At 37.9% G+C, this 72,089-nt stretch overlaps 6 protein-coding genes across 6 annotated transcripts in view; 3 read left to right on the top strand and 3 right to left on the bottom strand.

Moving 5' to 3' along the window:
* Positions 1–2,538, top strand: part of LOC143389119 (olfactory receptor 56A4-like) — a 6,077-nt gene extending 3,539 nt beyond the window's left edge. Inside the window, exon 3 of the mRNA XM_076842398.1 lies at positions 2,335–2,538. Coding sequence (XP_076698513.1) covers positions 2,335–2,538 — 204 coding nt within the window. The remainder of the gene's footprint in view (positions 1–2,334) is intronic.
* A 14,449-nt stretch (positions 2,539–16,987) lies between these two features.
* LOC143391436 (olfactory receptor 56A3) lies at positions 16,988–17,935 on the bottom strand. The gene has a single exon (XM_076844137.1). It carries the CDS (start codon positions 17,933–17,935, stop codon positions 16,988–16,990), a length of 948 nt encoding a protein of 315 aa, XP_076700252.1.
* A 10,311-nt stretch (positions 17,936–28,246) lies between these two features.
* LOC143391435 (olfactory receptor 52E5-like) lies at positions 28,247–29,188 on the bottom strand. The gene has a single exon (XM_076844136.1). It carries the CDS (start codon positions 29,186–29,188, stop codon positions 28,247–28,249), a length of 942 nt encoding a protein of 313 aa, XP_076700251.1.
* A 14,638-nt stretch (positions 29,189–43,826) lies between these two features.
* Positions 43,827–44,776, top strand: LOC143391434 (olfactory receptor 56A4-like). The gene is given in 2 exon segments (XM_076844135.1): positions 43,827–43,965; positions 43,968–44,776. Coding segments are annotated over 2 exon segments (936 nt in total). The 5' UTR covers positions 43,827–43,838.
* Positions 44,777–52,053: 7,277 nt separating this feature from the next.
* On the top strand, positions 52,054–71,443 carry LOC143389107 (olfactory receptor 56A4-like). Its single transcript, XM_076842396.1, has 2 exons — positions 52,054–52,302; positions 70,865–71,443. Exons 1-2 carry the CDS (start codon positions 52,054–52,056, stop codon positions 71,441–71,443), a joined length of 828 nt encoding a protein of 275 aa, XP_076698511.1.
* On the bottom strand, positions 60,467–61,440 carry LOC143391433 (olfactory receptor 52L1-like). Its single transcript, XM_076844134.1, is given in 2 exon segments — positions 60,467–61,422; positions 61,425–61,440. Coding segments are annotated over 2 exon segments (972 nt in total).
* Positions 71,444–72,089: the final 646 nt, after the last annotated feature.

The raw sequence follows: 72,089 nt of genomic DNA, 5'->3' as shown, positions 1-72,089 counted from the left end.
CTCAAAGGAGCGTACAATAGGGATACTGCCGCATCAATGTTCATAGCAGCACAATTCACAATAGCTAGACTGTGGAACCAACCTAGATGCCCTTCAATAGATGAATGGATAAAAAAAAATGTGGCATTTATACACAATGGAGTATCACTCTGCATTAAAAAAATGACAAAATCATGGAATTTGCAGGGAAATGGATGGCATTAGTGAAGATTATGCTAAGTGAAGCTTAGCCAATCCCTAAAAAACAAATGCCAAATGTCTTCTCTGATATAAAGAGAGCAACTAAGAACAGAGCACGGAGGAAGAGCATGAGAAGAAGATTAACATTAAACAGGGATGAGAGGTGGGAGGGAAAGGGAGAGAGAAGGGAAATTGCATGGAAATGGAAGGAGACCCTCAGGGGTATACAAAATTACATACAAGAGGAAGTGAGGGATAAGGGAAAAAATATAAGGGGGAGAAATGAATTACAGTAGAGGGAGTAGAGAGAGAAGAGGGGAGGGGAGGGGGAGGGGGGATAATAGAGGATAGGAAAGGCAGCAGAATACAGCAGTCACTAGTATGGCAATACGTAAATCAATGGATGTGTAACTGATGTGATTCTGCAATCTGTAACTGGGGTAAAAATGGGAGTTCATAACCCACTTGAATCTAATGTATGAAATATGATATGTCAAGAGCTTTGCAATGTTTTGAACAACCAACAATAAAAATTTTTTAAAAAAAGAATGAGATGTGAACCACAAGTACTCAAAGCCTTGGTGGTTGCATCTCCCGACAGCAAGCTTATAACAGCCCTAAAAATGAAGCAAGATGAGCACCAGGTCAGAACCTAGAAGGCACCAAACACTCACGAATTGATAGAGCTTATTGAGGTGAATATCCCCACAGGAGAGCTTGGCTACAGAAATGTTGGCACATATACAGTTCTCCACCACATTGTTGGCACAGTAGTTGAGCCTAGCAGCCAGGACTGGAGTAGGCAGTGTGGCTAGCAGATTGCAGAAGACAATAAAGATGGCTGCATTGATGACAAACTGCTCTGTGATGATGGAGGAGTAGCGCTTTCCAAATTGGCTGCACCAATTTGCAGTCCCACCAGCAATGTACAAGTGAACCCTTTTCCCCACATTCTCGCCAGCACTTGTTGTTGTTTGACTTCCTAATGGCTGCCAATCTTACTGGAGTGAGATGGTATCTTAGGGTGGTTTTGATTTGCATTTCTCTGACTCTAGAGATGGTGAGCATTTTTTCATGTACTTGTTGATTGATTGTATGTCTTCCTCTGAGAAATGTCTGTTCAGGTCCTTGGCCCATTTGTTGATTGGGTTATTTGTTATCTTATTGTCTAATTTTTTGAGTTCTTTGTATATTCTGAATATTAGGGCTCTGTCTGAAGCGTGAGGAGTAAAGATTTGTTCCCAGGATGTAGGCTCCCTATTTACCTCTCTTATTGTTTCTTTTGCTGAGAAAAAACTTTTTAGTTTGAGTAAGTCCCATTTGTTGATTCTAGTTATTAACACTTGTGCTATGGGTGTCCTATTGAGGAATTTGGAGCCCGACCCCACAGTATGTAGATCGTAGCCAACTTTTTCTTCTATCAGACGCTGTGTCTCTGATTTGATATCAAGTTCCTTGATCCACTTTGAGTTAACTTTTGTGCATGGCGAGAGAAAGGGATTCAGTTTTATTTTGTTGCATATGGATTTCCAGTTTTCCCAGCACCATTTGTTGAAGATGCTATCCTTCCTCCATTGCATGCTTTTAGCCCCTTTATCAAATATAAGATAGTTGTACTTTTGTGGATTGGTTTCTGTGTCCTCTATTCTGTACCATTGGTCCACCCACCTGTTTTGGTACCAGTACCATGCTGTTTTGTTACTATTGCTCTGTAGTATAGTTTGAAGTCTGGTATCGCTATACAGCCTGATTCACACTTCCTGCTTAGCATTGTTTTTGCTATTCAGGGTCTTTTATTTTTCCATATGAATTTCATGATTGCTTTCTCTATTTCTACAAGAAATGCCATTGGGATTTTGATTGGCATTGCATTAAACCTATAGAGAACTTTTGGTAATATCGCCATTTTGATGATGTTAGTTCTACCTATCCATGAACAGGTTATATTTTTCCATCTTCTAAGATCTTCTTCTATTTCTCTCTTTAGGGTTCTGTAGTTTTCATTGTATAAGTCTTTCACCTCTTTTGTTAGGTTGATTCCCAAGTATTTTATTTTTTTTGAGGATATTGTGAATGGAGTGGTTGTCCTCATTTCCATTTCAGAGGATTTGTCGCTGATATACAGGAATGCCTTTGATTTATGCGTGTTCACATCTCATTCTTATACTTTTCTTCTATACACTGCTGCTAGTCTTCATCTTCACAAAGAAGGCAGAAAAGAAGATTCCCTCAGAGGTTCCTATTCTTCTCAATGTCCTGAGTCACCTCATCCCACCAGCTCTCAACCCCATTGTTTATGGAGTTCGTACCCAGGAAATTAAGCAGGGCATCAACAAACTATTCAAATCCTGGTCTTGAGAGATATGAATCCAAGATCAGGGACTGTAGGAATCTGGACATGTCTTGATTTCATCTGAATATCTCAAGGGATATCATATGGCATCCATGGGTCTATCTTCATCTTCATCCCAAACTTTCTAAACTACTTTCAAAATACTCATCCTCATTCTCTCTTTACAAATATGTGCTAAACCCACATTTAGGTATCCATTACATTCTTCATTTTAGTTTGTACCACCACAATCTCTCAATTAGTCATTAAATAAATTTTTAATATTTTCTATGTTCTTTTCAGTATTTACATTCTGAGTAAGTCTCATTTAATTTATAGGCAACAATGAGGAAGCACTTTCAACAGAACATGGTGGGTATGAACAGGATTGGGAAAAACAATAAAGCCTTTCTTTCGATAATTTGGGTTAAAAATGATAATGACTTATGTTAAGGTGGTGAGTGAATATTGAAGTTATGGGTCCACCGTATTTACAGAGAATCTATATGAAGAGTGTAAAAGCTGGAATGGATTAAAGGAGGACATCCCGGCTTTTAGCAAGAGCATTTGAAATAATGAAATTGCCGCTAACTGAGAAGCTACCTTGGTCCATAATATCAGAAGATCCTCTTTTGATGAACTTCATTTCTGTACCAATTCTTTTCATGACTGTATATTAGAAATGACTAAAGTATCTGAGTGAAGAAGTAAAAGTAAGCAACTGATGTTTATCAGGGTTAGATAAAAGCTTAGAATAGAAGTTTGAGTCATCAGAATGGTATTTTAAAAATGATAAATTTTATTTATTCTAATTTGTTATATACAATAGCGGAATGCAATTCAATTCATATTATACAAGTCGGACCAATTTTTCATGTTTCTGGTTGAACACAAAGTAGATTCACACCATTTGTGTTTTTATACATGTATATGGGATAATGATGTACATCTCATTCCACCATCTTTCCTACCCCCATCCTCCCTCCCTTGCCCTCCCTTTCCTTTACCCTATCTGAAGTTTATTCCTCTCATGTTTCCCTCCTCCCATCCCCATTATGAATCAGCATCCTTATATCAGAGAAGACATTGGCATTTGTTTTCCTCCTATCCACTTACCTGCAAATGCCATGATTTTATTCCCTTTTAATGCTGTGTAATATTCCATTGTGTACATATATCACATTTTCTTTATCCATTCATCTACTGAAGGGCATCTGAGTTGGATCCACAATTTAGCTTTTGTGAATTGTACTGCTATAACATTGATGTGGCTGTGATCCTATAGTATGCTGTTATTAAGTCCTTTGAGTATAAACTGGGGAGTGGGACAGCAGGGTCAAATGTGGTTCCATTCCCCGTTTTCCAAGGAATCCCCATACTACTTTCCAGGATGGTTTCACCAATTTGTAGTCCCACCAGCAATGTATGAGTATTCCCTTATTTGTACATCCTCACCAACACTTATTGTTGTTTGTGTTCTTAATAGCTGCCATTCTGACTGGAGTGAGATGAAATCTTAGTTTTGATTGGCATTTCTCTATTGCTAGAGATGTTGAACATTTTTTCATAAATTTTTGATTGATTGTTTATCATCTTTTGAGAAGTGTCTGTTCAGTTCCTTGACTCACTTATTGATTGGGTTATTTGTTTTTTTGGTATAAAATTTTTAAATTCTTTATATATACTAGAGATTAGTGCTCCATCTGATGTGTGTGTGCTAAAGTTTCCTCCAAAATGTAGTATATTTTAATGTCTGGTATGTGATGTCACCTGCTTAACTCTTCTTGCTAAGGATACTTTAGATATTCTGGGTCTTTTATTTTTCCAGATGAATTTCTTGATTGTTTTTTCTATTTATATGAGGAATGTCTTTGGGATTTTGATTGGAATTGCATTAAATCTGTATAGTGCTTTTGGTCATATGGTCATTTTGACAATATTAATTCTGACTATCCAAGAGCAAGGTAAATATTTTCATCAGGATGGTATTTTAATCTCACTTAGATGTTTGATTTTAGGATCACTAATTTCCATCCCTTCACTCAAGAAACTTTTTCATCTGTTGAATAACCTGAATTCACAATTTCTTGCTATTACCAATAGATTGTGAACTCATTCTTCTTTGCATCTGTAACATCTAGCATTAGATATAATGCTATATAATAAGTTATTTTTGCTTCTGTCAAGACATTTGTTTTCACCAAGGGATTTTTCAAGTGTAGTCTCATTCCAAAGACAATACTGCTTATCGATTACATTTCATATAGTTGTTTTAGCAAACATAATAAAACATATGTTATTTTATAATATCAAAAGTATTAATTAGTGTAATGTAGCAGAGAAATGGACTTTCTATATTTAAAATGGAAGATATACTTTTAAAGCAAGCTTTAAAGAGACACCAACAACAATGAGATATTACATATTCATTCCACAGAAAGAATTTAAGAAGACTCCCTGAATATGTACCCCATCCCACCCCCTGCTTTGCATCCAAGAATTCCTCGAAAAATATGTTGGATGTGTGATTGTTTTAGGTTCCCTTTAGTTATAGCCATCAACCAGTTGTAATAATTTTCTACCATTTGTTTGAGATCTGCCTTTAGATGCATCCAGTCAAGGAGTAATAAGGATGGAATAATTGAGGTGTACGCTTTAGAGTTGAGCACCATAATAATTAAACTTATCCAAGATATAATGTATCTGGGTTATAGTATTCCTTCTCCAATACCAATATACCAATAAGAATACAGATTTTAAGGCCTAGTCTCTTCCTTTATATGGGCTCTGGTTCATAGGAAGGGCTCTCTGCTTCTGACTCATATTCCCATTCTAACATTCTGCATTGACTTTCAGTCATCTGCCAGGTGTGGGCTTTGAAAGTCACCTTCTCATGATCAGGGCTACTTTGTTTAGAGAAAGAGGTCCTTCTACCTGTGGTCAGAATTCCTCAGATTCCACTGACCTGTCTTCTGCCTTTTGCTTCCCATGACTGTATCCTATCATCCTGCTGGGATTCCTACTACTCCTTGAATTTTCACTTATTCTAGGCTTAGACTTTGTATTTACTGTCCTATATGACTGACACAGATTTACTCTTTATATGCAAATGAACAACATTCAATATGCATAATTTTAGTTCAAAAATAATTTTCACAGAAATCACATTCTTTTTAATATTTTTTTTGTTTTATTTATACATGACAGTAGAATGTATTTTTAAAAAAACAAAAACAAAATATATAAATATATATGTAGCATCCAACTTCCCATTCTTCTGGTTGTACATGATTTAGAATTACTGCTGCAGTCTGGCTGGGCACAACATCATGTGTCACTCAAGCAGGAACAAACTTTATTTTTGAAACTGCCGCCAATGCCCTGTACGCTCCCGGGAAGATTGCCGACCAACCCACGTGGCATTTTCCTGGACCCCAACAGGAAGTCCCTCCTCCGGAATCCCCCCCTACTGCACTTCTCCAACCAATGGGAACTCTCCAGGATTCCTGTAGCAGGCCAAGGTGGACAGCAGGAGTCCAATATCCATATGAATGCTGATCTTAACATAATCATATCATCTCAATGGCTCACTGGCGTCAGCTTTCAACCCAAAATGCCATGCATCATATTACTTGGCTGTGGCTCTTAGCATCTCCCCCCTTCTGTTTAATTAAGCAACAAGCAATGTGGCTAGTGACCGTGCCTGTTAGGTTTGTCCAATTCAATATATGGTTTTTACCCGTCATCGGATGAACTGACCTCTAGGTGTCAGCCTCCTGTCTTAGGTTGATATCACTGTAATTGGATCATACCCGTCACTGACTACCAGTCCAGCATATAGCCATACTTGTGGATAGGCCTATGCACCAGTGGGGGGGTGAGGTTCTTTGCCTCACCTCTGTTGGCCCCCAAATTTGGCCTTGGTGCCGGTGGGGGGGTGAGGTTTTTTGCCTCACCTCTGTTGACCCCCAAAATTAGACCATCACTAGTAGAAGGGAGGAGGATACAGAAATGCCACGACACCAAGCCAATTGATGGCTCCTTAGGAAAAGTTGCATCACTGGTGACACATCAGCAAAGATACACCAGCACTACCATAATTTGCTTCATCAACAGATAGATCATAATGCATACACGTGGTACATAGTCCAGGGATGTTCTGCAAGCAGTTCAAAGCGGAGGAATCTATCAATATGTCCATTTCCTCCCAAAATAAATTGACTCCTTGAATGAGCATTACTTGTTGAGTTATTATTCATTGATGCATTAGTTTATACAGTTTGTTGTGATAACTATCGAAGAAACTGTAGTTTGGTTTCATCTTTGTCTTCACCGGCACTGGGATGAAGAAAGGAATTCTGACAATGATGCTAAAAAAAAAAAAATTATGTAACATTCCAACAGGTACTAAGAAAACAATTTTTTGAACAATTTACATTATCCTGAACAGAATTATTAAATATAATGAAAAGGAAAGGTGAATGTAAACAAACAGATCTGTTAACCTGCTTATTTGTACACATATTAAAACAATCCTCAACAGCTGTTTACCCAATTTAAATTAAACCATTAAAATCACATGAATAATAAAAAAAATTCGGATCCATTTATTCACGAGCACTCCTCAGATATGATATATGGACATACACACATACAGACATACAACACAAAACAGAAGTGCGCACACGCAACATACATCACATAAGACAATAGTAAAGGCCTTGTAGCTTTACATAGGTGAAATCTCCATTGCAATGTTTAAAAACTCCACAGTCAAAAAATAAAACTGATCAGAAAAACATTAACCTAGGTCTGTATGAGTTCAAAAATAAAATAGAACTTTATGATGTGGGAAAAAGCAATAATAAAATAGATATTGAAAAAAGCATCCTGGTTAATCACTGTCACAGATGTAAGAATAGCAAAGCTGGAGCTCTGGATATCAGCTGTTATGGATTTGAGTCAAATCATCTTCTTTTTGGTCTGTAGAAATTGTTTTGGTTAGTCTCTCTGGAATCCAAATTGGCTGCTGTTCTCCCTGTGGAAACAAACAAACAGAACCCTGACTCCAGACAATCACTGGGTCAGGACCTTTCCATTGTCCGGTTAGAATATCCTTCCAAAGTACCTTAGGCTTATGTACATTTTTTGGATACAAATGTCTTTCCGCAGCACTAAGCCCTGATGAATCCAAATTTAGAAAGTTTAGAGTAAAAAGGGTTATTTTAAGTTTATCTTTGGGGGATATATACCCCTTTCCAATTCCCTCCTTTTGTTTTAATAAGTACATTTTAATAGTTTAATGAGCTCTTTCAACTATGCCTTGTCCCTGTGAATTGTATGGAATTCCTGTTATGTGAGTAATGTCAAATGATGAGCAAAATTGTTTAAAAGAGTTAGAAGTATAACCAGGACCATTATCTGTTTTTAACTGTTTTGGAACGCCCACAGTGGCAAAATTTTGTAAGCAATGATCTATAACATCTTTAGTTTTTTTCTCCGGCATGAAGGGAGCCCATCAAAAATCTGGAAGAAGTATCAACTGTAACATGCAAATATTTTAATTTTCCAAATTCTGGCAAGTGTGTGACGTCCATCTGCCAAATATGGTTAGGAATCAGTCCTCTAGGATTGACTCCAAGATTAACTTGTGGTAAAAATGTCACACAATTTTGACATTGTTTTATTATATGTCTGGCTTGTTCTTTAGTTATTTTAAAATGCTTTTGTAAAGTATTAGCATTGACATGGAACCTTTCATGAAAATTTATAGCTTCTTCTATTGTGGAGAAAATATGTATGTCTTGTGTAGATTTATCTGCTAATTCATTGCCCAAACTAAGGGCTCCAGGCAATCCTGTATATGCCCTGATATGACCTATAAAGAATGGATCTTTTCTGTCCCAGATTAGACTTTGTATAGTGGAAAACAAAGAGAAAACTGTAGAGGAAGGGGAAATCCTACCAGCATCTTCAAGGGATACTATAGCATTAACTACATACTATCAGAAAATAAATTAAATACAGAATCTTTGAACATCACAAAATCTTGTAATACTGCATTAAGCTCTACCTTTTGAGCTGATTGTTTGGGTACTAAAAATGTAAAAGTTTGATCAGGGGTAACTACTGCTGCTGTACCATTATTTGACCCATCAGTGAATATATTTGGAGCATTCATGATAGGTGTTTTTCTTGTCATTTTTGGAAAAACTACAAGATGCTTAGACCAAAAAGACAAAAAAAGGATTAGATGGTAAGTGATTATCAAATGAAACATTAGATTTACACATGCTAATTGCCCAAGTATTTAACTCATTAGCTAACTCATCAATTTGATCCATAGTATATGGAGTAATAATTTTATTGGGAGAAATCCCAAACACTCCCTTTGCTGCTCTTATTCCTTTGAGTATTAATTGTCCTACAGCCTCAGGATACCTAGTAAGAATAGTGTTAGGAGAATAAGATAAATGTATCCACAATAATGGACCTTCTTGCCAAAATACTCCTGTAGGAATATTTTTTGTTGGTAGTACAATAAATAATAAAGGCAAAGTTATATCAATTCTATCCAAATGCATATTTTCCATATATGTTTCAATGATTTTTAATGCCTTTCTTGCTTCAGGCGTTAAAATGCGGGGTGAATTTGGATCTGATGGGCCTTTTAGGATATCAAATAAAGGTCCTAGCTCTCCTGTTGGTATGCCTAGATAAGGCCTTATCCAATTTATGTCTCCCAATAACTTTTGAAAGTCGTTAAGTGATTTGAGTTGATCTACTCGTATTTGAATTTTTGGTGGATGGACCATGGTTGAGGATAATAGAACTCCTAAATAATTAATTGGAAGATTTAATTGTACTTTATCTATTGCTATCTCTAGATTATAATTTTTTAATAAGTTTGTAAGTGTGGCATAACATTCTAGCAATGTGTTTTTATCTTTGTGTGCCAATAACGCATCATCCATATAGTGAAATATTTGTAGTTCAGATTTTGATTTCTAAGTGGCTGTATTGCTTTGTTAACATAAATTTGACACATAGTTGGACTTTTAGCCATCCCTTGAGGGAGTACTTTCCATTCATATCTGTGATCAGGACCTTCATGATTTAGTGTAGGGATAGTAAGTGCAAAACATGAACTATCCTTAGGATGAATTGGAATTGAAAAAAAAAACAATCTTTAATATCTATAGCTAAAACGTACCAGGTTTTTGGTAAAGCAGACAATTGGGGAATCCCTGATTGAGCAGGTAATAACCATCTCATTATTAATGGCTCTTAAATCTTGCAATAATCTCCATTTACCAGATTTCTTTTTAATGACAAAAATGGGAGTGTTATGGGGAGATATGGAAGGTTGTATATTTCCCTCCACTAATTGTTGTTTGACCAGGTCATGGGCTACTTGTATCTTTTCTTTAGTCAGGGGCCACTGAGGAACCCACTCTGGTCTTTCTGATTTCCAAGTAATTTTGATTGTCTCAGTGGCCCTTTCTGAAAACCCAATCCATGTCTATTTATTCCTTGATCTATTTGAATTGGTGCTGTCATACCTTGTTCTTGTTCTCTTAATCTTTTTTCTTTCCTAAAACCTTGTCTAGCCCTAGTAGTGGGCGTGTTAGGATTGATGTTATTTGTTAATATCAAACCTAATTGATCTAGGACATCTCGTCCCCATAAATTTATAGGAAGATGATCCAATACATAGGGGTGTATAGTTCCTTCACATCCTTCAGGATCCTTCCAATCTAATACCATTGCACTTCTATGGGGATTAGTTGCCACTCCTAGGCCTCGAAGCGTTTGAGTTGCTTGTTGTAATGGCCAATGTTTTGTCCATTCTTGACGAGATATGATGCTAAGGTCAGCACCTGTGTCCAGTAGCCCATTAAATTCATGTCCTTGAATATTTAGTTTTAGCATTGGGTGAGAATCTAAATTTAAAGACAGCATAGCCCAATCCACACCTGTGGAGTCTAATCCCCTGGAACCTCTTTCTACAGAATGACTGGAAAATTTATCATGCAGGCTGGGTATTATTAATAACTGTGCTATTCTATCTCCTGGTGAAATTACTGATATACCTCTTGGAGAACTAACTATAATTTTTATTTCACCTTCATAATCGAGGTCAATTACCCCAGGACCTATCATAAGTCCTTTTAGTGTAGAAGAACTGCATCCCAATAATAAGCCTACTGTTCCTTGGGGAAGAGGTCCTTTTACTCCTGTGGGAATGATTTGAACTCCATCTCTGGAGTTAGTACTGCTCTGGTGGAGGTGCAGATGTCCAACCCTGCACTCCCTCTAGTTTGTCTGATGAGGGATTTAATGGATAATGTGTCCTGGGCACTACCCTGATGGTGTTGCTGGGTTCCTCCATTGCCCCGTATATTTGTGGTTGTGGGCCCCGGAGCATTGGGCCCCCAAGTCCATTTTTTGGCAATGGAGCCTGATGTCTTTCTCCATGATATCGTGGGTAAACACTTGGTCCTTGTCCATTTTTTGATAACAGAGTACCCTCTATGGTGGTTTGAGAACAGCATTCATTAGCCCAATGTATCCCTCTACAGCATCGTGGGCAAATACCCGGTATTCTGTTTCTTTAATACCTAGCTTTGTTAAACCCTCCTCCTAAGGGACAACTCCTTTTAAAATGTCCTGTTTGTTCACAATTGTAGCATGTTTTTGGCCTGGCATCTAAAGCCTGTTGTACTGTAGCTGCCAAGACTTGCCCTTGTTCATTAATGTCTCTACATAATTTAATATATGTGTTTAAATCTTCATGTCTCCATGGTCTAATGACCTCTCTGCAGCAACGATTTGCTTGGTCATAAGCCAGTTGTTTTATAAATGGCATTGCTTGTTCTGTATCCCCCCAAATTCTGCAAGCCGTTTGAATAAGCCTGTCTACAAATTCAGCGTAAGGTTCATTAGTTCCTTGTATTACCTTAGATAATTGTCCTTGTAAATCTCCATGCCCCTGTAAAGTTTTCCATGCCCTAACCGCATCTACAGCAATTTGTGCATATACGCCAGGATCATATTCAATTTGTTGCCGTTGACCCTCATAAGGTCCTTTTCCTAACAACATATCTAGATTTCTTTGAGGGTAACTGGCTGCTGCATTTAGCCTAGCTGTCTCCGTGCAAAATTCCTCATTGGCAACCTTCCATAACAAATATTGTCCTCCATTTAGCACAGATAGACACATGTTAGCCCAATCTGCTGGTGTCATTTCCAAGTTGGTAATGGATTCGACCATGCTCACAGTGAAGGGTGGTTGCGGACCATAGGTTGTTATAGCCTCCTTTAATTGCTTTACTGTTTTGAAATCTAAAGCACGGTGAATTCGCTGCCCTCCTGCCTGCTCAAGTACAGGGCATGCTAATCTTTGGGGTCCTGCCTCAGGATTCCGTCCATCAACTATGGGGGTTGAGGGCCATTCAGCTGTTTCTATAGATGGAGTTGTTGGTTGAATTACACCCTCTGGGGATAGAACGGAGTTAGTAGCAGCCTCCTGTTGTAGCTCCCCCCCTGATGGTTGTTTGTCCTTCAAGCTTTCTTCCTTTATATTTTTCTCTGTCTGACTCGCTCGAGAGACCTTCTCTTTTGCTTGACCTAACCTGTTTTCTACCATAGTCTGGACCTCTAACAATTTACTTAACAGTCTTTCGGTTTGTTTTTTACTAGTTTCTAATCTACTATAAAGGTAACACAACCCAATAAGATGACATAAAACAAAACCGAAACAGAATGAAACAAAAATGGAACAAAAAATCATTGTATCAATTTTCTCTTTCTCACGGCCGAACAACTCCAAACCTTGAGCCAACCATTTTTCCCAGTTTGCCTGAGAAAGTTCTAGGGATAGGCAGCTTGAAACAAAAACAAAATAAATCAAAACAAGAACACATTGTTTTTTGAAATGGTCACACATTCTCTCGCCTTCCCTCAGGGGTGAGCAATTTTACTCGCCTCCAAGCTTCAGGCGTCCACCACACGGGCCACCAATTGCCGCAGTCTGGCTGGGCACAAAATCACGAGCCACTCAAGCAGGAACAAACTTTATTTTTGAAACTGCTGCCAATGCCCCGTATGCTCCCGGGAAGATTGCCGATCGACCCACGCGGCATTCTCCCGGACCTCCAACAGGAAGTCCCTCCTCTGGAATTCCCTCCTACCGCACTTCCCCAACCAATGGGAACTCTCCAGGAGTCCCGTAGCAGGCCAAGGTGGACAGCAGGAGTCCAATATCCATATGAATGCAGATCTTAAGATAATCATATCATCTCAATGGCTTCCTGGCATCAGTTTTCAACCAAAAATGCCATGCATCATATCACTTGGCTGTGGCTTTTAGCAAATTACATTGATTGTGAATTCATATATAAACATATAAACACAGGAAAGTAATATCTGATTGATTCTACTAACTTTCCTACTCTCAATTTTGCTTTCTTTCCTTCATTTTGTTTGTCTAATCCAAATTACTTCTATTCCCCACCCCACATTGTGTGTTAACATCTGCATATTAGAGAGAACTTTTGGCTTTTGGTTTTTGGGAATTGACTTACTCACTTATTATGATAGTCTCCATTCCATCCATTTACTGGCAAATGCCATAATTTCATTTCTCTTTATGGCTGAGTAATATTCCATTGTGTATATACAACACATCATCATTGTCTTTATACATTCATCTGCTGAAGTGCATCAAGGTTGGTTTTGTAGTGTACCTATTGTAAATTGAGCTGCTCTAAGCATTCATCATGTCAATAGATTTATAGACATCAATCTCATGACTATCTCAATAGAGCAGAAAAAACATTTAAGAAAATATAGCACCCATTCATGTTCAAAACACTAGAAAAACTAGGGATAGTAGGAACAGACCTCAACATTGTAAAAGCTGTTAATGCTAGACCCAAGGACAGCATCATTCTAAATGGAGAAAAATTGAAAACATTGCCTCTAAAAACTGGATCAAGACAAGAATGCCCTCTTTCACCTCTTCTATTCAACCTCATCCTTAAAACTAGTCAGAGAAATTAGTCATGAAAAAGAAATTAAAGGGATATGAATGTGAAAACAAGAACTCAAACTATCTCTATTTGCCAAAGACATGATTCTATATTTAGAAGACCCAAAAAACTCCATCAGAAAACTTCTACAACTGATAAATTCAGAAAAGTAGCAGTGTATAAAATTAACATTCATAAATCAAATGCTTTCCTATACATCAGTGATCAATCAACTGAAGGAGAACTTAGGCAAAGACTTAGAAGATGAAAAGATCTCCCATGCTCTTGGATAGGCAGAATTAATAGTCTAAGTGGCCACACTACCAAAAGTACCATACAGATTTAATGCAATTCCTATTAAAATTTTAATAATGTTCTTCACAGAAACAGAAAAAGCACTCATGAAATGCATTTGGAAAATTAAGAGACCCAGAATAGCTGAAGCAATCCTTAGCAAGAAAAGTGAAGTAGGAAGCATCACAATCCCAGGCATTAAATTATACTACAGAGCTGTATTAACAAAAATGCCATGGTATTGGCACCAAATCAGAAATGTAGATGGGTGGTGTAGAATAGAAGACACAGAGACAAACCCATATAAATAATTATCTTGTACTAGACAGAGATCATGTTCTTAATAATCACATGAAAAGTGGCCTTTTAAAAATTAGCTCTACATAATTGAGGGGTTCATTTTGATATAATAAGACAGGCATAGATTATAATTTGTTCCATTTAAGTCTCCAGTACCTCTTCACTCTCTTTCCTTCTCTCTCAGCATCTCCACTTCTTATTCCCATAGCCTCCACCTGGCACAAATTTATTGTTTTTATAAGTTAATACTTATAGGTGTAAATAAAGGTGGAGTTCACCATGGTTCATTCACACATGGAAACATCATAATTTGGTCAACTTAATTCCACAGTTCCTCACATTTTCCACCCCTTCCCTTATCTACATCACTGAATTTCCCTTCCAATTTCTTGCGTCTTCCTTGCCCACATCCCCTCCTTATTTTCTCGGACTTACTCATATGAGAGAAAATATTCAACCCTTGACTTTCTGAGTTTGGCTTATTTCTCTTAGTGTGATGTTCTCCAGTTCCTTATATTTACTGGCAAGATGCAAGGCACCAGATGAATGAGTAAAAAAAATGTGGCATATCTACACAATGTAGTTTTACTCAGTTTTGAAGAAGAATGAAATTACTGCAAAGTGTCCTTCTTCTGGCTTTTCTGATGGAAAGATAGATTATAACATCTTTTTTTTCTTATAGCATGTACTACTTTCTGAAGTAATTTTAAAATTCATTTCCTTACTTAATGTCTTAAATTTCCCTTCAGAATATACATATATCTTGTCTTGTTCATGACCCTGTACTCAGCACATAGAATGTGTGACACTTATCAGGTATTGAATATGTATTGGACAAAGAAATAGCTGGTCCCCAAATTTGGCCTTCAGGGCTACTGCTGTGCTGTGGACACTTTGCAATTTTGATCAATATTTCCTTGATCACTCTCTAGTGAAATATTTCCTTAGATATCTGTCAGATGCACATAGAAGAGTGACTAATTCCTGGCAATGTTAAAGTTATTGACAAATCAGGGCTGGGGCTGGGGCTCAGCAGTAGAGTGCATGCTTTGCATGTGTGAGGATGTACTGGGTTTGATTCTCAGCACCATATAAAAATAAATAAATAAAATAAAGGTACATAAAAAGTTACTGATAAATTCTTCATTTTAACATTATCTATGTGTTCCATTGTTCAAAGGATGAGATTGTCTATATCTGTTTCTTACTGAATGCTAGGTTATGAAGTATTCCATATATCTTATGTCTTCTCTAAAATTTTTTATTACAATTAAAATTATCCAGTTTCTGATATTGATGTATAGAATTGTGAAAATCTGTTGAAGGCAAGATTTATCTTAAGACATAAAAATTAGGATGCAATTATTTCTTTAACTCCTAACTTAAACAATTATTGCTTATTTTAATGCTATTATTTTTTATTATTCATTGATAAAAGTAATTACAATTTACATTTTCCTGGATTTAAATGTAGTTCATTGTGAGCCTGTTTAACATACAGAAAGCTAGTAAGAATGTCTTCTGCCATTTTAAACAATTAGTTTTTGGTATTCATGTGACAGTCGAGGATCCTGAGGGTGAGTGATACTCCTGGGTTCCTCTTAGCCACAGAAGTCACCTATGGTTGTTCAAGCACCACAATGCAGATCATGGAACTCACCATCTCACATCTCAGGTTTTCTCTTATTTGAGTCATTCCCTGAATGTGTATGTACCTATTTTTTACTTCTTTTAATTTTGATGAACTGTTTTGCTCTTGACCTTGCCATCCTCCTTCCTCATCCTCCCACATATCTGGGATAACATGTGTGCACTACTGTGTCTGGATTTGTACCCCATTTTTTTCCTGTCTTTTTACATAGGATAAAATATTCTTTAATAATCATAGGTCCCAGATTGTTTTATATTTTTGTCTAAATACCATATGAGTTTCTCAATGATTGTCAATTGTTCTATGTGTCTTTATACTTACCAAGTTCTCTAACAAAGTTTCAGGAAGGAAGAAGTTGCTTTAGGAAACCTGTGCCCCATTGGTAATAGACCCTAGTATATTTAAGTGTCCTTTCTAGGGTGCTTTCTGATATTGTAACATATGAGAATGCTGCAGTAGAGTCCTGTCCACAGATCACAAGTGGAGTCACTGTGAATCCTGCATGTGAACTTCAAGCACAGACAGTGGTGCAAAGACATTAAGGAAAAGGCTCTCTATGGTAATACCAGAAAAACTCATTACTCCATGTGTCCTTAATTTTTAGAGGAGATTTATTTTTTTAAGGATTCTGCCAACAAAAAAGGGCTTTGCTTGAAAAAAAGGAGGGGGAGAAAAAGGTATTGTTCTGTTTGGAGTGAAGTGAAAGAGATTATGGACTCTAACCACTGTCAATACTGACATTTAAACTATCATGGTCTTTTCCCAATTGCATTATGAAGATGGGATAACAATAGTAATATTTATAATAGCAAGTTATTATCAAGGCCACTAATATGCACAGTTATATTTTTTTTAAAAATTAAATGTTTAAAGATGTATGTTTAGTATTAACTGGGAGTTATTTCTCTACTATAGTATTCATCTTCTTGAGTTCTTATATTTTAGACAAAATAGAATCATAAATATTAAGGAATCATTGAAAGGTCACAAAGATGTTGGATTTTTTTTTCTTTTTTGCGTGTGTGTTTTGGAAGAATTTATTGGATTTAAAGAGTAAGGAGTCAGGAACTTATTGCAGTACTAGTAGTTACCTTTATTTTAAAATCCTGTCTCCAAGTTATGGGTCTCAGCCCAATTTTCCATCAACTGATTATCAAGTCATCCTACATTAGGAAAGCAGGGAGTCAGTTGCCCTGGTTACCACCCTTTCTTCAGTAATCTCTGGATTCCTTGCTTGATCTCCTGGGTTCTCACCCCATAAACAATGGGGTTTAGGGCTGCAGGGATGACATGGTGAAGGACATTGAGCAAGACTGGGACATCAGGAGAGACCTTTCTCTTGGCCACATGTGTGAGGACAAAGACCAGAAGAATGGTGCTGAAGAAGAGGATGAGAATGAAGTGGGAACCACAAGTGCTGAGGGCTTTGGCCACAGCACCCTCAGCCTTGAGTTTTAGCACAGCTCGCAGTATGAGGATGTAAGAGAGAAAAATGAGGATAAGATCAGATCCCAGTAGTGTCCAGCCTCCAGCAAACTGGTAAAGGCGATTGAGGGTGACATCATCACAAGAGAGCCTGGAGACAGACATATTGGCACAGATGCAGTTCTCAATGACATTTCTCCCACAGTAATAGAGTCGTGCTGAGAGAATGGGAATGGGCAGAGATATAAAGACATTCCTGGCCACAATGAAAATGACAGCCTTGACTACAAATTGGTCAGTGATGATGGATGGGTATCTCAGTGGGTGGCAGATGGCTATATAGCGATCAAAGGCCATTACCATGAATGTACAGGATTCCATGGCTAGAAAACTATTCATGATATACATCTGAAGGAAGCAGGCAGAGAAGCTGATGAGCCTGAGGTCAAACCAGAAGATGGCCAGGACCTTGGGGATGACAGTGAGGCAGAGCACAATATCCAGCAAGGAGAGGAGGCTGAGCAGATAGTACATGGGCTCATGCAGGGAGACCTCCAGCCGGATGGTGATGAGGAGGGTGGTGTTGGCCCCCATGGCCAGGAGGAAGAGGAGGCTGAGGGGCAGGGACAGCCAGAGTTGCCAGAAGGGAGATGTGACAAAACAATTCAGAAGGAAGTCTGAAATTCCAGTGGGGTCAGTGTCATTTTGGTGTGCCACCATATTTAGTCATGTATTTTTACAACTTTCTTTTAGTGATCTGTAAAATGAGGATAAAAATCATCTGATGACTCTAAGTACATGGAGATAAAACAACATTCATTACATGGACACAACTGGTGGCAGTATATCCAGGCCATTGTTATTTGTCTGTTTATCCATAATGCCATGCTAGTTGGGCTACTCCTATTACATTATACAGTGCAGAGGACTGAGATAATATGATATACTATAGGCTTGATTTAATCAATTTATGCTTTCAATAGAATTGTTGGGTACTTTCAGAAACTTAAAAGGAAAAAAATTACTTAGGAAACTTTGGGGACAGATGAGATTCTCAATATGTATCTATAAATTTTTCCTGTTTTCTTTTTCATAGCCAGATAAACTATCATATCTGCAATTTAATTTTCACAGTATGCCTAGTGGAGCCTGACATAAAAGGGACACAGATAAATGTCCCTAGTTCCCATGCAATTTACATTACGAAATTTTAGTTGAATTTATTTTTTGATTTAATTAGAGATTTTTATTTATTATATACTAAAAATAAAATTAACTTCCAATTATGTAAGAGGTCACTTTTATCTGGTAAAATGACCCTACCACATAATTGTACCCCCTTCTACTTCTTAGATGGATCTTCATATTTGGAGAATAGCTAATTTCTGGAAGAAACAAGTTTAAAGTGAATGAGCAATTTCATATAGTCACAAGGGAGTAACAAGTGTCATTGAACAAGTGAAAATCTTCTGGTTGCAATTGTGCAGGGGAGGGGCTACAGCCTACCTTTCCAGCCTTCCATCCCTTTTTCATGTTCCTTTCCTATCTTGAATATAATGATCCATGTACATGTTTTTCACCCTCCAGACAGTTGTTCAATATTGCTACTTTTTTCATTTTATTTAGTCTTCCCCTGTTATTCCATAAGGTGACAGGTTCACAAAGTGAATAAGAAACACTCTTACTGTGAAGGAGTAAAACTAAAATGATTCTGGAGGCTGATGGGTACTAATGAGAACAAACAACATGAACAACTATAATGACATGTGCAAGAGCGATGGCTAACTCTGACCTGAGGGATAGGTGGAGAAAAATAATTGAACATATATTTGTTAAGGAGATACCAAAGAATGCTGCAGCTTGGCAAAAGTATTAGGCCTTTCAAATCATATAGTCCTTTGTACTTAAGTCTGTTTACTGGGACAGAAATCTCTATTAAGGTGTTATTTGGTGGATTTATAAGCTCTTTTCCATTGAGTATTTAAGAACTGCCCTGTTTCTTTTTCATTAGGCTCACCAATATAACATAAAATTATATAATTATTTTTGGAACCCTTACTATTTCCTGGGAAGTGTGTTCAAATATTCTAGAACTTTATAACATTTAATCATCAATATCTAGTAAAATATATCATATTATCAAGGATTATCAAATATATCTTATAAATATGGAACTGAGAGCTCAAGATCCAGATTGGTAGGCAACCATGCTGTACTGTTCTAATCCTAATCTGACATTACACAGAAGGATGGATACAGTTAATTTCCAGAATCCCTTTAGGCCTTGCAAATAATTCCATGAAAATGTGCTTGCCCATCAATCTTATAAAGAAGGAAATATACTTCACCCGTGATGTAACTAATCATTTAAAAAATGAAATCTTTTAAAGAAGAAATAATTTGCGGTGGAGTCAGTGTGACAAGGAAGTTGTAATTATATTGTAGACCCCAAACTGTGTGATATTGTCACATTGGTAGAGGCATACCTTTTTCAAGAGATTCAAATAGTACATTTGTCCAGTTATGTATTTCTTTTTCCCCAAATGCCATTCCAATCCTGTCAGCTGGCTCATCTCAGATTCTTCTCATTTGGGAGACTTTTAGTGATACTGGCTGCTGTACGTGGAGGGAGGATGGACATTCCTTCCCTGGTCTCCCCATTTCACCTCTGCTTCCCCAAGACAGTCTGACAGATGTGGCTCTCCTGCCTGATACTTAGAAAATCTCCCAATTATTTTTCTCTTGCTAAAATAGAGTATATTAGCAATGGCTTTGGCAAGTCCAAAATCAATTCTAAACAAATTGTTTCATTTGTGAATCACAATGCTCTGAAGTAGGTCGGGTAAGTTGACTACTTTAGCCGTCTGTCTTTCACTGTGCAAGTTCAGATTCAGTGATATTATGCCTTTTCTATGGTTTAACTGATAGTATTCAAATGTGTAAGAAATAGAAGTTCAAGTCAAATGGAAGGACTGGGAATTCAGCCACATTTGTGGAGAAGCCTAGGGGAAGAAATATGTGGTTTTTTTTTTTTTTGTCCCTTAATTATTTTTACCCTAGCATGACATTTCTGAGGGCAATATAAGAACTATAAGATTATTTTGTCTCCCATTCATTTTCTTCTCCTTTCTATGAACATTTCTGCATGTTCTTCACTCATAAGTCATCTAAAAAGCTCTGAATGACTTGCTCAGTCCTACTAGCAAAGCACTTGTCCTTTGGCCTCCCCTCCTCTTTTAATCTTGGTTTGTAATCTGGATTGGTAGGCAACCATGCTGTACTATTCTAATCCTAATCCAACTTTACACAGAAGGTTGGATACAATTAATTTTCAGAACCCCTTTAGGCCTTGCAAATAATTCCATGAAAATATGCTTGGCCATCAATCTTATAAAAAATGAAATATACTTTACCCGTGAAGTCACTAAATATTTGTGAGAGGCCGAACTGGTGATGAGGACTAAGATCTAGTGTTTTCTGTTTCCAGCCAGGGACAGCATGAGGAAACCAGGGAAGCTGAAAGTCTAAAATCAAATCAAAGTCCTTGAAGCCCAAGCCCTTCCCCAGGCTGCATGACAGGCCCACAATATAGCACCAGGGAAGCCTTGTTTTAAGAAGTGGAAAGGTTGTTGGAGGGATCACCTAGTTGGATAAAACTCAGGCATGGAAGGCATCTCTACACATGTAGTTCCAGCTACTATTGAGTGTAGATAGAGATAGGTAGCTCCTTGCTTTTTTGGGTACAATTTTTTTTTTTTTTTTTTTGGCAGCAAGAGCTTTTACCAATTGATTGGGTTGTGCTGAAATTTGCTCAACTACTACTTTCTTACTGCCACCCAGCTGTGGTCTTTGTCCCCTGCCTCTGAAGTTACATACACCAAATGTAATTTCTACCCAATGATCAAAGAATTTTAGAGGCAGATTCTTTGTCTTACAACCCCTACATTTCTATATTTGTAGCTGAAATCTCCAAATTTTCTTAACTGGGTTCCAGAGGATGCACTTCCTAGTTCTTCTACCTGCTATTAATCTCCTTTGGACAAATTCCAGCTTTTATATTTCTGGTGCTACAAAGTTTCTAGAGGTGGACAAATAGAGAAGGTCCCAGAGCACAGACCCCCACTTGTGCCTCCTAACCTGATGAGGAGATGGTCTATATTTCTCCCTTTTCAGACTACTTCAGCAGTACTGACTCAGGAAAGAAAAACAGATTGAGATAGGTGTCTTGTCTTCTGGTTAAACTCAGTACAGCATCCTGTACCAAGGTTCACTTACAGAAGAGATGAAGCATGGGGTCAGGTTCACAGGAATTGAGGCTCTGGTTGGTTCCAGAGGTATCTGCAGATAATTATACTCTAGATGCTCAGGGATACTACCTTTTTTAACTTCTCAATTCCCCTTCCCCTGGGTCTAAAAGGTCCTCCTTGGTTAGGCAGGTGGATGAAAAAATAAAGTGATTTTCTTTCTTTCTGAATGCTTTCCTGGTAATTTAGCCCAATACTGTGCAACAGGTGGTCTCCTGGGTACAAAGTTTACTTACTCACCTATGGATGTTCATGCTCATTTACATGTGCACATTCAGCACCTTTTGCATATTCCAAATACTCATTCAGAAGTTCTGTGGGCTTCTGGCACATGCTTATTAGATAGGTACAGCCTATTGAATTGAATGAATCAAAGTTAACTCCTCATGGCATTTTTCATGGAACTTTAAAAATACCATAAAAATTATAGTGTATGCTGTAATTTATTCAGCAGGAGTCTTTCAATTTAATGAAGCAAATCCAACTTTTTTTTCTTTATGCAGTAATAATCTACCCTTGATGCCATCAATCTACCTTTTCATCTTTGGCAGTTTTCCTTGTCTTCTGAATGTCTTCTATGACTCTACTTTATGTTTTTGAATATATGGGATTCAGTTTTAATGATTCAATGTTTTTGTTTTCTAATTTGCTAATTTTGACCGATTAATTTCCTTCCTCATCCTATTTGTGGTTGTATTTTCTACTTATGTTCATTTCTAGAAAATTTTTGTTGTATATCACACATTTTGGATTTTGCTTAGATACTATATTTAATTTAGTTTTAATTCTGCAAATATTCCTAATCTTTTCTCTGAATGCATGTAAGTTACTTGGAAACAATTTGATCTTTTAGGGCTGTGTTAGCACAAACTAGAACAAATTTTGGTCTAGAACTAGTTTTGATTCACAACTGAAGAAAGATGCCTTTGAGGATTCCGATTGAAGCCTCATGAATTATGTTTTTTTTTCCTTTTCTGGCTGGTATAATGGCTATTCTTTAGGCCCATGTGAGAGCTGGATACTCTCTTTTTTAATCCTTAGGGTACTGTAGTTTCTCCCCCTACCTCATGTACCTTCCTCATTTGTTAAACTCATCACTTGAGGATCCTTTGCAGATTGTGACCATTCTCTCTGTGTGCAGCTCTTTCTTCCCCAGAACTCTGCCCTGTTAACTTTAGCTTTTTTCTTCTTTATATACTTCCAACTAGACCTCTTCAATTCAGGGACTCCACTGAATCCCACTTAGGTTCCATCCCTTCTCCCTCACGGTAGCCTGGGAACTGGGTCAAGGCAGCAAACTGGAGCAACTGCCTCACTTGTTTCCCATATTGCAGGGTTCCTGTTCTCACTTACATGATGTCTGGTGTATTAGAACCATTACTTAATATATCTCACTCAGTTTTGATTGCTCTTTTTTTCCCAGTTACTAATGTGAATTCAGTACCTTTTACTCCATCTTGGCTAGAAGCTGAAGTCTATGGGAATTTTAAACTTTACCTTTTATCACCACTTGTTGTGGCTGATCTAAAAAGATGATCTCCCAAGGTAGCAAGCCTGTCAGGATACCATATCTTGTGTGATTTCATTATCTTGAATCTGGAAATGGGTTTATTGAAACTGGTTCAGTGAGTGGAATTGCTGCTATGACACCAGCCTTCTGCCCTGTAGATATTCTTTCAAGACAATCTGGTTCTATACCATTGAGCCTCCTTCAGAGAAACAAGGACTATAGTTTGGGCATCCAAAGCTCCTCCTTCCTTCTGCTTCTGCTGTTTCTGGGGTGAGGTGGGGATCAGGAGCTTACAGTGAACTTCTACCCCTTTCCATCCTCATGTCCTTTCCTCTCCGTCTTTTGCCTTTTTGATCCTCTTTATCCTAGTTGGTTAATTTCTCCCAGTCACATTCTTTTACCTTCTTCTGTTTCTTCAGTTTTCCCACATTTTTTTTTTTAAAAACAAGGTGTTAGGGAGAGTCTGAGTTGATCACCTTGCACCATGTAACCCTGAGTTACATTCTAGGACCCCAGGGCATCTACTGTAGATGGAGTGCCCAATATGGCTTCTTTACTCATAGGTCTGGCTCCTGGGTTGGAATGGCTCAAACACAGCAGAATGTCTAGGCATAGGCCTTTCTCCGAGCCTTCTCCACATGACTAACTTGGGCTCCCTCATAGCAGAGCTGCCTCAGGGTAGTGGGACAATTTTCTGGTGAAGGGCTCTTCTCTACTTGCTTTCAAACCTGATCCTCAGCCTTCAACCACAAAACTTTCCCAGTTGCAAGCCCAGCTCTTATCACACCACAACCCCTGTTCTAGGCAGGTGTCTAACATCATAGTGGTAACTTGATGCCTTCATATCCCCATGTTGCCAGACTCTGTCAGGCAAAAATGTTCCTGAATGTGGGGAGGGGAAGGGGGGAATGGAAGGACAGCAGAATAAAATAGACATTATTATTGCTGTGGGTATATACGTGACTGCATGGCCAATGTAATTCTGCAACCTGTACACTCAGAAAAATGAGAAATTATATCCCATCTGATTCAAATGTATGATATGTCAAGATCATTGTACTGTCATGTGTAACTAATTAAAACAAATAAAAAAAGATTGCAACTGAAAAAAAATATTCCTGAAGTATATTCTATACTCTGCTTCTCATAAAGGAGAATTGAAGTTTAAATTCAGCTGCTTCTGCTTCTCCAGAGAAAGCTAGCCTTGCTGGTCCTGAAGAGGCTGAAGAATCAGGAGTCCAGCATTTTCTTATTCTCAGGGGAGAAATCTCTCCTCTATGCTCTTATCTCTTGATGTCTTATCCTTCACAAGGCAGAGTCACTATTGCCATGGAAGGTGTTAGGGAGAGTCTGAGCTGATCACCTTGCACTAGTTGAATGAGGAAGATGTGATACTTAGGAAATAAAAGTAGTGATTATTTACACACAAGCAAAACCTGAAGTCAAGAAGGTTCTAGTGCAAATGCCTATGGGCACAAAGTTCCAATTTTCCAGAAAGGTACTGATAAAGAGTAGGCACATTGCATACAAATGTAACCATGTGTCCTCCTACACTGATATCTCATAGTAATTATAATACACTCCAAGAAGCTTCTTAATTTTTCTGTATCTAGGAAAAAAACCACTTCAGTGAAATTTTCAGGGAGTCCTATTCTTGTTCTTTTGACACATTCTTTTTTTTTTTAAAAGCAAGCTAAAAAATTTATTGTAAGAGCAAAAGTAACAAAGTAACAGAATTTTAGTAGGGAGTTGTAAACTTGTTCTTTTTATGGATCTTGGGTTTTCCTCCCTTTTTAAACCCTTCCCTCTTCCCACTCCCCTCATTATCCCTCATATCCACATGTGTATCTTAGCATTTAATTGGATCTCCACTTGTGTGTGCATCCAGAAAGATTGATTATTCTTAACTTTATCATAATTTACTCCATTAGTACCTGCAGGTAAAATATATGGCTGAACTTGTGGTAATGATTTCTTTTTTACTGACTAGTCCCCTTCCTTGTAACTAAGGATTCAAGGCTAGAATTTGGGTAGGACAGAATTTTGCTTCCATGTCTTGACACTTGACAAATTGCCTAAATTAGTAAAATATTATATTTCTAATTTGTTTATTTACTGGAAGAAATAAATGTGAGCATGTTTGTAAAGCCCTTAGAGGTTCTTGTTGGTGGTTCAATGTTGTTGTTATTATTATTATTATTATTAATATTATTTTTACTAAACTAAACCCTAAAAATAGGCTTCTCAGTATGTTTCTGGGGAAAATGCTAATGAGCAATAACTAAATGTTTGCTGCTACTCAACTTGGAGCCCATTATACAAACTGTCCATGGATCTTAATCTCAAATCAGTGCCCAGTCTTTGGAGCACATGTACATATAATTGCTGGTTTTGTGTTAATTTTATAAAAAATAATTTCCTTGGCTCAGAGAATTTTAAAATATTGTTGCTTATGGGCCTCTATAGCCTAGGCTCATTTCCTGTGGACTATTGGCTAGCTTCTTGAAATCATCCTCTAATTCCCCTCAAAGTCAACTCTGCACATATTGGGTGGCTAACTTTTAAAGTCAGACATTCCACAGTCTGTCCAGCTGTTTCATTTGGTTTTGTAATAGGGATAAACTTAATTTTAAACAATTTGTATACAAATCAAAACCACCATGAAATATTATCTCACTCCAATTAGAATGACAAATAAAAATAAAAACATCAGTCAAGAATGCAGAGAAGGAAAATCTGATAACACATTTGATGGGACCATACATTAGTAGAGCCATTATAGAAAACAGTATGGAAGTTCCTCAGAAAATTACCACAGGATACAGTAATTCCACCACTGGGTACATATCCAAAGGTGAGGAAATGTGTATGTTGAACAGATATTTGCACTCGTATGTTTATTGCAGTAGTATTCACAATATCCAAGGTATGAATAAACTGAAATGTTCATTGGTGAGTGGATGGACAGAGCAAAGGTGTTATAAATACACAAAGGAATGTTATTCAGCCATTAAAATCATGACATTCTGTCATTGGCACCAATTTGAGGACACTTATTAAATGAAATAAACCAGGTGCAGAAAGACAAATACCGTACACTCTTCCTCAAATGTGAAGATAAAACGTTGACCTAATAGAAATAGAGAGTAGAATAGTGGTTAGCAGAATCTGGGAAGGGTGGAGGATAGGGGAAGATAGAGGAAAATTAAAAGGTACAGGTGTCCAATTGTACAGAAGGTATAATGTCTAATGATCTCTAGCACAGTAAGTAACTATGGCTGACAGCATTTAATTGTATATTTCAAAATAGCTAGTAGAGAGGGTATTGAATGTTCCCAACACAAAGAAATGATAAATAGGATTATGGATATATCAGTCTGTTCTGATCATTAGAAAATCCACACATGTATGAAATATCACACTGTACTCCAAAAATATCTACAATTATAAGGTGGTACTTAATTAAAAATTTAATTAAAATATATACAAGCAAATTGATGTGAAATTTATAATTTTATCTATATTCATATGTGGGGTTAACCTATGTATCTTTTTGTCTTGAAAAATTTTTCTCTATTAAGTTATTCTGTTTTGTTTTATTGTTTATTTTCTGATTTTGCCATAAGCATAATTTAATTTTTGAAACTGAGTTTACAGGTTTTTGAATTTTTTAGTTCTGTGGAACAGTTAATATAGTATAGGAAACTCAATTTATGATATGTACATGTATGAATATGCCACGATGAAACCCACTATTCAGAGTAATTCATATGTAACAATAAAAAAATTTTAAAAAAAGCTATATTGGCTTGACATTTATTTGGAAGACAATCTGAAATGACTCTTTTGTCATCTTCAGTTTTTGTTATGTTTTGATTTTAGTCTTTTGAGCTCTTCTTTCTGGTATTTCAAACTTTCTATTTAGAAAATTAAGGGCTAAGGATCAGTGCTTGCCTGAAGTATAGGAAGTCCTGGGTTGGATCCCCAGCACAGGGGAAAAAAACAGATTTCCTGACCATTTTTTTCTTTGTGTCTTTGTTTCATTTCTTCAAATTTTGCTTTCTCCTCTTTCAGTTTACATTACTGTCACCTTAGCCCATTCTCTGTGTATTTCTGCTCAATGTACCCTGAGTTTCAACCAGGGTCTTATTTCCAATTAGAAGTCAGTTTCATGTTTTTGCAGCTCCTAGAATACCCAACGAGTCAATGCTCTTATTTAGCTTCCACACCCTAGTGAGAATAACATTATGCTCTTGCAGTAGCCACCATTGCAGTCTTTCCCAAAGCTAATTTCAAGGAGGATTGTGAAGCAAAGGTTTTCTCTGATCCCTCAAGCCCAGACAGAGCACTTTAAAATAGTCAGGGCTTTAGTCCTCCTGCCTGAGAGAGTCTCTGAAGGTAAGGGCTGAGAGGACCACAAAGATTACCAATTTCGGGACTAGGGACTGTGTACTGAAACTGGATTTAGTAAGCTAAATCTAGAAGCAATGCCAGAAGGCACAACAAAACTACCTTAGTATGTACTCTTTTTCCAAATCTTTTAATGTTTTACAAGCTGTGAAGATTTTTACTACAGTATTTTCAAGTTCCTAGTACTTAATTAATATTATTTTATAACATTTTATGGACAGGGATATTGATGTTCAAAGAATTTTCACTGTAATTCTCTGGTCAAACTTCTAGATAAGTCCAGAACCCGAATGTGTATGTAAAATTTAAGACTATCAGTTAATTTCTCTGGCCACTGTATTCTAGTTGGTTTACAAGAAATCTCACATCATTTTTCTACCCATAAACTTGACCTTGTGAATGTGAATGGAGAGAATCTCCAGGTGGGAGGAAGTTGTTCAAGGTACTTGTTGCTGCAACAAGTTTTTGCAAAACTTCTTACTCCCTTCAGGAATTTTGAGATACCAATAGGTTTAAACATGAATATTATTTTGTACTCTTCATGGATCATAGTAGAGAGATTGTTGTGGAATCTCTATGCTATAACTTTTGATGGGTGTACTGGAGTTATGTGCAATGGAGGGACACATAATGTGATTGGCTTGTGTAGGAATGTCAGAGGAGTTAAACACAAATCTTCCTGCTATATATGATCTCATTATTGACTTACTGGGGAAGTTTAACACAAATATTTCCAGTGTTTACTTCTGGTGTGATCTCATTATTTCCTGATTGGACTTCTGTGGAAGATACTCCTGGGGCTAAATGTCAATGGCTTTTAGGATGAAGCATCATTAGTACTCGCTCTCGTATCTGTTTTGTCCTGACCCCATAGATAACAGGGTTAAGGGCAGGGGGAACAACCACATACAGATTTGCCAAAAGTATGTGGATATAGTGAGGGACATTGTGGCCAAAGCGATGTGTCATGAAGGAAAAGAGGGCTGGCAGGTAGAAGGCCAACATGACACAGACATGGGAGCCACAGGTGCTGAGTGCCTTCATCCGGGTATCCCAGGATGGGAGATGGAAGACTGCTTGGAGAATTTGAATATATGAAAATCCAATCACTGAAAGGTCAATGAATCCCACTGAGAAAGCAATGAAGCCATAAATAACATTGACCCTAACGCTGGCACAAGCTAACTTTGCCAAACCCATGTGTTCACAGTAGGTATGGGGGATAATCCTGACACCACAGAAAGGCAATCTCAGGATAAGAAAGATGAAAGGAGTCACAAACATCAAAGTCCTCACTATGATGACTATGCCCAGAATGGCTATCACCTTGTTGGTGAGGATCATGGTGTATCTTAGGGGGGTGCAGATGGCAATATAGCGATCTATGGCCATGACTGTCAGCACCACAGATTCCAGGCCAGTGCATATGTGGATGGTGTACATCTGTGTGATGCAGGCACCAAACACAATCTCTCTGAGATTGAACCAGAAAATGCCTAGCATCTTGGGGATGGTGGCTGTGGACAAGCCCAGATCAGTGCAGGCCAACATGGCCAGAAAGTAAAACATTGGTTGATGGAGGCTGCGTTCAGTCTGAATCACAAACAAGATAATGATGTTGCCCAGCAGGGCTATCAGATATACTGCAAAGAAAGGAAAGCCGATCCACACGTGCACATCTTCCAACCCTGGGATACCTATCAGAAGAAAGGAGGAAGGGTGGAACTGTGTGCTGTTCATCTGAAGCATGTTGGTGGGAATTGGTTATAGGCACATTTCTGACAGGAGTTTTCTTGCTTCCAATGACAGACCCTGACTTCTGTCATAGCATGTTGCCTATTTCTTGGAGAAATGGGATGTCCATTCTTTAATTCCATAACACAGCAGAGGAGACCTAGAGAGGGAATATCAGGGACAGTTAACAAATACATTTGCTTTGAAATATTTGCCTCATCCATAGAAAATCTATGTGTAAATTTTGTAAATATAACAACAATCCTGAACTTTCCATCTCTTTTGTCCCTTCAGTCTCTAAGGAAGACACTGCATATAATATTAAATTAGCAAATACTAATTGTTATTTATAATTACTAATGAGGATGTAAAGAGTAACTGAGATTGTGTGTGTGTGTGTGTGTGTGTGTGTGTAAAATATCATCAGATTGTGATACTGTGATTGAGGGGGAGATGATAACCCAACCTGTCTGGTGGTTTGAGCAATGATATTTTCTTGCAACGTATTCCTGAGAAATTAAGAAGATGCTATCTGGGAGAAAATCCAAAAAAATTGGAGGATTGGATAACTGATACTTAGATCTGAACTTGGGATGGAATTACAACATTTAGATGCAACTGGGGGTTATTATCAAATTTCAAGAAAACAATCCTCCTTCCTAGAACTAAAAAATTGTGTCCTTCACCACATTACATTCCTTAGCTGAACAGAAAACACTGGATTCACCCAGATAGTTTTCAGAGCCTTTTATAACTTATTCTTTTTCATGTCATGTTATGTAAATGGACAATCCTTTCATAGTACCAGGGAAGTGGCAGTGGCAATGTCTCTGTCTTTTTAAAAGTTAGAGCAAGACCCAGGCTAAATACTTGCCTCAATCTGAGAACAGTCTAGTTTGTATTAATTCTGTAGCTAGTTTCTGATATAGTGATGGGAAATAATATGTCTAAGTTGGCTGCAGGCTAGTTTACTACCATAATTGAAGATGTCTGGTGCCTTGTGTTCTACTTATGTTGTAATTTCCCCTATGGCATGGAGGCAAGCTTAAAATGATGTGGTGCTTAGGTGTGCATGAGTCTAGGTAGGACATTATTAGAAACTCGACAATGTATTCTCTGCGATAGGGTTATAGGTGGGATTCAGATAGAGACTGGGCTAGTTGTATCTAAGCAGTGACATATCTTGAGAAGTTCCATATATAGTTACTATGTCCCATTGGCTCAATTTTGGAAAGTTCTATTTATATCCATGTTCAACTTTTTATTTTTTTACCTATTTTTATTTTTACTGATATGAAACATCTGACCAACTTTGTTCTTCTGAGCTATTTCCACATTGTTTTATGTGGTTTTTCAGTCTTCATACTTTCTCCAATCTAATGCTTCTAGAAAGACCAACCACATGTTTAACTTCTCTGCTAGTTATAAAGATTAAATTAAAATAGAGGTTATACATCCTAATAATATTAGTTATATCAATGAAGAAGCTGCAGAAAGCACTTAGGAGAAAAAACTTGAAATTCTAGAGCTAAATAATTTTTCCTTATCAGCAAAATAAGAATGAATAAGAAATATCTAAATTTGGCTGCATTAGAAACACAATGGTAAAAACCAGCAAAATTAGCAAGGTTTAAATTTCATTTTATACTTTCACAGTTCTCTATGACTTTAAATTCATCTCCTGTTCTGTAATATGCTACATTCAATCAAATCATTGTTCTTTTTAACCTTTAGGTTATACTTATTACAAGAACTATATTTTCTAAAAATATTAGCTTTGGAAAAAGGAAATTGAGATGGAGAATGGATAGTAGGGGTAAGGGAAAAAGAATGGAATGAATCTGATCTAACTTTCCAATATACCCATATGAATATATTATAGTGAATTTTACCATCATGCCACAAGATACTAATAAAAAGAATGTAGATAAATGAAAAGATCAGTAGGGAACAGGGGAGAGAGGAGGCAGAGGGCAAGGATAAGTACTGGCCACTGAATTGGAGCAAACTGTACTCCATGCATTTATAATTCTGTCAAAATAAATCCTAATGTTATGTATAAGTAGGAACCTATTACAAAACTAAAAAGAAATAATATATTAGCATTGGAAAATTGTATTGTTTCCTTAAGGTTTTAAACTAGCTTTGGTGTTAGAATTTGAATTTGCCCACTAACACCGTCACAGTGAATTAACTCCCAATAACCTCAGTAATCTTTTCATAATTAAACTCGGCAAATGAAAAATTTCTAGTAATTCTCTTATCAATGAAAAAAATATTTCTAGGTTTAATGTCTAAGGTAGCCTTTCTCTTCTGTTGGATGTTGAAATAGTTTTTTTTTTCTTTTAAATCAAATTCATTACAGAAGCAAGTGAAATCTTCATCTTCTGGGGTTGCAAACTATGGCCCTGGGCTTCGTCAGCTGCTTACAAAACAACTTTCACATATGTAACAACTTATTTAATAAAGGTCATTTCAAGTTGATCATCTCCACTTTGAAACAATTCCTCTTCCATTTTCCTCAACCCTACTTAATGGTGTCATACACACATTGTCCCAGGAAAGAAACCCTGGAGACATCCTCAGTACTTTCCTCTTCTCTACATTCCCTCACTCTTCAGTTCTAAACACTCATCTCTTCATTCAAGTCCACTTAAATACTAGATAATCACTGGGTACACAGTATCAATGCTCAAGGAGCTAGGCAGACTGGTCTTGCTCTTGTGGATCAAATAGGTTAGCTAGGAGGACCAACATTGATCAGATCATTTAAGTAAAGTGGCAACTGGATTACAAAGAGGAGTTGCTGTACACTAGGGGCTTAACTAACCTGGTCATTACTTTTGGGGAATGATTTCTTGAGGAGCTTTGGCTAAATTGACAGCAGAAGGATGAGAATGGATACATGGAAGGGTGAGTCGGGGAGAAAAAAAATCTAGTTTATGGAAAAGAATGGGAAAAGATTTGAGTGGTGAGGAATGACAAGGCAAAGATGAAGGAATGGAAGGTCAGTGTGAACCTGGCTGAGAAAGAAGGCACAGAATAGATGAGATGAGAGGGCGTAGAAAACCAGAATGGAGGCTCTTGTGGTTAATCCAAGAAATTTCTTCTTGTCTTAGGAACAATGGAAAAGAATGTAAGCTTTAAGCTTCAGTGTAACATGATTCAACTGCAATTCAAAAACCATAATCTGCTTGCACTGTCAAAAGTGTATTAAAGTCAGCATGCGTACATGTAGCCAAATCAGTTACAAGTTTATCACTGACATCGGATTGAAGATGACATTATGGTGTACCCTGCTGCTAGTGATGGAGGTTGTCCGGAGCAGGTCAATTTAAAAATAATTTAGTAGGCTTAATCTTCAGAAACTGCTGTTCAATCAGTTTTTCTTTCCTCCTACTGATACTGAGTTAATAGTATATCTCTTACCATAACTCCCCCCTAATTCATTTATTTTCACCAAAAGTCCTTTCATATTTTTCCATTTTGAAAAACATCTGATGGATCAACATATTGACCTTAATTATTAATGAGATTAATTATTGAGATTGGGAAGCAGTGATTCACATGTTATGAGATGGGAGCAGGGAGCAGAACTCTGTGAGGGGCTAAGGAAAAGGGTTTGAGGGTATGTATAGATGCATCCTCAAAAATTTATATATGTATATATATCTTGTATGTTTATATGTATATATATTTTAGAAATCCCATTGACTCCTTGTGATAGCATGTAGAATGAATGGGTGGGGGTTGATGTCAATTTCACATGTATTTATTTATTATATTGTTTTTAATATGCAACATAGCTCATGTGCCAACATCCTAAAACCTTATATATTGTTATATGTTCTAGCTGCTTCTAGTCACTTAAGTCTCCCACCTCCTATATTCAGAATCATCAGCAAACTTAACCACTACTACCATTTTCTGACCCCATCAGGTATATTACAGAAGTTCCCATAAGCGAAACATGTATAGCATGCTGTGGCAGGTGCTGCTCTAAATGCAGGTGTGCACAAGCCATTTAGTCAAAATACTCAAATTCACATGGCTTAAATCCTAGCATTGTAATATTTTGCTTCCTGGTCTCAAACAAGATTTCTGCTGTTATTAGAATCCTCTTATTTATTAATATTCTTTCTAAAGGTTCCTTTGATACTCTAAATATATGACAAATTCAGAATATTCAATAAGCTTAGCAGCAGCAGAAAAATATAATAAAGTTCTATTATGTCACTACTTCTCTGTGAACTGCTACCATCATTGTGAAAACTACTAATGCAATAATTTTCACCTTTATATACTTTGTACTTTTTTTCTGTTTAATATGCACTTTCATGCATGTTGTCTAAGGTTTTCTCCACCATAACTTTCTGAGGCTCTCTCTTCCTTTCCCTTTCTGAACCTCTCTTCCCCTTTCAGATACTCAATTCCCCAGTTCAGCTATGTTGAACTTTTCCTAGTGACTGCCTTCCATCCTCAGAGGAAGAATATTTAATAACCTCTCTACCCAGGCTCACAGGCTTTCCATCCCGCAAACCATCTGTTCTCCATTTTTGGATATACGATAAACCTTCTCCTCCTGGAATGACTATTAAGAACTTCTCTTCTGAGTGACAAAATGAAAGGATTTAGAGAGAGAAAAATTTCAATCAGGCCAACTGGTATATTTCCATGAGTGTTCTCATATAATAACATTTGTTCATATGTTTGTGTCTACGCATATGCTCCTGTATTTGCTAAAACTGGATTGCTTGTTTGTCACTGTGCATGTTTTGCTGTGTGCTTCTGTGTAGTGTCTGCTTTGTGGCAATTGATCCAGTTTATTCTCAACATGACGCCTCTCTCTCTTCCTGCAGACCTTGGAAATGGCCCTCTACAGAAGCACTGGCTGATTCACTGGAGCTCTATCACCCCTGGGATCACTTTGGTTACTGTCACTGGAGCCCTCTTTCAACAAAACCAGGGGAGCTGACTCACCTACCTCTGCCCAGCATCTGAGAAGTCATTCCTCAAGGACTGGATGCGTTTGGCAGAGAGGCAGCACAGGCAAAAAGAGAGCACTGTAGGAAAACCCAGAAGCTCCTCAAAATCAACTCAGAAACATGCATAAGTGGCAGACATATGATTCTAGCTTGTTTCCAAACCTTGAAATATATATATATATATATATCTCAAGGTTTATAACTGTAAGAATTATATTACATGATTTCCATGAGCATTTAGTGACTCTAACTCTCTATATGTTATTAATTTAAAGAAACACAAAAATAAATATATATTTATATAAAGAGAATAAGTTTAGTGTACAGATTAAAAACATGACTTCTGATCCACTTGATTTGTTCTATGATTTTGATCTACTTCATGTGTCATTCTAAGTCCTAGTTTTGGTTTTCTCACATGGAAAATGAGAAAATATTATGTCAACATATAGGATTTCTGTAATGATATAATAATGTAATTCTTGAAAAGTTCTCAGAAACTATTAGGCATTTATTGATAAACAAACACTGGTGATTTTTATAATTTTTAACAACCTTATCTTTGAAGTTAACACCTGGACGTTAGAGACACCCAGGAGTCATAAAAATGACAATATACATTTCACATTATTTTTCTAACAAGTGAAAGAATACATGTGGCTAGAGTAGCAGTGTGTTTGAAAACAGATCCATACTCTTATTGAAATGAACATCATTTTTATTACTTATTTGAAATAGAATTTATTGGTGTTCAAAACCAGATTAAATATCAGATGGACCAATAGCAGTTACCTTTTTAGTTCACTAGATTGCTCATGTAAAGGACCCTCATTTATTTGTTCAAGAAATGTATTTAGTTTGACCACTAGATGTCAGTAATGCTCATATGCCAATCTGAAGCTCCTTGATTAATTGAGTCTACATTTGTTGAATTTCTGATGAGACAATAATAATTAGATGTTAAATAAAATAAATAATAATAATAATAATAATAAAAATAAAAATAATAAATAGATAATAAATTAAAGCTAAATTAACAAAATATTTTTTGTCTTGAGGAATATGGATATGTAATCATCAAATCAACTACAGTTTTTAAACAAAAATTGTGAATTTCTCGGTGAGCTATCAGGCTAACTGCAAACTTTGAAGATATTTTAGGCATATCTTTGCTTGAATATCTCCAAGGTTAAAACAATTTTATCATGAAGAATCACTTATTCCTTTTGCAATACAGTAATGTAAAGCAGGAAAGAGGAAGTACTGGGGATTGCAATGGATTAAACTATGTTATATGCTTTTATAAATATGTCAAAATGAACACTTTATTCATAGTTATACTTTGTATAACTATGATGAACAAACAAATATAAAGGACATAGGTAACTTTTCCTGATAATTTAGGTATTATTTATAAAGTTTGATAATCTCACCATACATTATTATGTTCATGTGTTTAAATTACAACATTCATCAAAGCTTTAGAAAGTGCAATGTTTTCTTCAATATCTGTGAATACTCTAATAGGAAAGGATACCCTTAACATGTCAATTGTTTCTTCACACCACTTTGGACCTTGTATAATTAATGCTATAAAATTGTGTGAGAAACCTAGGAGCATAAGCAGGTAATATGTGTGGTGATTACAAGGTTTGTTTCGTTTTTCCCATGTCAACCTCAGTGCAAACATACTAGATTTGAATTCAAAGTCTATTAGTGTAAATGATTTTTTAAATCAACATCTCTTTAGTTAACTCTTGGATTATCTAAAGTAATGCAAAACTATTCTAACAACTCAGAACAAAAAGGGACACAGTATCTAGTATTAGAGATAAAAATCCTGAAATAAAGAGCAAAGAAGTAATTGGAAAGGGAATATATAAAAACTCTGGTCTTCGTTAAAGTCTGTTTTCCTTCAGCTCTTCATGTATTTGGCCAGTGTGCTGTCTGTGACCTCCTTTGTCTCTCCAGGTATACTCTGTACTCTGCTGAGGACTCAGGACTATGTCCTTCAGTGATAGTTTCCTTTGATCGACGGCATCAGGCTGGGTTCAGAAAAGGGAACATGCCAACAGGAGGGCAGCGGGAGACTGTGGGTTAAGATGTTTGTTCTGGTCCTGCCTGCTCCCTCACTGCCAGTGTCCTTAGTGTCCCCATGGGCCTCACAATCAATCTCAATTCCTGACATTTAGGTTTTTCCAGAATGCTCTCCTGGGCTCTAGTTTCCAGGAACCCCTGCCCTTCTTCCAGTATATATGTCTCTCAAGTAGCTATATTTCTCAGACAATGTCCTAAGCTTCTTTTAAGCTGAGACAGTATTTTATTCATCTTTCTAATTCTACACGATTACTTTTATTTTTCTGTATGTAGGTAAATCAGATTAAAATGTGTGTAACAAAATGGGCATTTTAACAGTACATATCTTTCCTTCCTTCCTTTGTAACTACTTGTAAACAACAATCATGTCTTATGCCATTAATTTTTTCCTCCTTGTCTTTATTTTTTTTTCCACTACTGAGTATTGAAACAGGGGTACTTTACTACTGACCTACATCCCCATTCCTTTCTATTTATTATTAATTAATTAGTTTATTTTTGGTACTAGGGATAGAACCCAGTAGCACTTTACTACTGAGTTCCATCTCTCCTCAAACCCTGTTTAGTCTTTATTGTGAGACAGGGTCTTGCTAAGTTACTCAGGTTGGACTAGAACTTGAAATCCTCCTTTCTAAGCCTCTCAAGTTGCTGAGATTACAGGCATGTGCCCCTGAGCCTGGTGATATTATTGTTCTTACAACTACCTAACACAGAGCCTCATTTCTATAGCCAGCACTAAATTAACTTTTATACAGTAAAGACTAGCACTAGGATAGTCTGGATAGATAGAATTTAACTCTCATATCAGCGAATTTGGCTAAATTTGTGTACTCAGGTTTCATGAATTTGGGCTAAGCTCATGGACCATGGGTTTCTTTACCTTGAAAATGGTGGTACTGATCTTATTATTGTTGTTTTGAAGAATGAATAAATTAATTGTGAAATTTTTTAATAGTGCCTTAAATTTATACATTTTAGATTATACACACTTTGAGTTGTTATTGTTTTTATTAACATTTCCTTGTCCTTTGATTAGGAGTCAGCTCACTGCCAAATACCCCAATTAACTTGGGATAAATGGTATCCATGTCACTTGATTCCTCCTCTTTCCCTATAGTTGTTTTAATTATATTTTATTTTCTTTTTTAAAAATATTTTTTATTTGTATATGGACCTTAATTTTACTTATGGATTTCTATGTGGTGCTGGGGATTGCACACAGTGCCTCACAGGTGCTAGCCTCCACCGTTTATTTGCTTGGGAAATCCAAAACTATTGGGTTTCCCATAAAATTGTCAATTGAACAAACTCTATCTATATCCAATTCAGTCTGGGTATTCCATAAAGTTTCTCACAAGCATCCCTTCTGAAATGCCACAGGACGGCTATCAGTGATAGGAGACTACAATACCACCCCATGCTCATATCCTTTTGAGGCTACCTGGCTTCCAATGCCAGTTCCTCCCAACCCATCCCCAGTTCTTTCCACATTCCCTTTTGACATAGTTCAGGGACCAAGACAGGCTCTGACACAGTAATCATAAAACAGAAATCTGCTTTCACCACACCCCCAAGCAGGTTTCTTGGTAAATCATCTTTTTGATTCCTGTCCACTTAGTATGCTGATGCTTGATTACTTTGTAACCTCTTCCCTAAGAATAAAGAGAATTGACACTCTCAGTTTAGCTGTAAAATAACACAATAAGAATCCACAAATTCTGCAACACATATTTTCTCTAGACAATCTTGTTCAAGCCTCATTTTAGTTCAGTTTCCTTCTTGGGGTAGAATTGCTCCTGTAGTCTCTCTCAGAATCAGCCATGACCTGACACTTTGTCTAAAAAAGCTGCTAAGCTATTATTGTCCATTTCCACTGAAGCATTCTCAATAGAAAGGAGTGATATTGTCCCCTGGTATCATCGATCTTGTCTGCTTTTCACCTTTTTGTTGTAATTTCCCTTTCCTTTGATTTATTATCATTCTTGAGTGAGGGCTTCTGTACAGGAACACTGATAATGCATAAACCAGGCAGTCATGGGACCCTCCCTGGGTCCATTCCTTTTGTCCAGGAGGAGGTGGCAGTGTTCAAAGGGTAGAGTATAACAGAACCATCTCTACTCCTTGGCATTATTTATGGGCAGTTCTAGCTTGGACCAGCGAGGTGAGGTTGTCATCCACCTCAAGGTGTCCTTCAGGAGACAGACAAGCACAAAAGGACAGGTCTTTTTTTGCCCAGTTGTGCCCCCTCATCTGAAACCTGACTGCTATCCCAGTCCTGAAAATTAGGCCTTGGGAAGTAGGAAAGAGAGAGGGCTGTGCCTCAGCATCCTCTCCAGCTCCTGTGCTCCTTTTGCAAAACCCTGCAGCTTTTTAAGGCATTTCCCCATTACTACTGCACATATGCAAAGAAATCCTGGACTCATCCCAGCAAGTGAGTCAGATTTTCATACTCTAGTCATGCTCTATAATTAATAATGAATATTCATCTGCTCTTTTCAATTTTCAATTAAGACACTACACTGTGGGTAGTAATAAGGGAAGTAATATGTCTCCAACATGTCTAGTTTTGACACACTGGCTATAGTGGTTACCAGAGGCTGGGGAGAGAAGTGGCCTGGGAACTGGGGAGAACAGGTACAATCCATGTTAAAATTAGATAGGAGGAATAAGTTCTGGTGCTCTGTGGCACAGCAGAATGATGCATTATATATATATATATATATATATATATATATATATATATATATATATTTAGAAGATGGGATGTACTTACCATAGAGAGATGATAAAAGTTTAAGGTGTTGTATTTGCTAATCTTCCTGAGCTGATTATTACCCAATACATACATATATAGATATAAATTGAAAAATCACCTGGTATCTCAAAAATGCATATAAATGTAGTGTGTCAAACAAAAATAAAATTAATTAAAAAGGTATTGATATTAAAAAAAGAAGAAGGGGCTGGGGATGTGGCTCAAGCAGTAAAGAGCTCAACCTGATATGTGCAGGGTGTTGGGTTTGATTCTCAGCACCACATAAAAATAAAATAAAAATGTTATGTCCATCGAAAACTGAAAAATAAATAGTAAAAAATTCTCTCCCTCTCTCTTCTCTCTCTCTCTCTCTCTCTCTCTCTCTCTCTCTCTCTCTCTCTCTCTCTTTCTCTCTCTCTTTTAAAAAGAATAAGAAAAAGAATAATGATAGTTCCTGACTTAGGATGGCTTTACATTTGATTTTTTGACATTATAATAGTGTTACAGTAGAAACCACATTTCAAATTTTGAATTTTGATCTTTTCTGGGCTAGTGATGTTGGTATGATTCTCTTTTTTGATGCTGGGTAACAGCAGTGAGCCACAGCTCCCAGTCAGGGACCTGATTATAAGGTAAACATCTGATACTCTACAGTGTACTGTTGCTAAGTTATGGTGTTTGGTAGGTTAGGTGTATTAAGCATATTTTCAATTTTATAATATTTTCAACTGAAGATTGGCTTATTATCATGCCATTGTAGGTTAAATGCTAAATTCTTATTTAAATGTATTTTTCCTAGGAGTACACCTAATGTCTGAAACAGAGGTCTCTCTGTCCTATGTCTAGGAATGCTTGTTTCCAGATGCATATACTCTCTACCTTGAATGCTCCAAGTTGTCTGGATTTTCCTCAACTTTCTGTCTCTCTTCACTGTTATCCCATATTAAATTTGTCTTCTGTGTTTTCTTTTCCCATCCCTGAGGAATGGCCTTATGGTCCAAGGTTCAGATGGCTAAAATGGCTTTGCCGCTGTGGGCATCTGGGACAGGGAGGGTCAGAGGGGAGTGAAAATATCCTCTGGAGCCCCCAAGGGGTTGAGCCAAATGGTGCACCAAATGGTCATAAGTGGTGATTATAGTACAGTGTGAGCTCTTTAGTCTAGTTCAGAACCAGGAAAACTATGAAGAGGGCAATAATGAGGCATGTAGGGACTCAGGAGTCCCATATAAGTATGAAGAAGAAATTCTTCTGGTTGGTCTATAGAGGGTCTGGAGTTTCAGATTCAGTTTCTGCCAATTTCTCCAAATCAGCTTCTTACCTGTTCTTCTATGGGGGCAAAGTTTTTGACATGAACTGTACACTACTGTCTTGTCCAGAGACTAGTTGTACCAGGTCAGTAAGATAGGTCGCAGACAGGCCTAAAAAAAACATGGCCAGAGACAGCATGGGGGACATATGATTTGTTTGGGAAAGCTTCCGAGAGACCAGAGCCTGCTCTAAGGAGAGTTCAGTGGTGACAGCTGACAGCACCTCAGTCCTTATGGTGCTTTTCCAGGCAGTGCCTCCCATCCCTCACGGTGTTTGGTCCAGTGGTGGCCAGCTGGATGAGTGACCTGTATCTTTTCTACAGTGCCCTGAGTTTCATGCCCATCCCTATTCAGAGAGGGATTTATATGTTAGGCTGCAGAAGCAGTGGCATCATCAGTGTTAACTGGTTTAGTTTGCTGGTCTGACCAGCATCCTGAGAAGTACCTGGTGTGCATGCACAAAAGTGTCTTCCTACAGATAATACTGACTTGTCTTAGTTCCTAATGTGCATAAGAGACGTCCATTTCCTTAAAGATAATATGTATCTGGACTTTCTGATCCAGGCTTGCCCTTATTGATCCCTTAACTTGACTAGATATTGGGAACAGAAAGGGGGCATTCAGGTACATGGTATTTTACTGTCCCTCTTTGGTCTAGGAATGATACAATTACCCATTTAGAAAAACTGAGATTTGCAGGGTGAGGGCTTTTGAATTACACCTACACCTTCATTGTTGCCTATGGCAGTTGGAGACCAGGAAATCCTCAATGAGTTCATATTCCCAAATACAATTTAAACTCCCCACAGAAATTTGCCCTGGAGGCACCAGATGAGATAGGACCAGTAATCCTAGCTGCCTTCATATCACCCTCCTGTCTCATTCTGCCTCATCTCTTGGTGCTGTCTCCTGCTTTCCTGGTTGGGACACATTATCTTTCCCATTGCTAGTTATGGAGTTAACTCTATCTTTGGCTGGTTGACCTAGGAGAAAGAACTTAATGGGAAAGAATTAATTAGAGATGTGTATATATGTGAAGATTATCAAAATCTGGACAGAGGTAAGTTTGTATGATCTGACTTACAGGATAAATAGATTTTTATTTGGATTTATAGCTGAAGCTATAGTTGTTTTCTAATTCTACTTCTACCTTTTGAACTTTAACTTTTTTCTTTCCATTTGTCAACAATATCTATCTGTAGTTCTTAACGTGAAAGAACCAAATATTTTTATGTTAAAGAATGATGCCACATTTATTCTATTCTATTCTAATGCCACATTTGGAGATATCTGAAAATTTGGCATTATTTTCTAAAAAGTGACTTTAATCATGACAAATAAGTTACTTTACTGGTTTAAGGAAGGGACCATGATGAAGTAATAATTAGTTTAAGTTAAGGGGTAAGAGTGAAATTTGCTGGAGACTCCTAGTCTGTGGTAGAGGCCTCTGTGATGATGGAAGCTGAGACAATGAATAGGTTTTTAACCTTTGTCCTTAATGGAGAATTCCCATTTTTATGTCTGGAAGGTCAATTTACTAAGAAATTCCTAAAGGAAGCTTGATGAGTAGTACTGAAAAAGAAAATGAAAATTGTAATTTTGAGCTGGCCCAGAAATTGAACCTGATGAAATAACGTTCCATATAAATCCCAAGAGTCATAGATGCCAAGTGGCCAACACTAAGATTAAACTCATACATCAAGAAAATAAAAAGAGAACCTTTTAAGTTTCCCATGTCTTTAGAGCTCCAATGTCCGATGCAGTAGTCAATAGCTACTTGAAATGCGGCTAGTTCAAATTGCAATGTATTGTAAGTGTAAAATACACACCTGATTTTAAAGAATTAGTACAACAAGAAAAACTTAAAATAACTCTTTCAAGAAAAACTGTAAAATACATCTTTAACATTTTAAAATATTGATTACATATGAAAGATAATGTTAGTATAATGAGTCAGATAACATTAAAATTAATTTCACTTATTTCCTTTTACACTTTTAAGGTGGCTACAAGAAATTTAGAATTATATACTCTACATTGTCTTTTTTATATAGACATTTTGCTGGTGCTACAGATTATATGGCAGGTAAATACACATTACTAGGCAAACAGTGGAAAATTTGTTTATTTCAACCTTCATCTATGCCTTCAAATATTCCAATTTCTCACCTTTGAGAAGCTGGCTTCCATTTTCTCAGAGGAAAAGAGAGGGAAATTGATGGAAAGACTCCAACACTCATCAGGACTATTATCATCATTGATTTAAAAGTGACTGAGTGTGAGCTTTCTAACAGCATTAAAGAAACAGTGTCACTGGGCATATCAACCAATGTTGAGAGGTAGGCTTTAGCATGGAAATCATGTAAAAGGTTAACCCATTATTTTTTTTCCACAATTGCTTACGATATATTTGGTCAGGAAGCCATAGACTGTGGGTTTGTGACTGATGGTGAATTTACATGGAGTCAGTTGCTGTTGTCCCTCACCTTTCTTTCTTTTTTTAAAAAATTTTTTATTTTATTTTTATTTTTTAAAGCAGGGATCAAACCCAGGGTGTTTCACCATTGAGACACATCCCCAACCCCCTTTTTAAAAATTACTTTTTATTTTGAGAAAAGATCTTGCTAAGTTGCTTAGGACCTGGCTAAGTTGCTGAGGTTGGCTTTGAACTTGGGATCTTCAGCCTTCTGAGGCACTGGGATTACAGGCATGTGACACCACATCTAGTTGTCCCTTAGTCTAGGAATAGTACTGTTGGACCAAAAATTGCTGGCTCCTGAAATCTAAACACCTTGCCTAAGACACTAGGATATATATATATATATATATATATATATATATATATATATATATATTTTTACACTTTCTTATAACAAAGTGTTATTTGTTTTAGATGTCTATGAGATTTATTTTCCATACATATGACAGTCACAACTCTAATGAAGTGTTCAAGTATTATCTGGTAATGTAGTTTGGTCTGATTCCTCCTTTGCCTGTGATATCCTCTCTTGGATGAAGGACAGAGACCAACATTGGTTTGGGGTCTATGGCTGATCTACTTTACTAGCTGGGCCTGCATAAGTAGTTTCATATAGGTTTTTATAGTAGCAGAGGAAGGTAGTGGTTGTAAGATCCAGATTTCATGGTTTCAAGTCATGGTTTCACCATGAGTGACTTTGCTTACCTTTGCCTTTATTTCTTCATCTGTAAAACTGGGATATAAGGAGGTTGATTACATAATTTATCAACCAAGTTTGGCACAAAACTTGAAAGTAGCATCAAAAGGGATTATCTCAGGCAATCAAAGAAATATAATTTTTTTCTGTCCATTCTAATTACAGGGTGTTTAACAGTTAAGTATCTAGGTTAGAATGCTAGATACTTAGCTGTTACTATTTTCAAATTATTCTTTGGAAAATGAGTTACTTCTCTCTGTGGGTATTCATATTGCATAGATGGATTTATTCCTCTTTTGTCCTTCAAGGTTTTCTGAATTGTCAGTCCTGATGAGAGCACAGCATATGGCAGTACAAAGCAACTACTCCACTGTACTGATCTCTGAATTCCTCCTCATCTGCTTCCCTAACTTCCAGAGTTGGCAGCACTGGCTGTCTCTGCCCCTCAGCCTCCTCTTCCTCCTGGCCATGGGGCCAACACCACCCTCCTCATCGTCATCTGGCTGGAGGCCTCCCTGCATGAGCCCATGTACTACCTGCTCAGCCTCCTCTCCATGCTGGACATTGTGCTCTGCCTCACTGTCATCCCCAAGGTCCTGGCCATCTTCTGGTTTGACCTCAGACCCATCAGCTTCTCTGCCTGCTTCCTCCAGATGTTCATCATGAACAGTTTTCTCCCCATGGAGTCCTGCACTTTCATGGTGATGGCCTATGACCGCTATGTGGCCATCTGCCATCCACTGCGGTACCCCTCCATCATCACTGGCCAGTTTGTGGTCAGGGCTGCTATCTTTATCATGGCCCGGAATGTTCTTCTTACTATGCCTATCCCCATACTTTCTTCCCGATTGAGATACTGTGTACGAATTATTAAGAACTGTATCTGCACTAACATGTCTGTGTCCAAACTCTCATGTGATGACATCGCCTTAAACCAGCTCTACCAGTTTGTGATAGGCTGGACACTACTGGGTTCTGACCTCATCCTTATTGTTCTCTCCTACTCCTTTATCTTGAAAGTTGTGCTAAGGATCAAGGCTGAGGGTGCTGTGGCCAAGGCCCTGAGCACATGTGGGTCCCACTTCATCCTCATCCTCTTCTTCAGCACAGTGCTGCTGGTTCTGGTCATCACTAACCTGGCCAGGGAGAGAATTCCCCCTGATGTCCCCATCCTTCTCAACATCCTGCACCACCTCATTCCCCCAGCACTGAACCCCATTGTTTATGGTGTAAGGACCAAGGAAATCAAGCAGGGAATCCAGAAACTGCTGAGAAGATTGTAAGAAGTCAAATGAGTGAGACCTGAACTTGGAAACAGAAATTGACAATGGGAATTAATTTTCACAATGCATAGGAAATTTAAATATTTCATGTAAGAGTAAGTTTGTGTTTTGCTTTGCTCAATGATTGACTATGGGATATTCATATATTGATGCCTGTTTTCTGTTACACTGACTAGAAGCTTAACTTTTGCCTTTTGGAATAACTTGTAAGTTTTTTCTGGCCATATCAATTGAAGGGGGATATAGTTTGTCAAATAAAGAAGAAATGTTATTCCAATAGTTGTAAATGCTCTTCAGTTTCCTAAATTGTTTGACTCATATGTGTTAGATCTCTTTATTCTCCTTGTTATGGCTGAACCTGGTTTGTGCCATCAGTGAGTCTCTTTTTGGAGCTGCAGAGGTTGATTCCAGAACTTTGGCCTTACATATAATGAGTGACATGTGTCATACACTGCTTCTTTTCTCCCTGATAGAAATCATTATCATTTATACTTAAAGCCACTTCTCTGCTGTATAAATTTTCTGTAGTTTTTTCCTTATTTGTAATAAATTTTGTTAAATTCTAGGATGATTTATATTTGCAAAGGTACATTTTTAAATATATTTTTAAATGATTCATTTTAGTTATAGATAACATTAGGGTACATTTTGATAGACTCAGAAAAGCATGGAATATAATTTGCTCTAATTCATTCCCTAGCACCTCCAGCTCCTCCCTTCCATGATTCTCTCCCTCTAGTTCTAATGATCTTTCTGGTGTTTATTTATAGTATTTTTAAAAATTAGTGTTTTGTGGGTATACTTGTTCGTGGGATTCGCTGTGGTGAACTCATGTATGTTGTACACATGAAAGTTCAGTCAAATTCACTCAATTCTTCTTTCCTTTTCCTGTGTTTCTTTCCTCCTTCTCCTCCTCAATCCTCTTTGTCTACTCTACTGATATTTCTTCTATTTTGATGAAAGATTTCTCTCTTTGTTTTCTTTTCTCTCTCCCTCTCACCTTATTTTGTATTAGCTTCTGCATAGAAGAGACAACATTTGAACTTTGACTTTCAGAACTGGCTTATTTCATTTCACATTATATCCTCCAGTTCCATTTATTTGCTGGCAAATGCCATAATTTCATTCTTCTTCATTTTGACTGAGTAATACTCCCTTGTGTATATATGCCACATTTTTCTTTATCCATTAATTGTTGAAGGAAACCTAGGTTGCATCCATAGTTTGGCTATTGTGCTGCTTTTCAGAGTGGTTGTACTAATTTGCAGTCCCACCAACAATGTATGAGTGTAAATTTTCCCCCACATCCTCTCCAACATTTATTATTATATGCATTCTTGATAATTACTATTTTGATTGGAGTGTGTCTTATTTTAAGTGAAATATTATGTTCTCCCCCCATCCAGTTATCAGTGTCTAATTTCATATTGTCTTACCTGGTTTCTCTGTCAGATTTCAGGTACCATCTACATTCCCATCCTTTCCTTCATTTCTTAGATATACCTTAAATTATATTCCTCATCCTATTTGAAGCCCTGTTGTGTCAATCTTCATATTTTGTCCTGGGGCTAGTGTAGTTTTCTATAGAATGCAGGCATTTGAATTAGTGGGTGGCTAAACGAGAACGAATGTTTTTAACTCTTTAGAGTTCTCATCCCAATTATGCTCTGAAAGTGATTGTGACTGATTGATTGGTGGTGATTGATTGATATTTCCTGGTATTGATTTACATTAGTAACCAGGTCCCTTTTGGGATAGTAATTGAGGGCTTCATATACAGTATTTTATGAGTCGTTTGAGAATGCCTTCCAACTTAGCTGATCTGGGTTGACCTAACTTTTCTTGGAGGACTTATAAAGTAATTTATCATTACTGTGATGTTGCCTTTCATCAAAATAATATCTTTACTCTCCATTATCTGTTTGCAACTCCCAAGACAGAGCGCAATCAAAACACAATACTTTTCAAGCACTCTTCCCTTCACTTGTTCTTCTGCCAGCTCCTAACTCGTGATTTTCTAGATTATGCTCCCTACTTGCTGGAATATATATTTTTAAAGTAGCCTTTTCTACACAGAAAACTTAACACTAATGTCTTTGTTTGACAAACTGAGCCCATTCTCCAGTCTCAGTTTGGATTCTACTTACTCCACAGTGCCTTATTTTATTCACCCCAGTGGAATCGATCTGGCCATCTTGAGTCATGAGTATATGTTCATCTCTCAGATATTAGATGGTAAACGTCTCTGAAACTGGTCAAGGAAACACCCACAGAGAATTAAAATTCCACCTTTTCAATTTATAGAATTGCTAATACAGTGCTTTACATATTGTTATATTTGTTGAATAAAAGTTAATAAAACATCACAGTTTGCTTCTTGTTTTCTTTGAAAATGGCTCAGAGAACCAAGTCATTAATATATTCTCCAAAACACTTAACAAAAAGCTGCATATAACTCACAGTTCAATGCAAACTTGAATACTATAAAATCTAAGGGTTCTTATTTTGGCACTATGTATATATATATATATATATATATATATATATATATATATATATATATATATATATATTCTACTGGGGATAGAAACCAGAAGTAATTCACCACTAGCTACATGACCAGTTTTTTTTTTTTTTAACTTTTAAGTTAGAGTCTCACTAAGTTGCTGAGGTTGGCCTCCAGCTTGGCCATGACTCAGTCTCCTGAGTCACTGGAATTACAGATGTGTGCCACTGCACCTGCTAAATCTGCTTACCTTGGAATGAGACTAATTTATTTAAACCCCTGAGCACATCAGTTTGGCCATTTATAAGATGTGTGACTTTTGACTCACAGATCTCAATCTGAGTTAGTATTCTCATTTAAGAAGGATGATAACTCCTCTATTATCACACAGTTTTTTCTGATTTTTCAATGTGCTACATGACCTAATGTATGAAGAGTTTCTCAACCAGAGTCTAAAACATGCTTCCAAATTATAAGTAGGAATCCACTTTATTATTTTCCTCTGTTCATTTGCTTCTCTAATGTTTTCAAAGGAATGTATCTTCATTATCGTATACCCCTGTGTACTGAGATCAGAAAGACACATGTGTTTGGAGTCTGTAGGTCAAACCAGAAGCAAAGTACATTTCAGGCGTCTATCGAGAAAGGAGACTAAAGGGAGACCCTAAGTGTGAAGAAGAGTTGTTCTTCAATTTTTACACCAGATGATAAGGGTTCAAAATGTATAAGTTTTTGTCATTTTACCTGATGAGATTTGCTATTAACAAGGGTGATAAAAGTTACACTAAGACCTTTGGTTCAAGAATGATGAGGTTCATGGGAGAGCGGTAGAGCTCCAAACCCCTACTTGAGAACCAGATTGTCCAACCTGGGGGAATGGAGGTCGGAAGGGAGCAATGCTGCAGGGATGTCAATCTGATGTCTAAAACTGGCAGAGCTTGCCTAGAGCTGAGCTAGTGGAGGCAGGATCAGGATTAGTCTGACATCAGTGCTCACATGTAGACATTTGAGAAAAGAGTGAATTTACTTCTTTAACGAGAGAATTTGTCATAATAAGACTCTGCTTCTCCACCTGGAATTGTGCAAATGGAACCATATGTAGATGTGCTTATCTGAAAGAAGTGACATTTGGCCTATGTTTAGGGAAAACATGGCAAAATTAGTGATGCACATTGCTGGAAAGTCAAGGAAACACCCTCAGAAAATCAAAATTCCAAAAGGTGTTTAGTTAGATCCTTCACTTCTTCACTAAGTGTCCTTTCACATTCAATCCAACTCCTGCCTTGGAAAGTTCATTCCCTTATCTTACATCTTTCTGCTCAGAGAGGGACGAACATTTGGGATAGCAACCACCAAAGGGGCAAAGTGAGAGGTGACAGATAAAGTGAACTCAGATTTTTGTCTCATCACTACTCAGTTTTTTCCTATAGCTCTTACTGATTCTCTGAGAAAATGTGCAAATTGTCTTGAGATTAGAGGTGGAGCAGGTGATAGAAGAGCTAAGGGGTTTAATAGTTGTGTTCAAAGGAGTAAAGAACAAGGAGAATGATTTCATTGTGTCTTAGATTCTAATTACAGAGGACATGTGACACTCAGACAAAGTAAGACAAGAGTGTTAGAAAAAAAGCAGGGGAATATTTTCATGTCTTTTTTTCGGACTTAGAGTGTTTTCTTTTTTATTCATTTATTTTTTTATTATTAGTTTTTCAAAACATTACATAGCTCTTGACATATCATATTTCATACATTTGATTCAAGTGGGTTATGAAATCCCATTTTTATCACGTGCATAGGTTGCAGGATCACATCGGTTACACATCCACTTTTTTACATATTGCCATACTAGTGTCTGTTGTATTCTGCTGCCTTTCTTATCCTCTGCTATCCCTCCTCCCCTCTCCTCCCCTCCCATCTTCTCTCTCTACCCCATCTACTGTAATTCATTTCTCTGCCTTGTTTTTTTCCCTTTCCCCTCACTTCCTCTTATATGTAATTTTGTATAACGATGAGGGTCTCCTTTCATTTCCATGCAATTTCCCTTCTCTCTCCCTTTCCCTCCCACCTCTCATCCCTGTTTAATATTAATCTTCTTCTCATGCTCTTCCTCCCTGCTCTGTTCTTAGTTGCTCTCCTTATATCAAATAAGACATTTGGCATTTGTTTTTTAGGGATTGTCTAGCTTCACTTAGCATAATCTGCTCTAGTGCCATCCATTTCCCTGCAAATGCCATGATTTTGTCATTTTTTTAGTGCTGAGTAATACTCCATTGTGTATAAATGCCACATTTTTTTTTATCCACTCATCTATTGAAGGACATGTAGGTTGGTTCCACAGACTAGCTATTGTGAATTGTGCTGTTATGAACATCGATGTAGCAATATCCCTATTGTACACTATTTTAAGGTCTTCAGGGAATAGACCGAGAAGTGGCATAGCTGGGTCAAGTGATAGTTCCATTCCCAGCTTTGCAAGGAATCTCCATACTGCTTTACAAATTGGCCACACCAATTTGCAGTCCCACCAGCAATGTACAAGTGTACCCTTTTCCCCACGTCCTCGCCAGCACTTGTTGTTGTTTGACTTCATAATGGCTGCCAATCTTACTGGAGTGAGATAGTATCTTAGGGTGGTGTTGATTTGCATTTCTCTGACTGCTAGAGATGGTGAGTATTTTTTTTGTGTATTTGTTGATTAACTGTATATCCTTCTCTGAGAAGTGTCTGTTCAGGTCCTTGGCCCATTTGTTGATTGGGTTATTTGTTTTCTTATTGTTTAATTTTTTGAGTTTTTTTGTATACTCTGGATATTAGGGCTCTATCTGAAGTGTGAGGAGTAAAAATTTGTTCCCAGGATGTAGGCTCCCTATTTACCTCTCTTATTGTTTCTCTTGCTGAGAAAACATTTTAGTTTGAGTATGTCCCATTTGTTGATTCTTGTTTTTAACTCTTGTGCTATGGGTGTCCTATTAAGGAATTTGGAGCTCGACCCCACGAAATGGAGATTAGAGCCAACTTTTTCTTCTATCAGATGCAGAGTTTCTGGTTTGATATCAAGCTCCTTGATCCATTTTTAGTTAACTTTTGTGCATGGTGAGAGAAAGGGATTCAGATTCATTTTGTTGCATATGTATTTCCGGTTTTCCTAGCATCATTTGTTGAAGATGCTATCCTTTCTCCATTGCATGCTTTTAGCCCCTTTGTCAAATATAAGGTAATTGTAATTTTGTGGATTAGTCTCTGTGTCCTCTATTCTGTACCATTGGTCCATGCACCTGTTTTGGTACCAGTATCATGCTGTTTTTGTTACTATTGTTCTGTAGTATAGTTTAAAATCTGGTATCGCTCTACCGCCTGTTTCACTCTTCCTGCTTAGAATTGCTTTTGCTATTCTGGGTCTTTTATTTTTCCAGGTGAATTTCATGATTGATTTATCTATTTGTACAAGAAATGCCCTTGGGATTTTGATTGGCATTGCATTAAACCTATAGAGTAGTTTTGGTAATATCGCCATTTTGATGATGTTAGTTCTACCTATCCATGAACAGAGTATATTTTTCCATCTTCTAAGATCTTCTATATCTCTCTTTAGGGTTCTGTAGTTTTCACTGTATAAATCTTTCACCTCTTTTGTTAGGTTGATTCCCAAGTATTTTATTTTTTTTTGAGGATATTGTGAATGGGGTGGCTGTCCTCATTTCCATTTCAGAAGATTTGTCGCTGATATACAGGAATGCCTTTGATTTATGTGTGTTGATTTTATATCCTGCCACTTTGCTAAATTCATTTACTAGTCTAGAAGTTTCTTTGTAGAACCTTTTGGGTCTGCTAGGTATAGGATGATGTCATCCGCAAATAGTGTCAATTTAAGTTCTTCTTTTCCTATCTTTCTGCCTTTAATTTCTTTCGACTGCTTAATTGCTCTGGCCAGTGTTTTGAGAACTATGTTGAATAGAAGTGGTGAGAGAGGGCATCCCTGTATTGTTCCAGATTTAGAGGTAATGCCTTCAATTTTTCTCCATTTAGAATGATGCTAGCCTGAGGCTTGGCATAGATAGCTTTTACAAAGTTGAGGTAAGTTCCTGTTATCCCTAGTTTTTCTAGTGTTTTAAACATAAAGGGATGCTGTACTTTGTTGAATGCTTTTTCTGCATCTATTGAGATGATCATATGTTTCTTATCTTTAAATCTATTGATGTGGTGAATAACATTGATTTCTATATATCGAACCAGACTTGCATCTCAGGGATGAATCCTACTTGATCATATTGCACAATTTTTGTGATATGTTTCTGTATCCTATTGCTGGAATTTTATTGAGGATTTTTGCATCTATGTTCATTAGAAACATTGGTCTGTAGTTTTCTTTCTTTGAAGTGTCTTTTTCTGGTTTCGGAATCAGGGTGATGTTGGCCTCATAGAATAAATTTGGAAAAGCTCACTCTTCTTCTATTTCCTGAAATAACTTGAAAAGTATTGGTATTATTTCTTCTTTAAAGGTTGTGTAAAACTCTGATGTATACCCATCTGGTCCTGGGCTTTTCTTTGTTGGTAGTTAATAATGTTAACGATGTGATGTTGTTGTTGGTGGTGATGTTGATGATGATGATAATGATGATGATGTTGGTGATTATTTTAAAATTTCTTTCAGACAGGTTTGGGCTCCAGTGTAAACCTGAAGTCCACCATATCCAGGATACATACTTTGTGATCATATACTTCAGTACTTCATTGTAAGGTAGTTTATATTTCCAGTTTGATCGGGATACTTTTTATGGCATGGTCCAGCAATGACTCCACTGCACTGATCTCTGAATTCCTCCTCATCTGCTTCCCTAACTACCAGAGTTGGCAGCACTGGCTGTCTCTGCCCCTCAGCCTCCTCTTCCTCCTGGCCATGGGGGCCAACACCACACTCCTCCTCATCATCTGGCTGGAGGCCTCCCTGCATGAGCCCATGTACTACCTGCTCAGCCTCCTCTCCCTGCTGGACATTGTGCTCTGCCTCACTGTCATCCCCAATGTCTTGGCCATCTTCTGGTTTGACCTCAGACCCATCAGCTTCTCTGCCTGTTTCCTCCAGATGTTCATCATGAACAGTTTCCTGACGATGGAGTCCTGCACTTTCATGTTGATGGCAGAACATTTTCATGTTGTTGTTTGACTTCATAATGGCTGCCAATGTTACTGGAGTGAGATGGTATCTTAGGGTGGTGTTGATTTGCATTTCTCTGACTGCTAGAGATGGTGAGCTTTTTTTCATGTACTTGTTGATTGTGTGTATGTCCTCCTCTGGGAAGTGTCTGTTCAGGTCCTTGGCCCATTTATTGATTGGGTTATTTGTTTTCTTATTGTTTAATTTTTTGAGTTCTTTGTATACTCTGGATATTAGGGCTCTATCTGAAGTGTGAGGAGTAAAAATTTGTTCCCAGGATGTAGGCTCCTTATTTACCTCTCTTATTGTTTGTTTTGCTGAGAAAAAACTTTTTAGTTTGAGTGAGTCCCATTTGTTGATTCTTGTTATTAACTCTTGTGCTATGGGTGTCCTATTAAGTAATTTGGAGCCTGACCCCACAGTATGTAGATGGGAGCCAACTTTTTTTTCTATCAGACAAAGAGTCTCTGTTTTGATATCAAGCTCCTTGATTCATTTTGAGTTAACTTTTGTGCATGGCGAGAGAAAGGGATTCAGATTCATTTTGTTGCATATGTATTTCCGGTTTTCCCAGCACCATTTGTTGAAGATGCTATCCTTTCTCCATTGCATGCTTTTAGCCCCTTTGTCAAAAATAAGATAGTTGTAATTTTGTGGATTGTTCTCTGTGTCCTCTGTTCTGTACCATTGGTCCACGTGCCTGTTTGGTACCAGTACCATGCTGCTTTTGTTACTATTGTTCTGTAGTATAGTTTGAAGTCTGGTATGGCTATGCCACCTGATTCACTCTTCCTGCTTATATTGCTTTTGCTTTTCTGGGTTTTTAATTTTTCCATATGAATTTCATGATTGCTTTATCTATTTCTATAAGAAATGCTGTTGGGATTTTGATTGGCATCATTAAACCTTTAGAGAACTTTTGGTAAAATTGCCATTTTGATGATGATAGCTCTGCCTATCCATGAACAGGGTATATTTTTCCATCTTCTAAGATCTTCTTCTATTTCTCTCTGTAGGGTTCTGTAGTTTTCATTGTATAAATCTTTCACCTCTTTTGTTAGGTTGATTCCCAAGAATTTTATTTTTTTTTTGAGGATATTGTGAATGGGGTGGTTGTCCTCATTTCCATTTCAGAATATTTGTTGCTGATATACAGGGATGCCTTTGATTTATGCGTGTTGATTTTATATCCTGCCACTTTGCTGAATTCATTTATTAGCTCTAGTAGTTTCTTTGTAGACCCTTTGGGTCTGTTAGATATAGTATCATATCATCTGCAAATAGTGATAATTTAAGTTCTTATTTTCCTATTATTATGCCTTTAATTTCTTTTGTCTGTCTAATTGCTCTGGCTAGTATTTCAAGAACTAAATTGAATAGAAGTGGTGAATGAGGGCATCCCTGTCTTGTTCCAGATTTTATAGGGAATACCTTCAGTTTTTCTCCATTTAGAATGATGCTAGCCTCAGGCTTAGCATAGATAGCTTTTACAATGTTGAGGTAAGTTCCTGTTATCCCTAGTTTCTAGTGTTTTGAACATAAAGGGATGCTGTACTTTGTCAAATGCTTTTTCTGCATCTATCAAGATGATCATATGGTTCTTATCTTTAAGTCTATTGATGTGGTGAATAACATTTATTGATTTCCTTATATTGAAACAGCCTTGCATCCCAGGGATGAATCCTACTTGATCATGGTGCACAATTTTTTTGATACATTTTTGTATCCGATTCACCAGAATTTTATTGCGGATTTTTGCACATAGGTTCATTACAGATATTGGTCTGTAGTTTTCTTTCTTTGAAGTGTCTTTGTCTGGTTTTGGGATCAGGGTGATGTTGGCCTCATAGAATGAAATTGGAAGAGGTCCTTCTTTTTCTATTTCCTGAAATAACTTGAAAAGTATTGTATTAATTCTTCTTTGAAGGTTTTGTAAAACTCCGCTGTATACCCATCTGGTCCAGGGCTTTTCTTGGTTGGTAGTCTTTTGATGGCTTCTTCTATTTCCTCCTTTGTTACTGTTCTGTTTAAATTTTGTGTATCTTCCTGATTCTATCTGGGCAAATCATATGACTTAAGAAATTTATTGATATCTTCACTATCTTCTATTTTATTGGAATATAGGGTTTCAAAATAATTTTTAATTGTATTCTGTATTTCTATAGTGTCTGTTGTGATATTGCCTTTTTCATCCTGTATGTTAGTAATTTGAGTTCTCTCTCTTCTTCTCTTTGTTATCATGGCTAAGGGCCTGTCGATCTTATTTATTTTTTCAAAGAACCAACTTTTAGTTTTGTCAATTTTTTCAATGGTTTCTTTTGTTTCAATTTCATTGATTTCCACTCTGATTTTAATTATGTCTTGCCTTCTGCTACATTTGATGTTGTTTTGCTCTTCCTTGTCTAGGGTTTTGAGATGAAGTGTGAGCTCATTTATTTGTTGTTTTTTTTTCTTTTTTTGAGGAATGAACTCCAGGCAATTAATTTCCCTCTTAAAACTGCTTTCATTGTGTCCCATAGATTCCGGTATGTTGTGTCTGTATTGTCATTTGTCTCTAAGAATTTTTTGATTTCCTCCTTTATGTCTTCTGTAACCCATTGATCATTCAGTAACATATTGTTCATTTTCCAGGTAATGCTGGATTCTTCCTTCCTTCTTTTATCATTGATTTCCAGTTTCATTCCATTATGATCAGATAAGATGCATGGTATTATCTCCACACCTTTATATTTACTAAGGGTTTCCCTGTGGCATAATATATGGTCTATTTTGAGAAAGATTCATGTGCTGCTGAGAAAAACGTATATCCACTTGATGTTGGTTGATATATTCTATATATGTCAGTTACGTCTAGGTTATTGATTGTGTTATTGAGTTCTATACTTTCTTTATTAAACTTTTGTTTGGAGGATCTGTCCAATGGTGAGAGCAGTGTGTTGAAGTCACCCATAATTATTGTGTTGTGGTCTATTTGATTCTTGAATTGAGGAGAGTTTGTTTTATGAACATTGCACCACCATTATTTGGTGCATACATATTGATAATTGTTATGTCTTGTTGGTGAATGGTTCCTTTTAATAATATATGGTGTCCTTCTTTATCCCTTTTGATTAACTTAGGTTTGAAGTTGATTTTATTCAATATGAGTATGGCCACTCCTGCTTGCTTCCGAGGACCATGTGAGTGGTATGATTTTTTCCAACCTTTCACCTTCAGCCTGTGTATGTCTTTTCCTAAAAACAGTTTTTTAATCCAAGTTACTAGCCTATGTTGCTTGATTGGTGAGTTTAATCCATTAACATTTAGGATTACTATTGATATATGGTTTGTACTTCCAGTCATTTTAATTTATTTATTTATTTTAATTTGGCTTGTTTTTACTCTTTGATTATTCCCCTCCCTCCTTTACTGAGTTACCTCCCACTGTTGGTTTTGGGTGCTGTTTTTCATTTCCTCTTCTTGTAGTGTTTTGCTCAAAATGCTTTGCAGTGCTGGTTTTCTGGCTGTGAATTCTTTTAACTTTTGTTTATCGTGAAGTATTTTAATTTCATTGTCAAACCTGAAGCTTAATTTTGCTGGATACAATATTCTTGGTTGGAATCCATTATTTTTCAGCGTTTGAAATACGTTGTTCCAGGATCTTCTCGCTTTCAATGTCTCTGATGAAAAATCAGCCGTTAAACTAATTGGTTTACGTTAGAGTCTGTAAAAAAGTCAGCATGGCACCTGGCATTTTGCCAGAGAAATGTCAGAGTCTGTAAACTAGTCTGAATGGCACCTGGCAAAATGCCAGAGGGAGTGGTTTGTGAGGTGGAGCCAGCGAGCCATTAAGTGTGGAGATTCTTATTGGTTGACTGCTGTATCGAGTTTATGTTAATTAGATAAGCTGTGTGGAATGTATAAATACCTCTGTTGTCTTACAATAAACAGCTCCCACTCCTGCTGTATCAATCTACACAAGTTGCTCGTCATCCCCCGGTTATTTTACTGCAGCGGGACTGCGGCAGGTTTACCCTGGAATGTAGTCTGCCTTCTTTCTCTTGTAGCTTTTAATATTCTCTCCTTGTTCTGTTTGTTGGATATCTTCATAATAATGTGTCTTGGAGTTGGTCTATTATGGTTTTGTATGTTTGGGGTCCTGTAGGCTTCCAGGATTTGGGAATTCATCCCATCTTTTATGTCTGGAAAGTTTTCTGAAATTATTTCATTCAACAGATTGCTCATTCCTTTGGTTTAGACCATTATACCTTCCTGTATCCCAATGACTCTTAAGTTTTGTTTTTTTATGACATCCAATATCTCTTGGATGTTTTGCTCATGGTTTCTTACCAGCCTTTCTGCATTGACTATACTCTTTTTGAGTAGATAAACTTTATCTTCATTATCTGATGTTCTAACTTCTATTTGGTCTAGTCTACTTGTAATATTCTTATTTGAGTTTTTGATTTGGTTTATGGTTTCCTGTATTTCTAGGATTACTGTTTGATTTTTTTAAAATCTCTATCTCCTGGTAGAGTTCATTTTTTGCTTCTTGAATCTGCTTATGTAATTCATTTTCAAAGTATTCTTTCATAGTTTGGACTTGGTGTCTAATGACTTCTTTAAGATTCCAGTCCATCTGAGTCAGGTTTGCCTTGAGTTCTTTCTGTCCATTTTTCTGATGCCTCTAGGTTCTCCTGTAAATTTAAGTTGTCCTGCATTGTTTGTAATCCTTTTTTCCTTTTTTTTTTTCATGGTGTTCACGTTACTTTCCAACTTTCTTTAACTGCTGTGTTTCTGTTTTCTCCTATAAATTTGTTTTGGTTTTGTATATCTCTGTGGTGTCTCCTTTGTGGTGGGAGACTATGTCTTTATTGTAATTTAAAGCTGATTCATTCGATCCATAAATGGCTTACAGATTCTGCGAGCATAGAGTGATATGTTTGGTCTTAGGACTTTATGTTTAGGTTGGGTGCTATGATGATATGAATGTTAGTATATCTTGGCTACTTTGGAAGATTGCTCTACTGAAGAGGGATATTAACATGCGAATGGATCAGGGTATTTGGTAATAGGTAGGTACTTAGGATCCCTATAGACAGTCTCGGAACATTCACCTATTTGCATTTAAAAAATTACACGTAATGAAAGTTGTAATGCTGGGGATGAAAGTTAGGGGAAAGGTGAAGGAAGGAGTCCTTAAAGAGAAAGAGGGAGAGAAAAATAGGTAGAATAAAGGAGAATGAAAAAACAATAAAAATTGAAAAGGGAAAAGAAAAAAAAAGATAAATGAAGTCTTAGAGTTCTATTTTCTTCTCTTCCAGTTGGTGGAGCTCTGCCCTCTGAGCCAAGGTTTTGCCCTCTATGTGCCAGCATCAATCCCTGTAAGGCGGCTCTTCTTCCCCTACTGGGCGTCTCTCCAATGCTGTTAGTCCAGAGCCATTTCTCTTATCCGGCCCCTCCCCTCTTCCTCCTCCCAGCCAGCCAGGCCACGTTCACAGGAGGTGTTCTCCACAGATCTAGTTACACTTGCAGCCTATTTCTGGCCCTATTTCCTGAATGACTGAGCACTCTCTCTGTTTGCCATTCACCAAGACCCTAAGGTTGTGGAGTGGGTGATCTAGGAACCGTCAGTTTAATTTGTCTGGACCCCTTCAGTGGCCACGCCCCCAGAAACTGGCAGCTAAGGCCTTGGGTGTCGCAGCTGGTGGTAGGGGGAGTTGGGGGTCGGGAGTCCCCCCTGCTTTCCTTGGCTCATACAGTCATGCCCACGGAGCTCTGGGGCATATTTTTGAGGTTTCCCAGCTGTATGCATCTGGTGGGGATGGGAGTCACACACCTGTTAAATTTCATTGGGAAGGGATCCCGGCCTCCAAACTCTGGTGATGTTAGCTCTCTGCTACAGTGGGCCCCAGACTCCTTGCCAGAGTGTCCAATTGGAAGGGGTGGGTCTGGCTGGCCTCTGGTCTGTCCCAGACTTGGTTTCAGTTCTAGTCCACTGTTTCATGAAGGCTTGGTTAGCAACCTCTTCATAGTGTCTGTACGCCACACACGGTATCCGGCAGTGCTGAAATGCCTTCTTCTGCTCCGGTGGCCAGGCAGCGGCGGCCCGGACCTCCACGCAGGGTGGCCGAGATTCACCTGTCTGTGGCAAGCTGTCACCACCAATAATCCCAAATTCCCCACCTACGTGTCACTTCAGCAGAATTTTGCTGGGAGTTTCTCAGCAGGTAGAATCCGAACGTTTTGATGTGTCCCTCTGTCCCCGTGGCTGAGGAGGTACTGAAATCGCTGCCTCCCCACCAGCCGCCATGTTGAGTATCTTTGGGAAACATTTTCTGATTGAGGTAAGAACATGTGTAATGTAACAGGAGTGAGAGAAAATACATTATATACTAGTGCAGCTGAAATACTGTAAGGAAACAATGAAAATTAAGTCTAATATATATATATTTTATCCATAGACCTTCCCTGTAATAACACAAGGACAGAGTGGAATGATCTAAATTGATTTTACACATATTGTTGTGGAAGAAGCTTAGAGGAGGCATTTGAGGGGTTAGAATAGCAGCAAAAGATCACTCTAGGAGGATATGAAAGGACATGTACATCAACAGATGTAATTTTGTCTATTTTATTTCACCCATACATAGCTCTTCCCTCTTACCAGCACTGGTGTTATTTTTAAATACACATCTGTTTTTACTCTTTCTTTTGGATGAACTAATTTAACTCTGTCTTATTTCCTCTTTTGGTTTATTATATTTTTTTTGTTTTTGAAATTTTATTTGTTGCTTCAGGGTTTACAGAATACATCATTATCACAGAATACCTTCATATAGTAGGTTATTTCCTACATAGTGCAACAAATGTACAGAGCAACAGTTATACATTGCTATGCATTTATCACAAAGGAGGATTATGCAATCATAAAGAAGAATGAATTTTGACATTGCCAGTAAATGGATGGATCTGGAAGCTATCATGATAAGTGAAGTAGGTCCCCCCAAATCCAAAGGTCAAATGTTTTCTCTTATACGTGGAAGCTAACCTATAATAAAAGGAGAGGGTGGTAAGGCTAGGAATAGAAGTGTAGCAGATCAGACAATGGAGAATGGAAGGGAAGGAAGGGGAATAAGCAAAGGAAATACAGTGGAATGAATCTGATATAGTTTTCCTGCGAACATATATGAAAACAACACACTGAATACCACCACCATGCATAGCCATATTTTCTAACTTTCGCTGTGATTTCTTATTTTATATGCGGTTCCTGAGACGTGCTTTTTTCCCCCAAGTATTTAGGGCTTTTCATTGCCATCATGTTGTTATTGGTTTTCAAATTCTATGTTGACAAGGGAATATATTCTGTACTCTTTTATTATTTTAAAATTTATTGGTATATTTGATGACTCAATACACAAAAAGTAACATCCAGTGGCTTTCCAACTCCCATGTAACATTATCAGCTGGCACTGAAAGTTCCCTTGCCCAAAGCTACCTGTACCAATTATGTTTCTTTTAAGTAAAATGACATCAGTGTTAGGATAAAGGGTGTTTTCTTAAAAAGTGGACTTCTCAACTGCTTTGAAGAGACCTTGCTGCTACCCAGGAGTCCAGTGATTTGGAGCTCACTGTCAAACTTAGAGGGTTTGAAGATGTTCTAAAACTGAGCAAAACTTGGGACTTTCCATTCCCATTCCAGACAGGGTTGCAGGAAAGATGTCATAAATCAGAATTGTCATTTATCTTATTCTGAAATCACTCTGAAAAAAGGAGTAGACAACTGTAAGCTCTAGAAAAAAAAATTTAACATGTGTGTGTATGTGTGAAGGAGCGGGGACTATTCATGATCCAGCTAACCAGATACATCCCAACAGAACGTGGAGCCAAATGCCTGTGGACTGTTCTTGGCACGAGGCTAGTAGGACTAGAAGGACTCTTCATTGTAGAATGGCCTCTATCCATATAATCCATACAACCATGCGTTCTTGGCTGTGCCTGTGGCAGGAACCTCTAAAGAAAGTAACTAGATTAGGTTCAGACCAATCCTTTAACAGAACACCCTGAGCACTCGCTGGCGGATCTGCCGAGTCTTCACCCCATAGACGAGAGGATTGAGGGCAGGTGGCACAAGGAGGTACAGGGTGGCCAGAAGAACATGGACATGATGGGGCACATGGTGGCCAAAGCGGTGAGTGAGGAAGGAGAATATTCCAGGGACATAGAAGACCAAGATGACACAAACATGAGCCCCACATGTGCTAAAGGCCTTGAGTCGAGCCTCACTCCCTGGTACCTTCAGCACTGCCTGGAGGATGAGGGCATAGGAGACACCAATGGCCAGGACATCTAGCCCAACCACCAGAAGTGCCACTGCCAGCCCATAGGCTCTGTTCACTGTGGTTTCTGAACAGGCAAGTTTTACCACAGCCATATGTTCACAATAGGCATGGCCTATGACTGTGGCCTGGCAGAAGATAAGGTTCTGAAGGAGGATGGGGAAGGGGATGAGGAGGATCATTCCACGCAGCAGCACTGCCATCCCAATGCGCCCTATAGTCCCTGGATGCAGGATGGTGGAATGGTGCAGAGGATGGCAAATGGCCACATAGCGATCCAGAGCCATGGCCACCAGTACACCTGACTCCATGGAGGAGAAAGCATGAATGAAGAACATCTGGGTCAGGCAGACAACGTACCCAATCTCATGAGCATGGACCAAGAGCACAGCAAGGGCTTTGGGTGCAGTGGAGGAGGCCAGGACAAGGTCAATGGCAGCTAGCATGGCCAAGAAGAGGTACATGGGTTGGTGCAAGGATTGCTCAGCCCAGATGATGAAGATAATGGTAACGTTGCCCACTAGAGCAAGGAAGTAAAGGACACCCAAGGGAAAGGCTATCCAGTGCTGACTCTCCTCTAGACCTGGAATACCTACCAGGAAGAAAGAAGGCTGGGGTAGCCTCCAGCTGGAATTGCTAAGGGCCATCATAAAGGGCTTTGAGAGGGAAAAGGAACCAGCGTCATGATTTTTTCACTCCTGATATGTTACCACATAGTCCAGCTCTGGCTGCCTCTGCACCAGAAGAATGAAGTGCCTTGAGCTGCAACACAAGGGGATACAGTTAGAGACAAGGAAAAAAAATCTCCTTTCCTGGAGATACTCTCCTTATGGATGAGACTTGCATATGTCTGAATTAGGATAAATCTAGTTTTACTCAGAGATAAGAATAAACACATGCTGCCTTTGGGAGAGATGCTTACAATTTACCATTCAATTATTTGTATTTCAGAACTGTGCATTTGAAAGAATTCTCCTCATTAATTCTCTGGATGTTTAATAAGTCCATATGTTACTTTTGAAACTAGTCTCCTTTTTTTTTTTAAGAGAAAGAGAGGTAGAGAGAGGCAGAGAGAGAGAGAGAATTTTTTTTTAAATATTTCTTTTTTTTTTTAGTAATTGGCGGGCACAACATCTTTTTTTTGTATGTGGTGCTGAGGATCGAACCCGGGCTGCACGCATGCCAGGCGAGTGCACTACCGCTTGAGCCATATCCCCAGCCCCGAAACTAGTCTCCTTAAGTTTCCACAACATTGCACTCTACAGTTGTTCCTCATCTGACCCCAGGCCTACCATTTTCTCCACCTCATTAGAGATTGATTCCACGGTTCCTTCCTCTCTTTCTTTCACAATATTATATATTATCTCTGAATTGAGTTCACCCATTCACATGCTTTTAACATTTAAATACTTCCATTTCTTCCAAACTTATGTTTTTAAGTCAAATATCTTTCTGAATCAAATGATATTTTTGTATTTGCTTTACTATGAACTATGCAGTAAACATATCCAGGACAGGAGAAAGTTGCCTATCCTTCCCAAATTTTCTCTAAGTCTTGTCAATATTTTTGTGATTTATACCACTATCTACTTTCCCAAGTTCATCCAGAAAGTTGGAAACTCTCCTGACTCATTTTTTCCTTCATCTCTTTTGCCCCTTCACCAATTCCTATTGACTTATTTATTTATTTATTCATTATGCATCTCTTATAGCCTCTCCTTTTCCCCGACCCCTGAAATGCCAGCTTTAGCTCACACTCTCAAATTCTTTCATCTGGACTTCATCATTAGGTATTTCTGCCTTAGCTTTGGGTCTCTCCCCAGTCTACTCTTAATCCTGAAGTCAAAGGGTTTTTCCTAAAATGTAGAGGTCATCATGTTACTCCAATGGTCAAAATTCTTCATGAATTCCCTGTATGAATAGTCATATTTTTAGGACAAGCACATGAAGTTTTGAAGATGGTCTTTGTGTATTTGTGTCTTACACTCAACATGTTCCCATACGTTAAATGTTTTGTTTTCGACATTCTAAAACTCCTGGGATTACCATTGGACCACTGTATTTTATATATTCCCTTCGTGTATTCTGTCATTTTCCTCCTTTATCTGAATTGATACTTCTCATCCACCAAACTCAGTCGACTCTCTCCCACCCCTCGGAAAGATTCATTGACTGTGTTAGGTCAATACCCATTATATTAGGAACTCTTAATAGGATCATCCATTGTTCATCCACAATTTCTGATTTATCACTATCATAAAATCCCTTTCAATATCTTAATGGTTTGTTTCAACAGGAAGGATCATAGTTCATTAAACTTGGTAATTACATGTTAACATGGTAGACACTTCACAATGTGATAAGATAAACACAAGCATCAGGGACTAAAGGATTCAGGTGCAAGCTGTGTCCATTTTATAATCTAGGAATGAATTGTTTTCAGTCTACTTAAACTCTCAAAGGCTTTATCTTATGATAAATAAGATCAAAACACAGATTTATAATAAATATTAATGAAATACTACATGTAAAGTCTTGATACATAAGTAATTCTATAAATGATGGTTATTAACTGTAATAATAGGGATGACTTAGTATGATTTCACAGATTTCTTTTTTCTTTATCTACAGGAATCTCTTTCTGTGTTTCAGATTATTGTTGTGTCTCTCATCATTATGCTATAATAACTCAGTCTCTATCACCCTCCATGTAAACATCAAGTGCCAAATAACTAGGGTTCTACTTAACCACTTGATTAACCCCTCAAACACCAACACAAAAATCTGAATCTGTACGTTTGTGTCTACATGTTGGTTTTAAAAGACAGATGGAACTCTGAAATAATGTTTTTCTGTGTTGAGGGTTTACACATGTAAACATAATCAAGAAGGCCTCAGTTTTTGTGGAGTGAGCACCCATAGATCATTCTGTGTGCCTTTTCCTAAATCAATAATGATTAAATATGGCCACAAAACTATAAAAATATCAGCAATAAAATATGAACTGCCTGGTGAGTATGTATCTCCCTGTCTTTGTTTTTCATCCAGAATCAGCTTAAAAAAGCAGTGACATATCTATTGAAAGCTCCAGGGTTATCTCATTATTATAAAAAATTCACCATTCAGTACTTAACATTTCACCCAGTGAGACAGTTGATTGCTTTCTTAGCTACTCTCTTCAGCCACAAGATTAAGGCCATTTCCTGTCTCTTAGCTGAGAAGTGAAAGAGCAGCTACACATGTGCAGGGTGCCCTGGCCTTAACACAGGCAGCATCCAAGGAGCACTGAGGCTGAAGCCCACCTGTGGGTACAGGAGAGGTGCAGAGAAGCTTGTCCTGAGTATAACCTGCCTCCTCTTTGTCCTGGGTGACTCCTGATCCACAGTAAAAGCCTAGAACTGTCTCTGTGCTCCTTAGAGGAAAAGCAGAAGGGACTTTATTCTCAGGAACCTGAAGGGGAAGATGCCCTTGACTCTCTGACCAGGAAGCAAAGAGATTGGTGAGCAAAGCACTGATGTTGCTCAGCTCCTACTTGTTTTTGTAAATCCAGTGCAAGCAGCCTCTCTTCCATGAGGCTGTCCTCCAGTGCTGGGAGGCAGCAGGACGTGGCTCCTGCACTTTCCCATCACAGTCTCCTCACTGCTTTGTCAGTGCACTGATTACTCCGCACTGTAAAACCAGTCAGTGTCAGTCCTTGAGGAGTGGGGACTATGCCTTCCTTACTGGAGCAGCCCCAGCACAAACTTCAGAAGGGCCTAGAATCTAGTTGGTACTCAGGAATGTTGGTGAAATAAACACCCACATGGCTAAATTAAAGAATAAATGAATAAGAACTTGAGTGTCTTAAAGGAACTGAGAATTGTGGGAACCTGACAAGTCGGAGGCTCAACTTAAGGCATAAGGATGATGTGACAGACAGTGGAACGTCTCTTGAGCAGGGAGGGGCTAAGCCTCAGTGTTCTTCACCCTGCTTTGTGACAGAGCAGGCCTTGCTGAACCTCTCTGACCTGAGAGGCGAGAGTGGAGTCCCAGATGTGTGTCAGATATGAGGGAATTCCTATGATCATGAGGGATCGCTACTGTCACTAAGCAGAAGGTCTCTTCTTTGATGTGACCTGACCCTTCTCCTTAATTCTCTTCTTGACACTGCCCTGGACTCTATGAGAGTGACAAAGAGGGAGAGACAAGAGCACACATAGCTATTGGAGGACACAGAAGCAGAGTGTCCATGATACTGGCCTAATAAGAAAGAGGTAGAGCCCCAGAGAATAGACCTGAGACACACAGATAATTGATTCATTATGCCTGACAGCACTGTTCCCGGGTCTCTTGAAAATGCACAGTTTAGTGTTAAGTCAGCTTTGACAGAGACTCAGCAACACAGAGAGAATGAGAAAAAGACAAAATGCCTGGACTCAGAAACCTTCCACTACAGCCTTACCTGCTCAGCTCCAGGGATTCCTAGACTCCCATGAAGTCCTTCTGCACTAGCTGGGCACCAACAATGAGGATCGGGTATTTTGTTCAGAAGGCTTCACTGCAGTCTCTGACACTCAGGGAAACCCAAAGACCTCACTCAAGGTCTGTGCAGTTAAAGTTTCCCAAAGTTAGAAAACAGGAGTTCTAGACCTGAGAAGACTAGCACGGATTATGTCCTCCTGCAGTATATGTGCTAGTGAGAATGCCAAGCCAAGACCATGCTGAATGCCCTGTGACTGCCTCAGGTTAACCCCAAAGTTTTGATGACGTCTATAGTTATCTGTCAACCCATAGGTTGGCTTGCAGCAATGGGTCCTGCTCTGATCTCTCTCTCTCTTTTTTTTTTTTTAAAGAGAGAGTGAGAGAGGGGGAGAGAGAGAGAGAATTTTAATATTTATTTTTTAGTTTTCGGTGGGACACAACATCTTTGTTTGTATGTGGTGCTGAGGATCGAACCCGGGCCGCATGCATGCCAGGTGAGCGCGCTACTGCTTGAGCCACATCCCCAGCCCCTGATCTCTCTTTTTGTTGTTGACTCTCCCTGTCAGTGCCCAGGTCACACCTGGGGAAAACATCTATTCTGTCTCAGGAGGAAATAAAACTAAGAGATGCTAAACAGAGGCACTAGGAGACTCAGCACCACACTAACCTGGCCAAGAAATGACCCCATCACAAGGGCTCTGAGAAATAAAAAATTTCTTAATAGTCTGCCCCTCAAAAAATAAGTCCCAAATCTGACCTCATTTTCCGCACCTGAAATCCCATGGACTGTCTCATGGCTGGTTCTCTGACTTTTACCTTGAGCGTCCATTCTTGCTGTTTACCCAAGGCAGGGACGGTGACTGTGGACAGGCCACTGGGAAGGTAGAGTGTTATTACCAGTCGCAGGTCCCAGAGGGCTCCAGACCCGCCTGGATAAAACCAAACTGGTGTGAAGATTGGCAGGAGGTGTGTGGAGCTAAGGATACTGCCCTCAGGGATGGGTGGTTAGGCAGAGAGACAGAGCAGGTAGTTGAACCCACACCTAAACAGGGGCTCACTGTCTACTGTTAATTATGACCCCTGCATCATCCTGCACATCCTTAGGGCTGGGCTAGGAAACCTCATTTCAGTGACCTGGGAAATTCCAAAGTGCTCTGGAGTTGAGACTTTTCATTGTCACAGAAAAATCCAGGACCCCAGTAAATTCTTTAATGGATACTCTGTTTCAGTGCACCTGTTCTCCAGGACTTAGGAGTGTTGACTGCTGGAAACTCACAACTGAGTTACTATTTAAAAGCTGTTTTTATTTTATCTAATTAGTTTACATGACAGTAGAATGCTTTTTGACACATCATACATAAATGGAGTATAACTTCTCATTCTTCTGGTTGTACATTATGTAGAATATCACCGGCCGTGTAATCATATACTCTCATAGGGTAATAATGTTCGATTAATTCCACTATCCTTTCCGCCCCCATACCCCCTCCCCTACATTCTGTTTAATTCAAAGTACCTCTATTCTTCTCTAGCTCTCCCTCCTTTTATGGTGATTCAGCATTCACATATCACAGAAAACATTCAGCCTTTGGGTCTTTGGGATTGTCTCATTTCGCTTAATGAGATATTCTCCAGTTTCATCCATTTACCTGCAAATAACATAATTTTTCTTTTTTAAGGCTGAGTAATAGTCTATTGTGTATGTATACCACAGTTTCTTTATCCATTCATCTGTTAAAGGACACCTAAATTGGTTTCATAGTTTGGCTATTGTGAATGGAACTGCTACAATGATTGATGTGGCTGTGTCACTATGGTATACTATTTTTAAGTTCTTTGGGTATAAACCTAGAAGTCAGACAACTGGGTCGAATGGTGGTTGCAATCCAAGTGTTCAAAGGAATCTCCATACAGCTTTTCATAGTAATTGCTCTAATTTTCAGTCTCACCAGCATGGGATTAACCAGTTTTTCATTCAGTGTTTTATTATTCATTTTTTGATAACCTTAGAAATAACAACTTATCTCATTGACATATTATGGTCTAATTCAATATATGTACTTTAAAGGAATGTTCAAGATTGTGTAAAATTATTTTCCTAAAGTGATATATTTATCCCTGTGTAAGATATTTATAGAAGTTAGTAAAAATTAATCATAAAGGAAATGATCACATATTAACCATTTAAAAATTTTTTAAAGAATGCAGCTTTTACATGTTAGATGAGGTATGTTTTGTAAGTCTACTGTAAATTATCTTCTTAAAGGTTCTCTTAGATATATCCTCCTTGTTCCTGGGTGATATGCCTTCCCATTGTAAACAGTTTATGTAATGCTCAGTCACCTCCAGGGAGACTATAAGTTGATTACTTTTTTTACTCCACTTGAATATAAATGCAGATATCTCCCTTTTCAACTTGAAAATGTCTGTGTATCTACAGGGACACAAGAGCCCTTGGGAGCCCAAAGACCAATGCTTTGTCTTTCTGGTCACAGAGAATGGCTTTATCCAGATAACATTTTCATAAATGGATCTAGAGGCCAAAGCCACAAGCTAGGATTTAGCAAGAAGCTGAGGAGCAACACCTTACCTGAAAAGCATTGGATGGTCAAAAGTGCTGTGTAAAGAAGACATTCTCTGTTAAGTATTTTTTTGGGAACAGTATATTGGAAAAAGTAGCATGAAAAAGTAGTAGTGTCACTACACTTTGAGTTTGTTCTTTGACTTTCTTCATTATTTATTTCAGAGAATGTTATTGTACTCTGTAGAGATCACTGGTATTAGAGAAACATGAGCATTTGAGGATGTAGATCAGCTTAGCTCATGCTATATCACTAACAGGGAGGATGACGGCACAGAAGGTTTCCTTCTTTGATTATTAGAGGCATAATGCAAGCATTTGAATTTGTTCCAACTGCCAGAAGGGAAAAGGAAGGAAGCCTTGTCCTTGACTTTAATGAGTTTTGATCCTCCTAGGAGAGATGGCTGAGTTATGAAACTAGTCAGAGAGACAAAACCATGAAAAAAGAATTTATAGTATTCTCAGAGAATCCATGGGTGGAAGACAGCTTTCAAATCAGAAAGCCAGAATCGTACTGTAAGAACAGAAGGTCATGGGGAGGCGGCCAATTTGATATCTGAAGCTGAGCAGAGCTGTGGCTGAGGCTCTATGAACTGAGACAGACGGCTTGGATTAAGGTTAACCTAAATGAGAAGTTAGGTTATTCCTGAAGTCCTATCCCTGAAAAGCAGTATCAGCTTTACCTAGGAATTAGTTAGAAAGCCATATCATCCTACATCTACAGAAATGGGCTGTGCCCAGAAATCTGTGTTTTTAACAAGTTCTTTGGTGATTCTGATGCATACTCTCCTTTGAGAACCAATGGTCTAGATGAAAAGAAAGTTCTGAAGAGATGCCCACACTATATATTAAGAAAAAAATAAGAGCTTCAAACTTTGGGAAATATTTTGCATCTTACATCCTAGGTGCCCATAACAATGTACCCTCCAGATCCAACTATAAGCAAAGATGTTCTCCCTGGTTCTGAGGAGAACACAGAAGAACTTGACAACGACTTCACCAGTCAGTTCCTGGCTAGGTAAGGAGATTTACAGAGAAAAGGGCTCCAGTTTGTGGAGCATCATGTCTAGGGTATGGATTGGTATTCCTTCAGTTTCTCTTTGTCTGATAAACTTCATTTTATTAATTTCCTCCTTTACCTGAAAACAAAGATTTTTTTTGATACTTACCAAATTCACACTCAAAAAAGCTATTACACAAGTGTCTTTAGTATTTATTTTTTTCACCTTTAACTTGCTTGGAGGTTTTGTGGGGGGAGGGTACTTGGGATTGAATGTAAGGAAAATAATAAGAGACACAAAGAGAAGATGCAGAGGCAGGAAAGATGGAAGAGTGGCAGAATGGCCAAGCTGCCAGCTTTATTTATATCAATAAGTTACTTTTAGGTCATTGGCATCAGTAGTACATTACTGTTCATTGTATTACTAGGCAGGTTTTAGACTAGTAACATTATGCAGCTTATTTCTCAGCTACATATTAATTGAAATATGCAATGTTAGGAGACTTGTGTAGCTTTCAAGAAAGACCATTGTATAAAGTTACTGTTATGTGGTGAGCTTCAGACTCAGTGAAACATTGTGGTTGTCTAACAAGAGAGTTCCTTTATTCCCAAGAATTGTGTGCCTCAGATCAAAGTAGAGTTGATAAGACTCTATGACTGAGGAACATTCCAAGCCCAAGACAACTATCTTTTTTGGGGGGTGTGGGGTGGGTATCAGGGATTGAAGTGACGGACACTTGACCAATGAGACACATTCCCAGCCTTTCTTCCTTCTTTCCTTCCTTCCTGTTCTAATTTGTTATACATGATAGCAGAATGCATTATGATTCATAGTATATAAATGGAGCACAATATTTTATTTCTTTGGTTGTATACAAAGTAGATTCACACCATTCATGTCTTTATACGTGTACCTAGGGTAATGATGTCCATCTTATTCCACCATCTTTCCTACCCCCATGACCTCTCCCTTTTCCTTCCTCCTCTTTTCCCTATCCAAAGTTCTTCCATTCCTCCCAGGTTCTCCTCTCATTATGGATCAGCATCCTCTAATCACATTTGGTCTTGTGTTTTGGGATTGACTTACTTCACTTAGCATGATATCCTCCAACTCCATCCATTTACCTGCAAATTCCATCATTTATTCTCTTTTATTGCTGAGTAATAATATTCCATTGTGTATATATACCACAGTTTCTTTATCCATTCACCTATTGAAGGGCATCTAGGTTGGTTCCACAGTTTAGCTTTTGTCAATTGATCTGCTATAAACATTGATGTGGCTGCATCACTGTAGTATGCTGTTTTTAAGTCCTTTGGATATAAAACAAGGAGTGGATAGCTGGGTCAATGGTGGTTCCATCCCAAATTTTCTAAGGAATCTACATTCTGTTTCCAGATTGCAACCTTCTTTCTTTACACAGTATGTTGTTTTACTTCTATAAATCCTCCCATCCCTGAAGGAAAACCACTACCCCAGATTCCACACAGATATGCCCTCTTATTCTTTATGTTCATGTCTTTTTAGGTTTTCATTATTTCCAGTGGACAGATCATCTCTCAATATCTAAGTGATATTTAAACTTTAAATTTTCTTCTTACCTATCATAACATCTGAATTATTCTACTCCCACAGTCCAGGGCTCTAGAATTTCCTTTCTAAATGTAATTGGATGTACATTTTATCTTGTACTGTATTAGGAAACATTGTTGTAAAAGTTTTCTTATGTGTATGGAGGGACTTCTTGAAAATTCCTGTGATGGGCAGATAAGCCTACTGGAGTTTGGATAAGAACCATAGAGATCAGGAGAGGACAGGGCTACAAATAAGCAATTTTTTTTAAACTAAAGGTTGGTATCTAGAATTAGGAAAGGGTATAAGTTAGACTTTGGAGATTGAGATGGGCTTAGAAAAGATTTGAAATGAGGATAATATCCTGGGGGGTTGTGGGGCTGTGGTTTGAGGGTGGATTGGTTTTAACAAACCTTCTGAGCGTTTTCATAAGCGTTAGGTGCTCTAAGATGATAATGAATATACAGTGTTTTTGAGAACAATGATTCTGGCAGGTCCTGCTCATCTTCTGGTTCAACATGAAGACCATCAGCTTTTCAGGTTGCTTCCTGCAGATGTTCATCATGAATACCTTCCTCCCCATGGAATCTTCCACCTTTCTGGTCATGGCCTATGATTGCTATGTGGCCATCTGCCACCCACTGCGCTACTCCTCCAGCATCACAGAGCAGTTTGTCATCAATGTAGCCATCTTCATTGTCTTCTGCAATCTGCTAGCTACACTGCCTACTCCAGTCCTGGCTGCTAGTCTCAACTACTGTGCCAGCAACGTGGTGGAGAACTGTATATGTGCCAACATTTCTGTAGCCAAGCTCTCCTGTAGGGATATTCACCTCAGTAAGCTCTATCAATTTGTGAGTGTTTGGTGCCTTCTAGGTTCTGAGGTGGTGCTCATCTTGCTGTCTTACTGCTTCATTTTGAGGGCTGTTATAAGCTTGCCATCGGGAGGTATAACCACCAAGGCTTTGAGTACTTCTGGTTCATATCTCATTCTTATACTTTTCTTCTGTACACTGCTGCTAGTCTTCATCTTCACAAACAAGGCAGGGAAGAAGATACCAGTCTTTTCATGACTGTATATTAGAAATGACTAAAGTAAGATAAAAGCTTAGAATAGTAGTTTGAGTCATCAGAATGGTATTTTAAAAATGATAAATTTTATTTATTCTAATTTGTTATATACAATAGCGGAATGCAATTCAATTCATATTATACAAGTCGGACCAATTTTTCATGTTTCTGGTTGAACACAAAGTAGATTCACACCATTTGTATTTTTATACACGTATATGGGATAATGATGTACATCTCTTTCGACCATCTTTCCTACCCCCATCCTCCCTCCCTTGCCTTCCCTCCCCTTCACCCTATCTGAAGTTCATTTATTCCCCCCATGTTTCCCTCCTCCCATCCCCATTATGAATCAGCATCCTTATATCAGAGAAGACATTGGCATTTGTTTTCCTCCTATCCACTTACCTGCAAATGCCATGATTTTATTCCCTTTTAATGCTGTGTAATATTCCATTGTGTACATATATCACATTTTCTTTATCCATTCATCTACTGAAGGGCATCTGAGTTGGATCCACAATTTAGCTATTGCGAATTGTACTGCTATAACATTGATGTGGCTGTGATCCTATAGTATGCTGTTATTAAGTCCTTTGAGTATAAACTGGGGAGTGGGACAGCAGGGTTAATTGTGGTTCCATTCAC

The sequence above is a fragment of the Callospermophilus lateralis genome, chromosome 2 (genome assembly GCF_048772815.1).
Source record: "Callospermophilus lateralis isolate mCalLat2 chromosome 2, mCalLat2.hap1, whole genome shotgun sequence".
NCBI lineage: Eukaryota > Metazoa > Chordata > Mammalia > Rodentia > Sciuridae > Callospermophilus > Callospermophilus lateralis.
This window is presented reverse-complemented; position numbering and strand designations above follow the sequence as displayed.

Coding starts and splice junctions, on each gene's coding strand:
- LOC143391436 (XM_076844137.1), bottom strand. CDS start 17,935: ATGGTGGCACACCAAAATGACACTGACCCCACTGGAATTTCAGACTTC.
- LOC143391435 (XM_076844136.1), bottom strand. CDS start 29,188: ATGCTTCAGATGAACAGCACACAGTTCCACCCTTCCTCCTTTCTTCTG.
- LOC143389107 (XM_076842396.1), top strand. CDS start 52,054: ATGGCATGGTCCAGCAATGACTCCACTGCACTGATCTCTGAATTCCTC. Junction 52,303..70,864: donor GCCTCACTGTCATCCCCAAT/GTCTTGGCCATC, acceptor TGATTCTGGCAG/GTCCTGCTCATCTTCTGGTT.